The 72,089-nt window shown below is 38.3% G+C and overlaps 2 protein-coding genes across 2 annotated transcripts in view; both read left to right on the forward strand.

The window, feature by feature from the left end:
- Positions 1-28,318: 28,318 nt before the first annotated feature.
- AMBN (ameloblastin) lies at positions 28,319-40,435 on the forward strand. The gene is made up of 11 exons (XM_045531888.1): positions 28,319-28,333; positions 29,393-29,461; positions 32,050-32,100; positions 33,439-33,486; positions 33,979-34,089; positions 35,865-36,101; positions 37,002-37,040; positions 37,294-37,353; positions 37,455-37,499; positions 37,907-37,951; positions 39,806-40,435. The coding sequence occupies exons 1-11, from the start codon at positions 28,319-28,321 to the stop codon at positions 40,337-40,339; spliced, it is 1,254 nt and encodes a 417-aa protein (XP_045387844.1). The 3' UTR covers positions 40,340-40,435.
- A 21,427-nt stretch (positions 40,436-61,862) lies between these two features.
- The window catches only part of ENAM (enamelin), a 13,137-nt gene continuing 2,910 nt past the window's right edge, over positions 61,863-72,089 (forward strand). The window contains exons 1-7 of the mRNA XM_045532423.1: positions 61,863-61,976; positions 63,927-63,995; positions 64,118-64,162; positions 65,029-65,070; positions 66,652-66,918; positions 67,920-67,982; positions 69,492-69,545. Of these exons, the coding sequence (XP_045388379.1) occupies positions 61,923-61,976; positions 63,927-63,995; positions 64,118-64,162; positions 65,029-65,070; positions 66,652-66,918; positions 67,920-67,982; positions 69,492-69,545 (594 nt within the window). The 5' untranslated portion in view covers positions 61,863-61,922. The remainder of the gene's footprint in view (positions 61,977-63,926; positions 63,996-64,117; positions 64,163-65,028; positions 65,071-66,651; positions 66,919-67,919; positions 67,983-69,491; positions 69,546-72,089) is intronic.

Here is a 72,089-nt window from a genome sequence, read left to right on the forward strand (position 1 = left end):
GAATTTCCAGAACTGGGAACACTCCCCATTTTTAACTTTATAAGGCAATTTCTGAGGGTTGCCATGGTATTTGTAAACTGTCATGACACTGATGGGTGTGATTTTTACTATATTAATGAGGGTAGGTCACTTGAGCAGACTGTCACCTTACTTATATGCATGCTCCAAAGACCCCTTTTTGTGGCCTTTATCGTATCTCCACTTTGTGGCCTTTCTACCTCTTTCTGGTTGGTCAGCCCTTAGAGACCCCCTATCACAGACCAAACATGTGTTCAGTCCTTGGAAGCCCCCTTGACATGTCATCTGTTCCTTTTTGGAAGCCCCCCTTTCTGGTCAATTTGTTCCTTCTATTATAGACAAAGAATCTCTTAGTACCATCTGCTCCTCTCTCTCCTTATCCCTACCTAATATTAACCCTCTATCAAATAAAAAAAAATAGTCCTCTGAACCTCATTTCTCTTAGCTGTAAAGCGGGGTCAAAAATCTCTGCCACAGACATCCCATGAAGTTAATATAATGATCAGAGCAGATAATACACAAAGGTGCTTTGCAAACTGCAAACCACTACAGAAATTCATTGTGTTTGCTTTCAATATCCTTCAAACCAACTGAGGTTATCTGTCCTTCCAACCTTCCACCCTCCTCCCTAAACTCTTACATACATATCTCCATGATAGCATTAACATGCTAGGTGTGTGATTACCATGTAGACCATCTAAACTAAGTGTCTTCCAACTGGGGAATCCGAATACTTTCCCTCTTAGAGCCTTGGAAGGGGACGTTACAAGTGAAGGGCCCTGAAGCTTAAACTTCATTAGCTTCACGATAAATCCATCTCTGCCTCCTCACCTTCACCCAGTTCCAAATGCTCTATTTGCCCTTCCTTTCTCTGCATTTTTTTTTTATTTTTGCAATAATCCTATTTGTGTCTTTATTAGAAGGCAACAAGTTCATAATAATACCTACCTTGTTCTAGGAGACATATTCTGCTTGGAGTACAAAGCAAAGGGAAATAGTATATACCAAGGTCATTCTATGTAGAAAGTGCAATATATTTTGGAACACTGAATCCTAATTTACCTTCATTTGACCATGAAAAGCTTGACAAGGTAATGGATACCAAAGTCTAGACAAGTGCTATTCAGTAGAAATATTATGTGAGCCATATACATAACTTTAAATTTTCTAATGGTCACATGAAAAAGGTAAAAAGAAGTTGGTAAAATTAATTTTAATAAAATATTTTATTAACCTGATAAATCCAAAATATTTATTCTAACATGTATTCAATATTTTAAAAATTATAAATGATCTATTTTACATTCTTTTTTGTTACTAAATCCTTCAGATCCAATGTATGTTTCAATTTACATCTCAATTTGAACTAGCCACATTTGAAGAGCTCAATAGCCACTACTGTGTTGGACAGCACAAGTCTAGATTTAAGGGAGGAAGAGCCACAAGATTAAAAGTAATAACACAGAACAAAAACACTTTGGCAAAAACTACCAAACTAGTGAAAGAAATTAAGGAAGATCTAAATAAATGGAGAAATATTTCATGTGCATGGATAGCAAGATTTAATATTGTCAAGATGTCAGTTCTTCCCAACTTGATCTAGAGATTAAATATCATCTTATTCAGAATCTCAGCAAATTATTTTGTGGATTTTAGCAAACTAATTCTAGAGTTCATATGGACAGGCAAAATACCCAGAATAGCCAACACAATATTGATACCACCCAACTTCAAAACTGACTATAAATCTATAACAATCAAGACAATGTGGTTTTGGTAAATTAATGGAAATTATAGATCAATGGAACAGAATAGAGAGTCCAGAAATAGATCCACACAAATATAGACAACTGACATTTGACAAAGTAGGAAAGGCAATTCAGTGGAGAAAGCATGATCATTGGAAACCTACATGCAAAAAAGAAAAAGATTCTAGACACAGACCTTATACCTTCACCAAAATTAACTCAGAATGGTTCACAGACCTAAATGTAAAATGCAAAACTGTAAAACTCCTAGAAGATAACATAGGAGAAAATCTAGGTGCCCTTGGGCTTCGCAATGACTTTTTAGATACAATACCAAAAGCACTATCTATGAAAAAACAAATCCATAAGTTAGACTTCATTAAAATTAAAAACTTCTGCTCTGATTGGGGGAGGAGGGGATGGGTATATACACACCTAATGGGTGCGGTGCGCACTGTCTGGGCGATGGACATGCTTGAAGCTCTGACTTGGGTGGGGCAAAGGCAATATATGTAACCTAAATATTTGTACCTCCATAATATGCTGAAATAAAAAAGAAAAAATTAAAAAATAAAAATAAACAAACAAAAACTTCTGCTCTGCTGAAATCAATGTTAAGAGATTGAGAAGACACGCCACAGATTAGGAAAAAGTCTTGTAAAACATATATCTCATAAAGGACTGATATCCAAAATATACAAAAAAAACTCAATGATAAGAAAACAAATAACCCAATTTAAAAATGGACAAAGATCTGAACAGACACCTCACCAAAGAAGATACAAAGATGGCAAATAAGTATATGAAGAATGCTCAATATCATATATCAGCATGGAATTGCAAGTTCAAAAACAATGATATACCATTACATGCCTATTACAAAGGCTAAAACCCACAACACTGATAATACCAAATGCTAGCAAGGATGCAGAGCAAAAGGAATTCTCCTTCCTTGCTGGTGGATTGAAAAATGGTACAGCCACTTTGGAAGACAGTTTGACAGTTTCTTACAAAACTTAACATATTCTTAACCATATGATAAAGCAATTTCACTCCTTAGTGTTTACCCAAATGAGTGGAAAACTTACGTTCACACAAGAATTTACATATTGAATAGCAGCTTTATTCATAATTGCCAAAACATGGAAGCAGCCAAGATGTCTTTAAATAGGTTAATGGATAAACAAACATCTAGAGAATGGAATATTTTGCAATAATTTAAAAAAATGAAGTATCAAGCCACAGAATAATATGAAGGACCATTAAATATTGATAAGTGAAAGAAGCCAATAGGTGGAGCGTAGGGGATTTTTTAGGGCAATGAAACTATTCTGTGTAACACTAATGGTGGATGTGTGCCATTATACATTTTCAAAATCCATAGACTACACAACACAAAGAGTGGGCCATATTTTAAACTAAAGAATTTAGTTAATTATAATGTATAAATGTCAGATCATTGTAACAAATGTACTACGCTAATGCAAGATGTCAATAATAGAATTCACTGTGGAGGAGGGAAAAATGGGAACTCTCTGTACTTTCTCCTCAATTGCTAAAAAAAAAAAGTCTTAATTTTTTTAAAAACATACAAAAGAAAACGTCTACTGGTTAGGATTTTTAAATATTAGCCCACAATGCTTGCAAATTGTTATGGTTTGCTAGAAATGATCGCCCCCTAGTGGTCCTGAGGCAGAAAAACTAAGAGTAGTGAACTAGCTGTAGCCAAGACAGCAAAGTCTTACTAGAACAAATTAAGTCTCAAATCTGATAGCAGGGTTGTTCATATAATTAAAACTTTAGATTTGTATTAATAAAAGTAAAAGTGGTAGCTATATACCCATTATGAACTTGGCATATGATAGATTTTTAAATTAACACATAGGACAAATAATTGTAACAATTATTCACTTCAGAGTCAAACCAAAAATAACTAGTTTGAATTAAACTGACTTTAAATTTGTTACTACAAGAAGACATGACATATAAGAATATCTCAAAAAGTAGTGGACTTATATCTCTTCTGGAATCTATTAAACATTTTTAAAGAGTCTACTATTTCATTTCAGTGTCCCTGTATATAACTCAGAGCAATTTGAGAAGTCACAGAAGAGAAGTCATCAAAGGCAGTTAGCACACACAAATTCATTTTCTTTGCAGATGTTCACAGTTCCTCCTCATTACATTTCCAGGTGGATAGCCTCCTCTGGTTTTGATGAACACATTCATGTTGCAAACTGCATCCTCAGTGTTCTGAGTGCAACCTCCTAAATGTCATTATATACTGCTAAGGACTTTTATTGTCACCCTACATTCTAACATTCTGACCTATATTTCATTCATTAGTTCTTTCTTCAGCAGTGTCTAAGCTGCTGGTAAACCTGTCTATTTTGCTCTTAATTTTGTTTATTGGCATTTACACTACTAGAATTTTTACTTGGCTCTTTTTGAAATCTGATGTTTCATATTTTATAGTTTGCAGTAGTTTCCTGCCAAAAATTTTCAAACTTTACTTTTATCTCCTTGAATGTAGTCTTAGTTTTTTTAATGCAAACTAAAATTCTAATTACCTTGATTACACATGGGTCTTTTTCTACTGTCTGTTTTTATTCTCATTCTTCCTCATGAAATCTTGCCATCTCTTGAATCAGATTATCTCTGACAGCATGTTCAATATTGTTTCTAAAAAATTTTGTAGAAACAATTAGGAGGGAGTATTTTTATTTGTTTCTGCCAGGAGCAAAGGAGAACAACAGTCTCAATCATCTTAACCCAGTTTGGGGGTTTGAGATTTTTCTGGGGCACTCAGGTAACAGAAAGCCAGGCTACAGTTCCTGTGAAGGCTGACTGACTTCTGGTTCACCCCAGTGGGCTCTAGTCTACAGCAAATTGTAGTTTTCCAGGGCTCGCACCTTTGGGAGGCCCTGGACTCTGACTCTAGTTCCTCTCGACTAGGCTGTCAAACATGCAGTTCAGCCACTTTCACGTTAGCAACTGGCTCCAGGGCAAAAATCACCCCAAATACTGGGTTCTCTTCCTAGATTTTCATCTTCTCCTTGATCTTGACCTACTATTAACTTTTTGATGGTTTTAAGATTTTAAAATATATCATTCAGCCTTTTAGTTGTCTTGAGCAGGGAGAATTGATGTGAATTATTTAATCAACCATTATTGAAACCAGATCCCAATTTTTGCTCCTAACCCATTCCACAGTATCTTTGGCAGAGAGAAGATCTATTACCAATCAATCGGTGTAGAGTGCTCAAGGAGATGGCTGGTCCCAATACCTGATAGTTCCCTGTAACTAGGAATGTGGGAACTCAGCCCCTGTTGTTCCCATCAGGAGCTTAGTTGCAAATTCTGATAAAGTAGGAACAATTTCACATGGTGCCTCACCCCACGCTATATCAAATAAGAAGCGATTATTCTTCAAAAATACAATACATCTGGAATTCTCACATGAACAGTCCCCTCCTATCCTGAATGAAGAAAAAATAAGCAGGAATTTTATATGGAGGGTATGTGGATGTGTTTATGTGTATATATAGTGGACTCCAAAATATTACTCTACTCATTCTTCCTACTTTGAATATGTATAGGCCGGGCGCGGTGGCTCATGCCTGTAATCCTAGCCCTCTGGGAGGCGGGTGGATCGCGCAAGGTCAAGAGTTCGAGACCAGCCTGAGCAAGAGCGAGACCACATCTCTACTAAAAATAGAAAGAAATTATCTGGACAACTAAAAATATATATAGAAAAAAAAATTAGCCGGGCATGGGGGCGCATGCCTGTAGTCCCAGCTACTCGGGAGGCTGAGGCAGTAGGATCGCTTAAGCCCAGGAGTTTGAGGTTGCTGTGACCTAGGCTGACGCCACAGCACTCACTCCAGCCAGGGCAACAAAGTGAGACTCTGTCTCAAAAAAAAAAAAAAAAATGAATATGTATAAATGTTTTTATTTAAAAAGTAAAACAAAAAAATAAAAAGCAAAATAAATTATGGTACTAAGACTGTAAAAATACTCACTTTTAATCAATTAACTAATTTTAATAGACAAAAATTGTTATAGTTATCATGTACAACATGTTTTGAAATATGTATACATTGCGAAATGGCTAAATTAAGCTCATTAACATATGCATTACCTCACATACCATTTTTTGTGATGAGAACACTTAATAAAATCTACTCTTTTAGCAATTTTCAATAATACAATCCATTGTTATTAACTATAGTCACCATGTTGTACAATGAAACTCTTGAACTTATTTCTCCTACCTAACTGAAATTTTATATCCTTTGACCAACATTCCCCAACCTTCCCCTTAGTCTCTGGTATCTTTTGGAGCTGGTGTAGTATATCAAATAATGAGACTTATAGTCACCAAGTAATATTATGACCGTAGTTTTTAAAACAAAAGCAGATAGAAATTTTTTTAAATATAGAAAATTATAAGAAAGAAAATTAGTCACCCTAATCCCACCATTCATGTCACTACCATTAACACTTTAATGAGTATTTTCCATGTACTTTTTTCCTGTACATAATATGTGCATTTTTGCACAAAACTAGGTTTATACTGCAATAGTGTATACTGTTATATAACATGTTTTTTTCCATTTAACTATATATCATAAATATTTTCTCATCTCTATTTTACTAAAAACATAATTTTATTTTTTCTCATTTATTTTTTTATTTGTACAAGTGCAAGTTTGTTACATTGATATATTGCACTGTGGTGAAGTCAGGGCCTTCAGTGCATCCTTCACTGAAGTGACCCACCTTGTACCCACCGAGCAACCTCCCATCATCCACCCCGATCCACCCCCAACCACACCCCAACCCCTCTGAGTCTCCATTGTCCATCCTAAAACATAAATGTAATGACTAAATAACCATAATATACGCACAAATTCCCTAAAATTCTTAAAGGAATTTTGTACAAAAAAAAATCTTTATCTCTGTTGCTCTATCCATATAAAAATCTATATAAAAAAGGAATTTCCTATCACTGTGTAAATTTTGTCCTCCTTATCCCTACCTGAAAACTAGAGTCAGTGAGACTTGGTGCTTTTCCCTTCGTCCCTCCCCACTGCTGCCACATGACATGTCCCAAGGGCAACAGAGGGGGCATTTGTTGTGATCAGAAAGAGAAGGGAAGAGTTTTAGGAATAATCTCAAATGGAAGACAGTCCAAGAGGTGGACTCCACGTGCAGTGTGAAGGATCTAATCTCAAAAGGTGGAGAACCTGCGGCCTTGCGGCCTCATGTGGCCTCCTGGATCCTTCAGTGCAGCCTTTTGACTAAATCCAAATTTTATGCAACAAATCCCTTTATTAAAAGGATTTGGTCTATGAAGTTTGGATTTGGTCGAGGGGTTGCACTTGGGGATTTGGAGAACCAGGTATGGCCTTGAGGTCACAGGTTCCCACCCCTTTGGGACAAGAAAATGTGGTGCCCTGAACTGAAGGAATCTAAGAGCCATGGAAAAGATTTAAATCCAAAGGGAAGGTTTTTTGATCTTCAAAGTATAAAGTAAAATATAAACTTAAACTGTTACTTCCATGAGAGCATGAGAGATGGAAGGATGCTCGTGTGTGAGGATGCGTGACTGCCCGCATGCACCTGAGGAATGTGTGTGGGTTAGACTACATGACTCTGGCAGGAAGGACTGTTTTGTACATTCTTGCAGGTATTGTGTGTGCTTGATCAGCTGATGTAAGATTGCTTAATAATGTGCTGTATCTTCCCCCCTCCCCTCCCCCGCCTCTTCCACTCTGGAGGATATAGTTGTGGGGTTCCAGATAGGGAAAACCCATACCCTATAATAAGTGCCGACACGCTTCCTTACCGCTACTCACACCAGACTTTGTGTCAGCAAGCTTCTCCTAGTTAACGAGCATCATCCACCCACCTCCACACTCCGTCTGCCCCACACACTGTAATTGTGGTCTCATTTGCTTTCCAAAGGAATGTCTCACCAGCCTAACTGAAGCTGGTTATGCCAATGCACTCTTCAGAAACATGCTTAGGGAAGCTTTTACACTGTGCCGAACAAGTGGCTAGTAGATGAACCTGCAGAAAGTTATAAGCTTACATTTTCAAATCTGATCAAATCTCGGTCTTTGAACCATTACAGTAGTAAGCACATTTTTGAATTTTTTTTTTAGTTTTGACAAATTATTCTAGGTGCCTTAAAGATGTCAAACAGTGGGCATGCTGTAGGATGGATAGTACACACATGGCATATTCAAAAATGAAATCATCTTCCCACATGTTCCTCTTTCTGTACCCTCTATCTTTGTTAATGGTTCTACCACATTCCATGTCACCAAAACTCACAACCCTCATGATCCTTTAATGCTTCCCTCTTCTCCTGCCCATCACATCTAATCAGATGCCAATCCTCCTTGTGTCTGCTTTAACACCCTAGCAAAATTGTAAAGAATGTTAAGTGAGATTATCTACTTAAAAAACACTTAGCAAACTCTCTAGCATATGGTAAAGAATGCAATAAAAGCTAACTATTATTATTATTATTGATTGTATTATAAGTACTACACTGTATTCAGGCTTGTAAGAGAAAGAGAATTTGGGAAAATTTCAGGGAGGTAGGAAAGAGTGCTGGCCAACTTACTCTGTGTCCTTAGACAACTTAACATCTCAGAGCCTATATTTTGATTAAACAGTAATGCTAATAGTAATTACCCTATCTTGTAGGGCTGTTGAGGAAAAAATGAGATATAAATTTAAAACTGCTTTGGAAAGTATAAAGCAATATATAATCATAAGTTCCATTTTCCTTTTTAACTACAAAGTAAAAATAAGCAGGTTGGACTACACGATAGGTCTAATATAAAACTCAAGGCAGGCACAGGAGAGTGCACCTACAGTCTCAGCTACTCGGGATGCTGAGGCAGAAGGATCCCTTGAGCCCAGGAGTTCAAGGCCAGCCTGGTCAACATAGTGAGCCCTCCCCCATCCCTTAAAAAAAAAAAACTCTATTGATTGTGAAGAGAAGTTTCAGAAACGTCCATTCAATAAAGATTCTGTAGAAAATGTAATTTTCATCTCACAGAAACAATGTTTTGCAGACCTTCTGACAGTGAAGGTATGGCAATATAAAGCTAAGCATTTTTCTGCATTCAGTAATGAAATGATAACCCTTTACAAAAGAAAATCTGAATTACATTTATATTTTTTATTTCTTCCTTTTCATGAAGATGGTTAGGGTTGCAGTCATATGCTAAGAACTGAATCAAGATGAGGAAGCACAGTTAAACTTTTATTTTGTAGTATAAACAGTTGATGCTTTAATTTTGATTTGGAAATAATTTTAGACTTGCAAAAGCATCAGAAAAGATAGCACAGGGAGTTTCCATATATTCTTCAACTCACACTTGGAATAATTCAGTAAATGATACAAAAATACCATTCCTTGTGGAGCTTACACTCTATATATTATGTATCTGAAAGTAGAAATATATATAGCCAAATGTGAGCCAAAGTTAGTTCTGAGTAATCTTTATTTTCTCCTTCAAAGTTTTTGGTAGTTCCATATTTCAAAATCAAGTAATTTTTCTCTAATGCATTACTCACATAGTGTCCAGATTAGTTAGCACACTAAAAGTAATCTTTTACTGAAAGACTTAAATGAAAAACTCTCTTGGAAATTTCAAATTCATTTGTTTCCTTTCTTTACAGTTGCATTTCTACAGCTAGAAGTTTTCTCCTTTTCCCATTTTGTTCTCTGATCCTAAGGTGGATCTTGGACTCCCTCTGCTGGTCAAACAACTCAGAAGGCAAAGACTGAACAGTAAGAATAAGCCAGGAAAAATCACACACACAGCAATCATCCTATCTAAACATTCATTTGTCCCTCCCTGATGCACTCAAAAGACACTTACTGAATGCCTATTATGTGCTAGACACTATGGTAGGTGCTGGAAATAAAAAACAAATAAGACATAATCCCTGTCCTTGAAATCACCCTATACCTTTCTCTAGGAAATTACTGAGTCCTAGAAGATTTTGGGGGCCTGGAACTCAAGAAAAAGCACCAACTGTTGCAAGAAATAGTGATTGGTATGTATTTCTGGATTATAAAAATAACTTACGTCTCCATGAAAAACAAGGGACAGTCTTATACAATATCTTCTGGAAGTTGCTAATATTTAAACTTCAAATTTCCATAATCTGCTACAGTCAGTATACGGTAAGAGACCTGACACTAAAGAAGAAAAGTAATCCAAAAACTTGAGAAGTCTTGTGTAAAAGTGTGGTCAGTTGTCCCAAGAAAAATCAGTTATTAATACATTCTTGATTCCTTCTTAAGTTAAACATGATTTAAAGACTACATCATTGCAAGACTACAAAATTTCACAAAACAAAAAGTCTAGCAGACACTTTATTCTTAACCCCTTTATTATATGACTAGTAGTTATCTATTTGATGTGGTGAGAAAACATGATATTCTGAGTGACATCCTTAAAACGATCATACTGAAGACAGAACGAATACCTCAGAATGTGGTTGCAAGATAGGATTTGTTTTCTGAAATATTCTATCTCATCTCCATTCCATGCAACACAGGGAATTATTTTTACACACACTCATAAATAAAGTCCAGGTGGTTTGCAAGAATATTATACTTCCTCATTTTCTCACTTCAACAATCTGTAATTTGTCTTGACATGTTACCCCTACTACAATTAAGGTTACTTCCCTCTTTCTCTCTTATCATATATAGACAGGTCTAGTCTGTCATTACTCATCCTAGCAATAGTTTTTATTCCAGTAGCCACTGTACCTGTGCTCTTTCATTTTCCTCTACTTCTTGTTCAGCATGGCTTTTAATTTTGCTTCTTCTAAATTCTGCCTTAGTCATTACAAGTAGGTACAAATATTTGACTACTCATGTTGGCTACTTCTGTCGTTATGCTCAAACCTTATATATTGAAGCATACACTGTTTATTATACTTTTCTTTCTCCTTTAATAGTTAGGACATTATATTTTTTATTTAATGTAATTTAGTTTTTAAATTATGTGTGCAGATAGGTTATGCCATGAATTTAATTTCAAAAAAGGAAATATTTATTACAAAAAAGAGAGCTTTGGGTCTGAAGAGAACAAAATGTGTACACTAGGTTCACACTTCCTATGCTCGGACACCTACTCCCTCCTCTCTGAACTCAAGGTTCATTCGAGGTGCTTTGTAATTAAGTTTCACAACTGTTCCTGCCTCTGAAGTTCTCTTCTCTGAAATTCTATGGCTCTATTTATTATAAGTAATTGGCACTTGATCTCATGCTGCTGATTTCTGGGTGCACAATTGTCTCCCCAGCTAGACTATAGGCTTCTAGAAGGCAAAATTCTTTTTCATTTATCTTATACTCCCTACCACTGTACTCTGCACAAATTTAGAACTCAATAAATTCTGGCAGAGTAAATAAAGTAACTTCTAAACTGTGTATAGTACTATAGTTCTTGGCACAGCCCTCTACTGTAACACCTATCAGACCAAATCTCAATCGGTTCTTTACATGTCTGGCTCTCTCATCAGCTGTCAGCTCCTTGAGGAAAGGGGCCGTGATTATTCAGCTCAGCATCTCAGCAGCCTGACTAGTTAATAGAAATCCTCCAGTGAGTACTTAGGAATGACTAAATGGATGCATTAATTAAATCAATGGGGAGAAATCTGATGCAACTATAGAGTATGTAGAAGCAACTTAAAAGGAATGAATATAATTAAATTTATTTTAATATATGAAATCCCAGAATGGAAGTTCCCAGAATTTTACCGTATCATTTTGTTCTGATTTCATGTTTAAACTTTCATGTTTAATTTCATGTTTAAACTTTCTCTGCAGAAAGTTTTCTACAAAGGAATTCTTTGGAAGAGATCTGAGAGAAAATAGAAGTGAGGAAAAATATTAAGCCATCCTAGGGTTAGAAAGATTTTATCTTCCTTTCACAATGAGAGGAACTACACTCAAGGTCTAAATTGTGTAGAATTGGAAATAATTCTACATGTGTAAAAGGATTTATTCTAATTTATTTAACCATATACACATTACCACAGAATCAGCATGCACTACATTTTAAATGACACCTAATTTATTATTTTATTTTAATAACAATTCATATTCATTGTAGAAATGTTGAAAAGACAGATATATTCAAAATTTAAATCACCCATAACCCTAACATAGATGATCACTGTTTCTGCGTACTTCTTTCCAGTCTCTTTCTTATTACGTATCTGTATGTCTATGATTTTACAGAATTAGGATCACATAACAGAAACAGGTGTTTTCCCCAATTTTTAGATTATAGCAATGGTTAAAATAGGTTCTCAGATTTTTTGGTCTCAGGACCCCTTTACATTCTTAAAAATTATCCAAGGACCTCAAAGGGTTTTGTGGATTAAAACTAAGAAGACTTTTTAAACATTTATTAATTAACTTTTAAAATAACAATAGGCTGGGCACGGTGGCTCACACCTGTAATCCTAGCACTCTGGGAGGCCAAAGCAGGCAGATTGTTTGAGCTCAGGAATTCAAGACCTCCAGAGCTAGAGTGAGACCCTGTCTCTACTAAAAATAGGAAAATAAAAGTAGCCGGATGTGGTGGCTCTCGCCTGTAGTCCCAGCTACTCGGGAGGCTGAGGCAGAAGGATCACTTGAGCCCCCAGGAGTTTGAGGTTGCTGTGAGCTAAGCTGATGCTGTGGCACTCTTGCCTGGGTGATGGAGTGAGACTCTGTCTCCAAAAAAATTAAATTAAATAAAATAATAACAATAAACCAATTACACATTAAGAAAATATCTACATGAAAAATAACATATTTCTCAAACAAAACAAAAGTTTTAGTAAGAATAGTGGCATTGTTTTTACATATTTATAAATATCTTTATTGTCTGACTGCATAGAAGATAGCTAGATTATCATATCTGCTTCTGCATTCATTCTGTTGTTGTATCACACATTATGCAGTCTCTGGAAAACCCCATGCAATTATGAGAAAAAGAGAGTGAAAAGCTCAAATAACACCTTAGTAGTATTATAAAAACAATTTTGACCTCAAGACCCCCAAAAGGGTCTCAGGGACCTCCGTGGGTTCCAAGATCACACTTTGAAATCCACTGATCCATAGTATTGGATGCAGGTGAGAAAAAGATAATGAGATTCTTCTTCAAGTGCAGGTTCTGCTCCATGTGCTTCAAGAGCTCCATATTGGTCTTGCTGTTCCAGATGCACCCTAGAATGCCGGCTTTGGTTATGGCCATGGCACAGTCCTAGGGGACAATAATTTGCACATGGACCACTGTACTGCGGGTCCCACAATCACAATAGCATAGTTGGCTGAGCTAAGTGGAGTAGGGGCTTGTGACTAGAACTCCCAGGGAAGGCCATATATTAATTTCACAACAAAAAAATTATTCTGAAAAGAAATTAATAATTTTTAGCAAAAAATAAAATATTAAATGCCATCTGTTAATTTTGTGTGTCAACTTGACTGGTCACCAGGATGCCCAGATATTTGGTACTATTATCTAGGTGTGTCTATGAGGGTGTTTCTGGATAAGATTAACATTTGAATCAGTAGACCGAATCAAGCAAATTGCCCTCCCCAAAGTGAGTAAGCCTCATCCAGTCGCTGAAGGCCTCCTAGAACAAAAAGGCTGACTGTCCAAGAGTGAGCGGGAACTCTTCCTGCCTGACTATCTTCTAGCTGGGACATTAGTTTTTTCCTGCCTCCAGACTCAAACTGAAACATCTGCTCTCCTAGGTCTCAAACCTGCCGGCTTGGGGACCAGAACTACACCATCAGCTTTCCTGGGTCTCCAAATTGCCAACTGCAGATCTCAGGACTTCCCTTCATTATCGCATAAGCCAATCCCTTATAATAAATCTCTATCTCTATATATCTACATATTTTATTGGTTCTGTTTCTCTGGAGGTTACTGAGTAAAACACTAACCTTACAGAAAAGTCACAGAAACCAACTTTAGTAGTACCTGGCCAAACATTACCTACTGAAGGAGCTTCTCCCAGTGAAACAAACCATTTGTAAGGCCATCTCTACCATGAGAAAGATGCAGGAGGTTGTAGCTAAAGAATCCCATGTATTCCAGGTCCAGTGACAAGGCCATCCCTATCATGAACTATATATGTCCCTGTCATGAGCTATATGTTAGTCTTTTGCCATCTATCATCTGTGTTCACACAGAATTATGTGATTATGACTTTACTTTTGATGTAGATTTTTCTATGGGGAGACATTATAAAAATGATGAGTAATCTGACTAAAGATAGAACAACTGCTGTTCATTATAAATTCATAAAATAGTAGTCTGGCTTCAACTTTTTTTAATACAAACATTGTGTCAAGAAGCTTGTTCTGGACTGGCCAAGAAAGGTGTCCAAAGGTGTCTAATATCTAAAACATATTAAAGAATTAATATCTACAATATAAAGCATATCAGTTTCCTTCTAGGAACTTCAAAATGTCTGCCAGGCCCACATCACTTCTAGATTTCTTAATCATGCCTCATACCATTTCACTCTTCCTCCATGGCCACAACTGATTGAATCAGGGATGGATATTTTCCTAGCCAAGAGTCAAAGAGATGCCCTTACTCCAAAGCTCTGCCCACTATGGACTCCCTACATGAAAGTTGAATCAGTCAGATTCTCTCTCTTAGGAAATTTAAAGTTAGGGAGACTTAGGAAGAGGTAATTCATAACAGCTGGATCATTTAAAGCAGGGACAGAGAATAGCTGTGTCTCCACAAGGGTGGCTGTCACTGGAGGAGAAAGCTACAGTGCCTGCTAAGTGATGAAACTGCTGGCAGATACCAGAGCAATTACAAGGTCTGGGATGCTAGCCCATCTCCATGAGGCCAGAAAATGCATCTGTTCTTATTTTGCTTCCATTAATTAAGAAGCATATTTTTTTCTTACAGCTTATAATGGTGTGAGCCACATATTGTTCTATGAGTGGGAAGACAATTTAGCCACAGTTATCCTGCATGTTGTAGTGAAAAAAAAAAAAGGACTTAAGATTTACAGCAGGTATTAAACACCAAAAATGCCTACTCAGGCAAGGCAGATAACATGTGAGTGAAGCCAGCCAGGTATAAAATAGGGAGGACACTTGCCCTGCTAAAGAGAGCAATTGCTCCCCAGATTTGGTCATAGTTACCATTCAGAAGGACAAACATTGTTTGCCAGAACTTCCAAGTTTTAAATGAGATAATACATGTCAAGTGATTAATGTATACCCAGCACATTATAAAAGCTCATTAATATTAGTTATTATTGGTTTTATGTCATTTACAATCTTCATTAGCAGGTACACAGCTATAAGAATCATCTAAAGAAATGAAACTACTTGGCAAATTTACATTTTCTAATTCCATAACATTTTTATCTCACAAATAGTTTTTTGGTAATTCTCTTTAAAACACTTCTCTAGTTCTAACTGGTCTCTTAATTGATTCATGAAAACCCTAAAATTTAAGGTATGCTGACTCTTATGGTTTCCCTTCTGCTACTGATTCATTTCTCCAGTTTGGAAGAACATTTATTTGCTCAATTCTGGGTTTTTCTGGCCTATCGTTTCCCTGGGTAATTACCCCCATAGACACCTTCAGACATTGCCTGGCAGACAGAAATGTGTATTGAACACAGTATGATTTTCTCCAGGTTGGTTTAGGCCTTTAATCAGAGACTGCCCGTTCTGGCCAGCTCCTCTAAAACAAATCAGTAAGTCATCCTGCCTTTGAAAGATTGGCACAAACAACAAAGTTTAAGAAATGAACAAGGAGGCTTTATCCAAAACAGCAGCATGGTAACAGAACTTACACACCTGCAAAGCACTTTCCCGTAACTTACAACCCCAGGCTTTAGAATGGTAGAAAATGATTTGTTTTGTTTTCTTTTATTTTAAAATAAAAAAATAAAAGGAGCTCACAATCAAAATGAAAGTAATTGAGTCAAGTCTGTGGGCTTCCTTCTGACAATTATTATGAATTAATATTTATGATATATTTAAAGCATATTAAAATCTCAGAGTAAATAATGCTATGTTACTATATTCCAATCAAACCCAGTTTCCTACCTTGGGGCAATATGAGGTAGAGTAGAGTATATGTGGATTTTGGAGTCAGACTGAGCCAGATTCAAACTCTGACATGTTTATCAGGTATGTATCTTGGCAAGTTCCTTGACTTCTCTGAGTTTGTGTTATCATCTGTAAAGATGGGGACAGTAAGATTCACTTTATAAGGCTGACATGAAGATTACATAAAATCATAAAATACATTTTTAAAAAGTGCCTTCCCATTGCCTACTATTTAGCAGACATTTAATAAATGGTTGTTCTCTCATTTCCACTCCATCTTCCTCCAGCACAATGTGAGGATCAATCAGGTTTCACGTGTATCTCAGAAGACAGGAGGAGATGACTGGCATGACTTTAGACACCACAGGGACTGAAGGATGAGGGATCTTCCCCTTAGCCCCTGAGTAAGCACAGGCCTGTGCTGTCCTCTTATCTCCAGTGGATCTGTCTGGAGTAGCTGGAGTGAGGGATGGCATTAGTTTGTTTACTCACAAAGGCATGTCTTTAGCAAATATAGAGCCCTATCATGTGACAGGCACTGAAGATACTGACGGTAAATGACACCCCTGCCCTGGAGGAGCTTGCATCCCAAACTATGACAGACCCACCTAAAAGAGCATTTCCTGTTATGTTTCACAGAACACCAGTTCCACAGGTTAATAAGTGTTAGAAGAAAACTACTTTGGGACAAGTTTTCAGAGTTTCTTTACTATGGGGTTTTTCAGAAGCAGTAATATACTTGGGGACATAAAATGCATTGTTTATATTTGATCAGAGAACCTTTTTATCAAGGAGCATCTCAAGAGGCTAAGTAGTGTTTCTCAGGACATGCTTCGGGAAGAATAGACCTAGAGCACAGTTACCGGCATTCTCCCGTCCAGCTGTCCCTGCAAGTCCTGGGAGGAGGGAGGTGGGAAGCAGGTGGTTTCCCCCATGCCACTGTGCAGCACTAATTCAGCCCTGCATGCTGGAGTCCAGGGACAGCCACGAGCTTTGGACCCAAACTGGACTGGAAATTTGATTCTACAGCTCACCTGTGTGGAGTTGAGCACGTTGCAAAAGCTCTTTGATCCTTATTTCCCTGCTTAAACAATAGGGATCATAATAATACCTTCCTTCTGGGGTTCTTGTGCAGAATAAATGTAATAACATAGGGAAAGAACCACACATAGAGTAAAAGTAGAACCTAATAGATAGTCTTCCCCTTTCCCCACTGATACTATGCTAGATTTGATTATATCCTGGAAAGCACAGCACAACCAGGCAGAGATAAATACATCCTGCTCCTTTAGAGAGCAGCTGCATGTGCTTCGTCATCGGTACTTTCTCTATTATTTTTGCTTGTAGTTTTGTACCTCTGCACTTCTGCGTTCAGCCAGAAATGCTGAGACGACACAAGGAAAACAACAGGGTCTTTGTCCTGCCTGAATAAGAAATCCTGACTGCCTTCTGAGAGAAGTAGTTCTTGTATTTGCAGATAATTGGTTTAGAGTCCTACACTTTTTCAACATCAACCTAAGATTACCTTGCTTTACCAAAAATTCAGTAAAATCCTCCAAACTCTTCTTCTCTGGGACTCTCATGGTCAAGAAATTTTTAAAAAATTGATGATATTTAATACAACATTTATATACTCTGTAAAATGCAGTATCTGAGAGTCACCGTACAGATTCCTCCATCCTTACTGCAATCTGTGTCTATCTAAAAATCATTGAAATTTCTTTTTGGTGACAAAATTATTTTTTTATTTTTTTTATTTGAAAATATTATGGGTGTACAAATGTTTTTGTTACACAGAGACATTGTATAATGCTGAAGTCAGGGCTTTTAGAGTGCCCTGCCATGACAAAATTAAATCTGAAAGAAATAATTAAGTAAAACATAAATCTTCATATACAGTATATGACCAATGATGCTCTATTTATTTAGCTTGTCAGAGAATGAGCTATTCCACATAAATGAATTTTCTAGATAACAAAGTTTCTATCTGGCTCACTTCCTACCCACTCTTCCCAACTTACTTAGAAAGTAGCTCTAAAAAGCAAAGAAAATGGAGAAGATGTGAAGAAAGGGCAAAGTGGACATTAAGAATGCAGAGCCGCGTACACAGCCTGACCAGATGAGGAGAGGCAGTCACATCCTGGCCCAGGCAGCAAGAGCTGCCGGAGCCCCTGCCCTCCTCTCCATCCTGCCTGGGTGCAGACCTTGAAAGACTGTGGGGTCTGGTCTCTGGTGGGGGAGACAGAGCTGCAGCCAGAGACGTTGGGAGACAGAAGCTTTGGAATTAGAGGTTTCTTAAATTAGAAAATGTTTGTGGCTTTTTAATCTATAGTTATTGACTTAAAACCAAAACATTTGAAGAAATTTGGTCTTAGAAGTCTTTAGGGCTTATTGAGAGCTTTGGGGCATCTGAAGGCCTTTGGAATGTGTCAAGAAGGGCCCCAGAAAAAAACTGAAAACAGGGAATAATTCAATGATGGGGCTTGAGCTAGTTTCCCACTTCATAAGAAAGGGGAGTGAAAATAATCTCTATACTTTCTTCTGGTTTGTTAAGCCAGCTTTCTGGGGTAGGAAAGGAAATCATAATTCAGGACCAGAGCTCCATGTATCTACCAGAACATCGTCTGTGCTTGCCTTAGAAATTGCTGATGGGAAGGAACTCCAACATGTTGCATTCTTTTAAAGACAAAATACCTATAATTTTACCTCTCTGCTTCTTTGGCCAAAAAATTCAAAATGTGATCTAACCCGACTTTGGCACACTTAATGGTACAGTGATCATTACAAACACCCATTCCTATTCCAACGGGGGTTTCTAGGACAGTGAGAAATATTATTAATAAATCTCATACCAAGCATCCTCAGGCTCTCTGTTTTTTATGTTTTTGTTTTGTTTTAGTTGTTTTTATCTTCATCCTTGGGGTCAGCTATTATTTCTGATGACTCTAAGTTTTTCTAAATATTTCTCTTTTCCTTCTGAGTTGCTGTTTCTAATATCTTATAAGAAAATGATAAAATGATGACATTGATTTGAACTGTAACTCAGATAAGAATAAAGAGGCACTAAGAAAGTCTCTAATAAGTACCTGAGCTTTGGTATCAATACAGTGTGTTCTGTGTTTGGGTGACTTTGCAGAGACTTTTTTTCTTACGTCTGAATATGTTCCAGATAACTGCATTTAAAGATAAATGACATCCTTTCAATGACATCCCATCAATTCACTTGATAAACACTATGCCGCTTTTCTTTCCTTTCTTTCTCCCACACCCTGTGTATACTCCATCTGTAGATTCTTGAAAAATATCTAGAATCCAATTATGTTTCACCACTTCCACTGCTACCATTCTAGCCCAAACCATCACCGTCTCTTGGCTGAATTATTCCATTCCCTCTAACAGTCTCTGTGCTTCCTCCCTTGCCGCCCTCACTCTATCAAACCCAGCCAGAATGGTCCTGTTAAAATGTTAAGTCAGATACATTTCCCTCCTCTGCTTACAACACTCCAATGGCTTCCTCCTTCACTCAGAATAAAAGTCAGAGCCACTGCCATGACCTCTGAGATCCTACACAATTTCATCTCCTACGACTCTCTTTCATTCAGTCCTCTCTCAACCCTACTGGCCTCCGTCACTGATCTCCAAACACACCCAAAACAATGTCTGTGTGCACTGGCTGTTTCCTCTGCCTGGAACACACTTCCCTGACAGCCACATGATTTGCTCTCTCACTTATTCTAGGTCTTTCCTCAGGTGTCCCCTTCACATTGAGACCTTCTGTGGCCACTCTACCTAATATTTCAGTATTCACCCCCAATAATTCCTGTGTCCCTTTCCTGCTTAATTTGTTTCTTTTTGGCACTTATACTACATATTTTACCTATTTATCTTGTGTATAGACTGTTACCTACCACTAGTAGGTAAACTCCATGAGGGTTTTTTCTAAGTCTGTTTTGTTTACTTTCATATCTCCAGTGCCTAAAACAGTATCTGGTACATATTAGATTCACAGTTTTTGAATGAATAAGTGAATTATTTCAACCTCTCATTTAGGTTGCAAGGAAATTCTAACATCCAATTAATTCCTTTTATACGTTTAGCTCAATCCCACTGAGAAATTTTAAATTTTCTGGTACAATTCGGCTCTATCATCAGCTAGATCTGGGTTAAATCCAAACTGCCACTTACAAGCTGTGTGACTCCAGGCAAACTACTGAATCCTGCTCAACTCACATTGTTCATCTATAAAACATTAACAATAATAATATCATTTTCCTCATGAGGTTGTTGCAAGGATTAGATTAGATAAATGCCTATGGCCTAGAACACAGAAAGAACTTAATGAATCTACTCTATTATTTTTCATATATATGAAGTTTTTTTTAAATGTATGTATCCAAATATCAGATTTTTACATTATGGACAACAAAAAATCCAAAAGCTGGAATAAAATTTTCAATTTCCATGGTACCATACCATCTTTTGGCTACAAGTAGCTTACATGCAAAAAAAAAAAGCAGCAGCAGCAGCAGCAGCGATACTCTAATTTGCCTCATGTTCTCGTAGGCAGTTATTGCCATATCAATCTTCCAAAGGAAAAAAAAAGGTTTCAGTACATTGGGCATCATGATCACATCACATCCTACCAGTTGGATACATTGTTCACTAGATTCCCTAGTAATACTTAACCACATATGATTTGCTTGTCTCTCATCACTGTACAACCAGCTCATGTTTTTCATGGATCATTCCTGCAATATGGAAGGGTCCTTCACCTTGTACTTATCAGTTTATATTCTTCATCCCCTGCAATCCTGGATTTAAAACTTACCTTCTGCAAGAATGCTTCTGTAATTAAGCTAATTTCATTCTAATAACTTCCTTATTTGACATTCCTTCAACATTTATGCTAAATCAAAACAAATTTGCATTAATTGTGTGCTTACACTCACTCTTCCAGGAACGTTCTCAGCACCTTAGTGTATTATGTCATTTACTCCTATGTAGGTTCCTTTATTTATTCTCTTTTACAGATGAGGAAACTGAGGCACAGAATTCTGAAATAACTTGTCCAAGATACAAAGCTAGAGAATCATGAACCTCTATCCCAACTAAGCAGTCTGACCCACTCTTAGCAATTAAGCAATTCACACCCTACCCTATCTTCCTTTACATAAAGTTTTTTTCCATAAGTCTCGTGTCAGCTCACATGTCAATGTCATGTATTGTTTCTCAGCTAGACTGTAACATTTTGGAGGAACCTGAGTTTCTCTCTTTGCCTTCATTAAACCTAATATGATTTTCTGTTCATAGTGAGCCTTTACTAAATGCTCTTTAATATACTCAGCACGTAAGTAACTAGAGCAGGACATTGCCTTACTTGTTTTCTAATTATTATTATCAGAAACTTCTCCTGGGCAGGGCAAAAACCAAATACCATTTCTACTGTAAAAGTGACTCTGATGTAGTCGTGTAAGATCAATGCATAAAAAGCTAACCCATTCCCATGTTGGCTTGTGGTCAACTCTTTTCTTCCAAAAATTCTTCTGAAGTGGGCTCACCACAGGTATCAACAGCATATAATAATCCAGGACAGGAACAAATGAATCACCATTTTAACATACAATGCAAGTCGGTGTTTTACTTGGCAAGCTTCCAAGAGCTACTGTTATCAATTATACTTATTTCTGTCACACACTATCTTGTTTGTAAAAAGGGCCAGTGCCAAATCTGTCCACTGTCAGAGTTTTCAGGTATGTGATTTTGGAATTCACCATGTAAAGAAAGACACGAGGGGAAGAAAATAAGATCAATCTGACTCCAGTAAGTATATATGAAGTATATTTTGTGAGAAATTACTGTGAAATATGAAGCCTTTTCAGGAAAGGTAACTTAAACTTTTTTTTAGTGTCTACCAACCAATTTACATCAAACGTGACAAGGGATCAATTTGTATGTTACATAAAATGTTTTACAATATATGCTCAATGATATAAAAAGCAAATACAAATTGATAAGCATATCAATTTCCCTGTGGCTAAGAAGCAAAAACATAAACAATTTATAAAAAGTGGAAATATAGTTAGTAAATAAATATGAGGAAAATATTTAATCTTGATGATGAAAGAAATGAGTTAAAATACCAATGAAATAATGTATTATGCCAATTAAGTTATGGGGAAAATTAATTAGATGAGTAAATTCTGGCAAGGTTATGGTAAAACTAATATAGATAAATTGTTGGTAGTGTATAAACTTGAATAATTCAGAAATATTTATTAGAAGCCATAAAAATATTCATACTGTTAACTAGGAATCATATTCACGGTAAACTATACCAAGAAAATAATTCAAAATATCAAAATATTTTTATAATCCTTACTGATTAAAATATTCACTGTGAAAAATTAGAAATAACCAAAAGTTGAAAAATAGAGATCCTAAACATCAACTTGAGGATTTATTACCCAGACAATTAAAAATATATTTGTCCCTGTAGCAACATATTAATATTTATGATAAAATGGTAAATACATAAAGCCCAATCCAAACTGATATTTATGCTATCAGCATAACTATACTAAATATGAATTTAACATGCATAAGTACTATAAGAGAAAAAAATTTTGAAGTTGAGGTAAATTCTAATTTTTCTCTCTTTTATATTTTTATCATAATTATGTTGTTTTTCTAGTTCTTGTTCTTGGTTATGAAATAAACAGAAACCAATAAAAAGCAATATCTTCCAATATTGTCTACAGTTTTCAAAATAACTTTGACCATCCTCTTAGCAGGCAAAAATAATTCAAATTTGACTCCCATGCTGCATTTCTATATGGTAATAATGTATCAACAGACTTCACATATATTTATTATCCATTTTTTGTAAATATTAAAAATCACAGAGCCAGGCGTGGTGACTCACACCTGTAATCCTAGCACTTCTGGAGGCAAAGGTGGGAGGAATCGCTTGAGGCCAAGAGTTTGAGACAAGCCTGAGTAAGAGTGAGATCCCGTCTCTATTAAAAAAAAAAATTAGAAAAATTAGCCAGTAGTTGTGTCACATGCCTGTAGTCCTTGCTACATGGGAGTCTGAGGCAGGAGGATCACTGAGCCTAGGAGTTTGAAGTTACAGTGAGCTACGAAGATGCCACTGCACTCTAGCCCAGGCAATAAAGTGAGACCCTGCCTCCAAAAAAACAGAAAAATAAAAATTTTTTTAAATAAAATATAAACATTAGCCCAAACCAGCATGAAAATGAGCCCTACAAAATTATTAAGTGAAAACAGCCAACGTGAGTGGCCTCGTGGTTAAGAGCAGGGTCTTAGAGACTGAGTCCCAGCTATGCTAAGTACTAACTCTACAGGATGTTGGTACTCTTTCTAAACCAAGTTTTCATATTACTTACCTCATAAGCTGGTTGATGAAGATGAATTAAGATAAGGAATATAAAGCACAGCACCAGGCATATGGCAAGCGATCAATAAAAATAAGCTCTTAATATTATATACACTAGACATTACAATAAGATTCATGAAATCTTTATTATTCCTTTTACCATTCTAACATACACAGGCAGCTTTAAAAATCAGCCTTCCCCGTACATGACCATACTCTCTGCCTTTGTTCCCTTCTACTGAAGCTTAACATGTGGTACTCCATCAGATTCTTTTCCTGGAACACTTAATACCTACCCATTCTCACAGTAATTGAGAATTACCATTCTGTAGCATTCTTATTTTAGAGATAAATCCATGTGGGTTTATGCCTCTCGATCATATGTGTTTGTTTTTTTGGTGGTACTTTTTTTTTTTTCTGAGACAGAATGGAGTGCAGTGATGTGATCCACATCTCACTGCAACCTCAGACTCCTGGTATCAAGCAATCCTCCTGCCTCAGCTTTCCAAGTAGCTGGGATTACAGGCATGCACCACCATGCCTGGCTAATTTTGTTATTTTTTATAGAGACAGGGTCTCACTATGGTACCTAGGCTGGTCTCGAACTCCTGGCCTCTGCGTTGGCCTCCTAAAGTGCTGGGATTACAGACTGTGCCTGGCCTATATGTGCTTTTTTAATTATTACTGATTTATTATGTGCTTCATTAACTATTGTAGCGTACCTCTCTTCTAGGTGTAAATATCTGATAAATTCCCTGTAGACAGGTGTGTTATGCTCCTTTACATCTGCCACTGATTGAATGGTCCCTGTCATCAGCCATTGGGTGACTGATTCATTTTGACATAGTATTAATACATAACAGCAAGGACTCTGGAGCTAGATGCCTGAGTCTAAATTCTGGCTCTATCACTTACTGACTGTGTCACTTTGGGCAATTTACTTCATTCCTCTATAGTTTAGTTTTATCATGTACAAAAATGGGGAGAATAGTATCTTTTCATAAAGTTCTTGTGAGGATTTTATAAATTAATATAAATAAAACACTCAAACTAATGTCTGCCCACAATAAATACTATCCAATATTAGCTATTATGATGTGTGCAGAATACCAAAGGATGCAAATTAGTAGAATGGGTGATTTGTGCCCCATAGCAATGTTTTATATCATTGAAAAGACATGAAAACCATCTTCAAAAAGTTAGAAGACCACAGGCAAGGTAAATGTTAAATATACTAAGCAAGCTGTCACAATGTAGTGTATGCATGATTGTCAAAAGAATGATGCAAACATTTGGAATTCAGAGAAGGGAAAAACCACAGTGGCGTGGAATGATGAGGCAAGGAGTCATGGAAGAGGTAAAATTTGAGTAGAACTTTGAAAAATAAATTGTATAGAGATGAGAAAAGAGTCTATGTAAAAGCCACATGTTCATTGCTGCATTATTCATAACAGCCAAGATATGGAAACAACCCACATGTCCGTGACAGACAAATGGATAAAGGAAATGTGGAATATACATACAATGGAATATTATTCAGCCTTAAAAAGAAGAAAGTCCTGCCATTTGTGTTAGCATAGATGAATGCAGAAGATACTATGCTAAGTGAAATAAGCCAGTCAGAGAAGGACAAATATTGCATGATTCCACTTACAGGAGCTATCTAAAATAGTCAAACTCATAGAAGCAAAAAATAGAATGGTGGTTGCCAGGGATTGGGGAGAAGGAAAAATGGGGAATGGGTCTTCAATGGGTATATAATTTCTGTTACATAATATGAATAAGTTCTAGAGATCCACTCTACAACATAGTACCTATAGTTAACAATACTGTATTGTATTGTGCACTTGAAAATATGTTAAGAGGATAGACCCTATGTTAATTGTTCTTACCTACCAAAAAAATCAACATCAATACAAAAGAACAAAAAGATATTTTTGGAAGTATTGAATATGTTTAGTACCTTGGTTGTTGTAATAGTATTATGGATGTATGCACATGTCCAAACTCATCAAGACGTCTACATTAAATTTCTTGTATATCAATTATACCTTAATAAAGCTAAAAAAAGAGTCTAATATGAAGCAGATTTCTGCCATACTTTTTTATTTCAACAAGAATAATACTAACTCGTTATCACTGAATATTTTCTGGCTACCAGATAATGTGCTGAACACTTTATATTCATTATTATATTTAAATTAAATTAAATTAATGCTGACCTATGGTGGACCGCATTAAACAGATGAAACTACTACATTAAAAAAAGAAAATATAAAATCTTGCATGAAAATTTTATATACATATTGAGTGGCTCACCCAATGTTATATGATCAGTGAGTGTCACAGAGCAAATTTAAATAGGTGTGCTCTTAACCAGTATACTAACATCTTCCGCAGGATCTTCTTTGTTTAAATTTTTCTTTATAACTTTTTCTGTGGCATGTGTCCCCTCACATGTCTCAGATCTTCTATCACTTTGAGTTGAGTTTTGTTGTTGTTGTTGTTTTTGCCATACTCTGGACATAAGCATTTTTATTTTTATTTTTTCCTGAGATAGGGTCTCACTCTGTCTCCCAGGCTGGGCTGGAGTACAGTGGCATAATCCTAGCTCACCACAGCCTTGAACTGCTGGGCTAAAGCAATCCTCCCGCCTCAACCTCCTATGTAGCTGGGACTATAGGTGCACACCACCATGCACAGCTATATTTTCTTTTTTCTTATTTATTGTAGCGATGGGGTCTCACTCTGTTGCTCTGGCTGGTTTTGAACTCCTGGCCTCAAGCAATCCTCCCACCTTGTTCTCCCAAAGTGCTGGGATTACAGGCGTGAGCCACCATGCCCGGCCTTATTTTTCAATTTTTGACTGGCATTCTGGTTGTTCTCCATACAGGTATAGTCTCCAACAACATAAAATGGTTTCTATCAGATACAGTAATTTCTTTAATATCTATAATCACTACCAGAAGCTCATTCATACTTATCCTAATTTCCATATTTATTATTAAAATGTTTTTCATAGGCTGCATTAGGATTATATTTGCTAACTTTCCCAGTAACATATGTCCCATAAGCCAAGACAAAAACTGTTTACTAGCTGCAAAAATGAATCCAACTCCAACTGATTACAATAATCATTATTAATACTTGAATGCACAGTGTCTCACTGTGGGAGGTAAGATTGGAAAGGTGAACTGGAATGTTAATTTGACTATCTAGTCACAAAGGGTGAACTTTACATAATATCCTTAGGGATCCTTAAAAAGATTTTGAGTGAGGCAGGGAAATGCCAAAATCAGTATTTCAGGAAGATACGTTTGGTTGTTGGCATGCAGGTTATTAGGGGAGAAAGAAACTTCCAGATAAACATCTGAAAGACAGTAATCCAGGATTGAATGTGACATTTAACAAAAGGAAGAAGCAACAGAACCAATGATATACAGATATTTGGCTTAAGAGCAAAGAGAACATAAGAATCCTACCAAAACATCACTATTATCATGTCATGATCATGCTTATAGACTTTAAAAGACACAAACGCACAGAGACAGTGCCTTGTGATCTCATGTTTCATGTCGTTTCACTCACTGTTTGGCAGCTGCTGCACCTTCACCATCTCATCGAATCTTCAAGACAAGGCTGTATAATGAATTGTTATCCTTGTACTACAGGCAAGAAACTGGGTCTAGAGAGATTAAGAGACTTGATCAAGCACCAGAGCTGAGAGAGAGAGCACACAAAAGTAGCACTTTTCATTTCAGTAACATTTTTGTGTTTACAAAACACATTCACATTCCTTATTTCTTTGCATCCTAAAGATGACTATGTTTTCAGTGGGAAACAGTTTTTCAGGGACAGATTCTTGCATAACACTATTTCAAGCGTTAGGCCTACACTTGGGTATGGAGACATCTTTCTCTGAAAATACCAGCCTCCCCAATGTTCCCTGTAATTGGCAAGATCCCAACTTCCCTAAAGAGTGTACTGACTCATCCTTTATTCAGAAACTAATCTTAAATGCTTATCCACACTGTGTCTGAAATCACAACTTTGGAAAGACAAAGAGGAACAAAGAAATAACAAAAGTAGCTAATGTTCGATCATATTCAAGACATTCTTATCTGTTCACAGAGGAAACACATGCATGTGTTAACCTTTTAGATCACCCAAATCTGTCTTACTAACTCAGCTCCATAATAATGCCTGGAAATGGGTCTGTCTAAGACCCAAGTAAGAGTGTGCCCATTGATTTGATTGGTTCATGGAGAATGTACTGATTTACGCCCCCTCCCCACAAAATTATGCACCACAGGTTTACCTGAAGTGATTCTTACAGATGGTCCAATGGAAATTTCTTAGAAAATCTTGGCTATGTCTAATCAATTATCTTCAGATATGAAAACATCTGGGAAATTCTGAGGAAAAAAAAAAAATCACACACATTCGTTATCCATCTAACATTTTTATCTTCTCTTTCCAGCCCAGGAAGGTATTTTAGTGTTTCCATTTAGGCTGTGTGTGTGTTGGCGGAGGAAGGTGGGGAGTTACTTTTACCACAATAAACATGAGGGGAAAATCTTGAGAATGCTAGCATTGGGTCACTAGCTTTATCTTCAGATAAAAACCTGCACAAAACAGATAATGGCTTGTTTTGCACCTCTCTTACATATATTTCCCCCAGCCCACTAAAATGATTGTCTTCAGAACCTATGTCCATTATTCCTATACTGTCTTCCCTGCAATCAAGTTCCCTGAATACAGGGGCTGAGTTACAATTAAAAATAATAAGGCCCTACGGGGCCAATGTCCTTGCATGCAATAAAAGGGTGTGGACTCGCTGCAGGAGCAGAGACTTTTCCCCCCATTTCGCTTCACTTTGATTGGTGGATTGGCACTTTAAATAAAGGTTTCTCTTCTTCCCTGAATGAGTGGTACAGAGCGAGTCCCACGCACACGCCAGAAAAAATTTTAATCTTCCTTTCCTGGAACTATCTTGGTTGGCATCGTCAGGCCCTGAGAGCACAGTGCATGTCATCATCTAAGGTAAAATGGGGTTGTATGATTTCCATGTGTTTCCTGTGAATTCTTTTTTCCTATCTTCACACAGCTTTTATAAAGAGGATTTATCTTCATTTGTCACCAGAAGCTGAGTAATAGCTTGTTGCCCAGAGAAGACACGCCTAATACCCATCCAACTAACAAAAAGACGACTCAGCTACAGGCTTCTTTTTTCACTATTTGTGATTATTAGTGATAGTGCCTAATTTTATAAAGTATTAGAAGACAAGCATATCTCTTGGTTAGGCATATCTCTCTTTTGTTTTTAAACAGCCAAGAATTTTATTAATATTATACAAGTTTACTGATTTGTAATATACTCTGGAAATTGCCAACATCAGCATCAACATTAAGTTTGCTTTCCTCAAACAGTGAGCAGATTTCCATTCGTGTAAGAGTAAAGAGACTTTTGAATGTATAAAATAAATATAAAGAGATAATTCATTTTAGAAAGAGGAAAACTAAATTTTGAGACATATTTTCCACTAATATCAAAGGAAATTAAAATATTCAATTTACTCTTATTTTTAAAAGATAAGTTTTGGCATAGTTATGTAGATAGCCTTAAACGTTGAATGATGTTCCTATATATCTACAAATAAAAATTTGTTACAAAATGACTGTTAGGTGTATTACATTCCAAATGCATTTCAAAATATATCCCAGAGAATAAGCAAAGTCTAAACTTCTGGAATGATACTTTATAGACCAATATTTCACTCAGTGGAAGAGATTTTTAAATTCATAATTCATTTTCTAAAAAGAAACACAGCATTTAAAGAATATGCATGGAGAATGTTCTTGCATGTTTAAGTTATAACTGCATTTAAAAAGTGCTTAGATATTTTTTAATTGCTTGTCAATTCATTTCGGAGACTACTAAATACAAATCAATTGTTTAGCCACATTTGGTTCTTGTTTTTGTTTTTTAATCTTAACGGGATTGTTTTTGAAAGAGCAAGACTCGGGGTCATTCAAAAAATTGTTAACCATTCTGAGGTAAAAATTCATCTGATTTAATTCTACAACCCAATTATGTTTTAGATTCCACTTTTTAAAATGAAGGACCTGGTACTGATCCTGTGCTTCCTGCACATGAGTGTCGCAGTGCCGGTAAGTCAGTCATTCTTCTAGAGTGCCCTAAAAGGTGCTCCTGATTTCTGGACACCAAACAACACTGACGGGACATGGGCTGAGAGTCTATGCGTGGACTCACTTGACCTAATCCAGTGGTATAGTCCCCACTGAGCAGACCCATAGCTGCCCAGATGTCAGCCTTACCATACAAAAGCAATAAGTCAAACATGGTCTTTCTGTTCAAAAAGATATTTGAAATATTCCAAAGATAATTTCTAATCTTATTCCACTCATTCAAAGTTAAAAGACATAGGTGGTCTCCACCATGGATGGCACACTTTTATTATCAACTCCTTACTATCATTACAAAATTTAAATGGAAAAAAAAATTTCTCTGAAAGAGTAAAGCACATTTTCTTCATTTTAAAAAGGATAATGTTACTATGTTAGTTACCATAATGTTACCAAATTACTATGATTACAAAACTGAGCTAGGTTATTTCATTTGAAGCTAGTAATGAACAAATTTACCTTATAGGGGTGAAATTTTGTGCCTGAGAGCTGAAGTTTCTCAATTCAAAATATGTCACGGCAATGGGGCTAACTGTACATTACAGGCCCACATCTGATCCAGCGTAGCTTATACTGAAGTGTTCTCATACAAACACAATCCTTCGGGCACTGGACTACTGCAGCCAATGGCATGCAATTGTTATCACAAAGACCTTATTCAGCTGCTATGTGCATTCAGCAAGTATCACATGGGTATGGCAGCTGCCACCTATTCCAGCAAGGTGCTGGGTATTGGAGATACAAAGGTACAAAAGCCAGGATCTCTTGTCTTGAAGAGTTCATAGTTGGCCTCAAATAAACTTTAGAATATTTTAATTCCTTGAGAGAAAAGATTAGCTACTTGGTGTTCTTAAAGTTAAGTGTTTTAGAGAAAGAAGACAAAAATTGATTACAAGGATGAAAACCTTAAATTCACAAATAAAGACAGAGTCTCTCTTCCATTACACAAGATGAATTTTAACTGAAAGAAAGAAAAATTGAGGCCACCACCCTAGCTTACCTTTGCATAACAATGACATCGGGGTTGACCTCGGCCATTCCCTAGCAATCTAACACATTGATGGTTTTGAACCTATACTGATCCACAAGTGAATCTCAGGTCCACTCTGAGGAACAGGACATTTGCTTATGATTGCCAGCTGACTGCCCGTCAAATAGGATGTTCTCCTTTAATTCCACTTGGGAAATGTAACCTGTCTATTTATATTCATGTAAATATTGTTCTTTAACTCAGCAAAGTATACTTCGTCTTGTAGTTGAATCTGCCCAAGATTATTCGTGTACTGATGAATTGGGGTAGAGAGAGAAGGCTCTGCCCTCATGATCCCCTCAAATTCTGAACAATCTGCCCATGACACACACACATACACACACGCACAATCACTCTTCCTTCCTATCAACATTACCCTTCAGGCAGCTAACCGCTTTCTCTACCCAGAGCGTTGACTACACTTTGTAATGTCTTTCTCTCTCTTCATGTCCAAAACTGAATTATTTGGAGAACTGAATTATTTGCTCCATGACTCACAAGGTGGAATTTTACTTACATGAAAAAGTAGGGGGTGAAAAAGTAGAGGGTAGAATTCCTGCACTTTTTACTCATCAAGGAAAAATAATCCCAATCCATTTAGTAAACATTCCATAAATATTTGTGGTATAAATGCAGGCAGGCAGGCATTACAACCCTGACCCTAGACAGTGTGAATATCCAAAGACCCAGAGACTCTCAAAATCCAATCTACTCTAATTCCTACTCTTCCATTTTCCATTTTGTCCACTGGCATTTGTTTATATTAGTAAGGATTGGTTTAAAACAGGAAATATCTTACATTTTAAAAAGCTAGTTGTAAATATAGCTATATTTTTAAACAACTTTTAAATGAACACCTTAAGTACAATAGTACTTAGTGTTAGAATATAAAAGGTTTTTTATATAAAAAGCATTCTAACATACCTCTGATATGATGTGAAAATATAAACACAGATCTACAGGTTTATATGTAAAATAACCTTTCACTAAAGATAATAGAGAATTTGTTAAAGCCCTTTGAACAGGAGGCAAGTTAACCTTTGCACATGATTTTTCTGAATGCCATGATCCCACGCCACGTCTATAAACCAAAGCATGTAGGTTTATCAAAAGCACAAGAAAATTCAGCTCAAGTTTGTCCCTTTTGCCTTTTTTCTGTTGTAATTTTTTAAGAATATAAAGTACTTTTCGTTTTCCATTTTGTTGCTTTGTTTTACTTCTCACTGTGTATGTATAACTTTAAACTAAATCATATTTTGCTTTTAAACCAACATAGCATTATGATGCACAAGATAGATGATTCATGTGGGAGCAAAATTATCAAATATTTTGTTAATTCTCCCAAGTAACTTAAATTCTTCTTCATTCTGCCCAAAAGCTCAAGTCATTTGGGTAACAAAACAATATTGGTAGTAAACCTCTCAGCTAGCCCTTATGTACTGGGATGACTTCCTATTCCCAATGTGCACATAAGAAAGTTTCACACTAACGAGAACTCAAAATTATTCTTATTTCCGTTTAGGTGTTTCCTCAGCAATCTGGGATCCCAGGCATGGCTAGTTTGAGCCTTGAGGTATGTATTGCCAGAGTTTTTACATGTAATCTTTACACTGGTACATTCCTGATAAAGGAAAAACATGATGGGCTGTTTCTCAGTTTTCCTAGTCAGAAGTCTGTGGCTGTCATCCCAGCGATTCTAGAAAAGTTAATGACATTCATTAGACCCTTGTCTTGTAGTTGTACCACAGTTTTAAACTCTCAGATATTTTAAGCTTTAGAACATTATCTGTATGCGAATCAAAGCAATACTAACAACTAATACCCAATATATATTGTAGACACATTAATATAATTGTTACATTAATACAATTACTACATTAATTAAAACATATTGCTCTGCAGTTTATATTTAGTCTTGCTCCTTATAGCATCTTCTATGATAAAATTCTGATGAAGAAAACTTACCTGTACAAAATCTAATTGCTTATGAGCAGTCCTGTAAATAACATTAACATTGTACTATAACTTCCTGCTTAGCCTATACAGTATATTTGTCTCATTGCAGTTCTCATAAATAATATATATTCTGTTTAGAAAAACCCAGTAAATAGAAATTTTTGATCATATGAATAAAAAAATTGACAATTATAAAGAGAAAGAAATTCATGAGATTACAAATTTTTCACGAGGTCTTGCGAATTTTCCTTGTATCATGATAATCTGAGAGTAATCAATGCCTATTTGGGCTAGATGTTTATTTCACAAGGAAGCTAATTTCACTGAGTTGTTGATTTGGGTTTGTTTGGGTTTTTTGTTTTTTCTCACTTTCTACTTTAAGTTCAATCCAAAGCACTCAAAATCTCTTTTCATTAAAAAAGTGAAATTGTCTTTCTGTTGAAATGGTGGCATTCTCGATAATCTACCCAGATACTTAAAATTTCTTCCAATTTTGTTTACTTATTATTTTGAGAGAATTTTTGTTTGGGAAGGATATGAGGGTTGTTTTTGTTTTGTTTTATGTATCTGTTTTTTCAAATTCTTCTTTTGGCTGAATTTGTAAAAGGCAAAGTAAGTTAAGTGGGTGGAATAGAGTCAACAGAACAAAGTCCTAACAATTACATTTTTATTTCAGTTGCATAAGCTATTTTCCCATGTTTCGATGTAACCACTACTTAAATAATACTTTTTCTCTGTTAATTAAATAAAAAGCAACATCATTATTTTAGTAGTGATAGTAATGATAGACCCACATTTAACATTAACACCTTTCAGGATGATTTGTACCTACTACTGTTTTTATTCAAATTGATCCACCCCAAACATTGATTTGATAATGTCACATGTTGTGAGAAATCAGTTGTGTCAAAAGGAATATCTGTGATAAGCATTAACCCGCTTTTTCTCTTGATAGACAATGAGACAGTTGGGGAGTCTGCAGGGATTAAACACACTTGCTCAGGTAATTGTATTTTCAAATATTTCTTATTGCAAGTATTAATGGGGGTGATGGTGGTAATATCAACAGCAGCATTGTAATTCATAAAATCTGTTTGTGAATAGGCAATGTCTTAAATACTGGAAGAACAAATAAGTAATTAAGATAGCCTAAAATAAAATAATATAGGGTGAAAGGGAAAAATTAAATAATATTGAATTTTTTCTTTAGTGAAGAAAACTCCTTTCTTGCATTATCAATTTAATTATATGACCCAAAACACAAGCACTTAAAGAGCTAAATCTGAGACAAGTTTATAGGAATATTGCAGTCTGGTTCAGAATGGAATTGAAGCCTGTTGGAAGGGAGAGTGTGTTTACCTATCTATTTTAAATTAACCAACATCACTTTTGCTTTACTATCTCTACCCTATCTGTGGATTTTTTTAGAAAATGAAAGCCAAGTTTGATCCAATGTTAAAATATGAGCATGTCTTTTTTTCCTCCATGTCTTTAGTTTTCTAGATTTGGCTTTGGGAAATCATTTAATTCTTTGTGGATGAATGGTCTCCTCCCGCAACACTCCTCTTTCCCATGGATGAGACCAAGGGAACATGAAACTCAACAAGTAAGTGAATTGCATCAATGTTTTTGAAACTTCAGGCCTTAAAATCTTTCCAACTGTTTGCCTTCTCTAAATTGGGATATATTAGCAATAGACAAGTACTAGCAATTAACAAAAAATTATCCTCATACCTAGATAGTGCTTGAGCCCATCCTCCGAAGTGAGTTATCATAAGAATGGAAGAATAGGCACCATGTGCACTTGCCATCAAACTGGCACTGACTGATCAACACTAAGGTGCTCACGCGGTAGTTATATTCTTTGGGGGTTGGGGGTGGGTAAACTCACAACTAATGGACGCAGTGAGCATTGTGGGGGGGAAGAGCACACCTCAAATTATGGTTTGGATGTGGCAAAATCATAACATGTAACCAAAATGTTTGTACTCCCATAATGAAATAAAAAAAATAAAATAAAAATGTAAAAAATAAAATAAATAAAATTATCTTCATACCAAATAAATCAAGCCTATAACCTCTCTCAATACTTAGTAAAATTTTTAAAATTTTCAACCCATTTGTACATTTATTTCAAATAGAAAGGAAGATATAGCCTCCAAAATATAAGAGACCTATATTAAATATATCAGCAATAATAATAGGTAATCAGTTCCCAAAAATGGAAGCAAGCTATATCCTGGACAATTTTCATTTTAATCAAGATCTCCTAAATAATTATTCAAAGACTAATTTCAAATGATGACAAACATCCTGGTTAAAACATCAAGAACCCTACAGAAGTCAATAAATACATCAACCTCTTAACCATTATTTATTAGCTACCTAATAAATACATAAACCAAATTATGTTAAGTGAAGATACTTAAGAACGGCTCCAAGGAGCATAAGGTTCAGATCTCCTCTGGCTCAGATAAGATAAGACACCATATGTCAATGTGCTGAAGTGTGAGGTGTAAGCAACGAATGCCATAGGTGTTCAGCAATCGGCAGTGGTTGAAGAGATGAAGCAGAGACAAATGATTGTGAGACTTCCTTGCTGGTTAGGGGAGTTTGCAACCAATCCACAAGCAACAGGGGCCCATTTACCACAAGTAATTTTTACAAGAAGATATAAAATATGCTGGCTTTAGCAAGAAATTCTAATGCCATATGACCTTCCACAGCAGGAGCATTAGCCATCAGGCCACATTTAGTAGGACCCTAAATTTTGGTGACTATTTGGTCCACATTGAGTAGGACCATAAATAAAGGTGACTATTTCTTCACTTGACTATTTCCAAAATGGACTCTATCATGCAGGAATTTGGTCAGTATTTTATTTAATTACCATTTATCTTTTTGTTAACTCAAGAAATATATTAAGCATTCATCATGTGCTAGGTACTTATTAGAAGCTATGTTAAGTACAGAGGTTATAAAGATAAACAAGATATATCACTCTCTTCCCATTGACTAGGGGACAAAGATTTGTAACAAATAATTATAATTCAGTGAAAAAGTGGTAAAATAAAGATATTTACAGGCAGCTATGGGAACCCAGAGGAGAAAGGGACTCATTCTACCAGGAAGTTCAGGTAGCGCATCTTCATGAACAATGGTGGTCCCAAAGGAGGTAGGGGAGGCAGGCACAAGCAAGACCTCCCAGATAACATTGACTCTAAGTAAATTGGTGCTTCCCATGTAAACACAGCTTCAAGACAAGTCCCCTAGCCTCCTTTCCAGACAGAAAGCACCCCAAGCCCTTTTGCTGTAGAAATTCTAGACACCACAGTTTAATGAGCCATCCTTTCCTGATACTCTTTTCAAATCTCTCTGCAGTATGAATATTCTTTGCCTGTGCATCCCCCACCTCTCCCATCACAGCCATCCCTGCAGCCTCAACAGGCAGGACTAAAACCTTTCCTCCAGCCCACTGCTGCAAACGCCATCCATGCAACAGAACAGAAAGAAGGGCCTCAGCCTCCAATCCACCTGGGACAGCTGCCCCTGCAGGAAGGAGAACTGCCTGCGATTCAGCAGCAGGTGGCACCGTCAGATAAGCCACCAAAGCCTGAGGTACTTCCTTTCTCTGAAGTCAGATCAGCATCACTCGCCAACCTAATAAAAGACCAGTTTGCAGGGTACTTTTAAGTTATAATAGCTCTCAGGCATAATGCACGAAAATACAAATATGTTCTTTATCAGTCTTCCATATATGAGACTTATTTTTTAAACATAAAATAAATGTCTATTCCTGTCCTTTGCCATCAGAGACAGGGTATGGATTCTAAAAGGCTCTGTGCCCAGTAAAACTTGGTTTCTTCGTTGCAAAAGATGAAAGATTCCAGAGGAAATAGAACAGCCCAGAAAAGTCTAGGCTTCCTATCACTGGTCTTTTTTAATGTTGGAAGGCTTGAGAAGAGGGATTGATCCCTCAGCATAACAAATAGGATTTTGCATTGTTGTCTCTCTGACAGAGAAACGAAACCATGCAAAAGTACCTTGCAATAACACAGAGAAAAATGTAGGGGACAGAAAAGGGACTAGTATGTTGCAGGCATTTAACATTCTCCCACATCATCCTGACTACAATACTATAAACATAGATATTATTGGCCTTTTTAAAGAGAGGAAGACAGACTTTGAAAGGTTACAAAATTTGCCCAGGATTACATAAAAACTAAGTGGCAGAGCCAGGATTCGAACCAACCGAGTATGTTCCAATTCCAGAATTCATTATTGTTTACTCTCCAAGGGATAGCAAATCCGTGGTAGACATCCCTCATCTACCTGCACGTACACTTGTCATGTGAGTAAAACACATCCGTAATTTCTTGGGTCGTGCCCCCAAAAGACTAAAAGAAAGTTAAACAGAGAAACCCATTTGAGATTGTTTCATTGTAATTGTAAACAAGTGTGTGTTCAATTCACATTGTCTATTTTGACTGGTAATTTTAATATTTCTCTGTGATACAGCTCCCAGCGGTGGATTTTGCTGATCCACAAGGTCCATCAGTAAGTAGAGAGTTCAGTGAGATACTTTCTTGGGAAAAATACCTTTATACTTCAAAAAAGAAGAGTGAAATTTTTAAATTGTCTCATTTATCCATGAATATGAAACATAACTGGTTCCTTTGTTTTCTTAAATATTAAATACTTATTTTTCATAGTAGTTCACCTGAAAATATGTTTCCTATAACTCTTATAAACTACTTTAATGGGAATTTGCTTATGTGAATTACTTATTCTTATTTTCTACCATTTAAAGATATTCCAAATAGCCCGTTTGATAGCTCGGGGACCAATGACACAAAATAAACAATCTCCAGTAAGTTTCATTTTTTTTAATGCCCCTTCTCTGATTGCAATTTACTTAAAAGATTTTCCCTTAGAAAACGCATTTTGTGATAACTATGGTATTTTATTTAGCTTTATCCAGGAATGTTTTACATGTCCTATGGAGCAAATCAACTGGTAAGTCCATATTCTATTTTAAAAAATCATTTTCAAATAATATAAATAAATAATAACATTTAATTAAATGTTACCTTAAGAGCTAAAATTATAAAACCCAGGCCTTACACAAGAGAGTCCAAATAACTATGCTTTTAAATAGTAAGGAGGCACACTTTCTGTTTAGGTAATTCTGGCCACACATACACACACATACCCTGAAGAAAAAATAATTTTTAGATCTGAATTGTCCATGTTGGATACATTTATTTGATAATGACTCAACTCTCCACTTTACTCTGCCTCTAGACACAGCAAGAGTATTAAGATTTATGGGAAACTAAATGACATACCTTTGTCTTGAGTAGATAAGAAAGGAATAGAAGGCAGCTGGGTCATAATATGATGCAATGTTTCTTTTTGACCAGAATGCCCCTGGCAGACTTGGCATCATGAGTTCAGAAGAAATGGCCGTGAGTAATGTCTTCTAACTCTTTTTAAAATAGTGGCCAGAGAAGAATAGTCACAGATGACTGGCTGCAAGAGACACTGGTCATGAATACAGCCAAATGAGCATGATTTTTCCACTCCAAATCTCAGATTTTTCCACTCCAAAACCAAAAGCTTGATTCCAAAGCAGTATCCAAAGATTTCATCATGTTTCTTATATAGTCATTCATTTCTGAATGATGGTCATTCTCGAGCACAGGGTTTTATCCCATTCCTTATATAGGAGCAGTGGAGAAACCTCTCCCGAAATACCATCATCATTGAACTGTAAACACTTCAAACCAGCAAAGAACTGTGTAGCTCATACAGAGTTCCCGTCCCTTGTAGGACCATTTAACCCCTCCAAACACCAAATCCAACAGCACTGCAAGTAATTCAAACCTCAAAATTGAAAGGTCAAAAAGAAAATTAACCAAAAGTAAAATTTGATTATTATAAGCTTCAAAGTGCATTAAGTCAGTGAGAGTATGTTATCATCATCCATGCATGTTACACATTTAAGATTTGAGATCCATAGACTCAACATAATTTGACTTTTTCCCTCAGAAATTTCTACCTCTTACATCTATTAGAGCACAAAGCAAGACAAAACAAAAGCCATAATGAATTAACAAATCGTTATCAACTACAGAGTCTATCAAATTAATAAATATACACACATGCTATCAGTGAAAGAAAACTCACATCTCAACATTTTTGAGTGCCTTCTGTATGTCAGACATATAGGCAGATACTATTGACAAGATAAGATCCCTGTTCTCAAGGAGCTTACAGTCTAATGAACGGGCAGATAATGTCAAAATTATGGGATACCGATAACAGTTTTATTAGGGGAAAAGAAGGGGAGAGTAAAGGTAGTTAGTCCAGCCCCAGGATTCACAGTGCCATTCCTGGGGGAGATGATGTGAAAGCTGTGACTTAGAAAAGCCAGGAGAAGGTACAAGGAAAGAGGGTTTTATCTATGTAACACCAACAGAACTGGCTAAAAAGTTCAAAATTCAAGTAAGTGTTCATTACCGTCTTATAATATTAAGTTATTTATATTCTGCCTCATTCCCAAAAGATTCTGTGATAGTTTACAAAAAAATATACAATAAATATAACCAAAAAATTGAGGGTAAGATTTAAAATGAGCCAAAATGATGAGAAAATCAGAATACGGATATGCAAATCACACACCTGCTCAGTTGCTACAAATAGCCTAAAATTTTAGTCCTTATATTCCTGGCAGCAGAGGAAGGAAAAAAAATAGTAGGTTCTGGAATTCTATCTGCCCATAGAAAGAAAACATTTTAGTTCCTCCAGACAAATCAAACTTTTTCTTACCCCTTGTGCTTTAAAAAAAAAAAACAAAACAAAACTCTTGTGTGGAGTTTCATTCATTTGGGGCACACTGAAAAATGCCATTCACAAGATGCTCCAAAACATCTCTCAACAAATGCAATTACAGATTTCAGTTTTTGTCGGTTTTATTATAGCAGTGTTCATTTCAACTGCTTATTGTTTTCTTAAAATTAAAGTCAACAAAGTCACTTTGCCTCAAGTGTTTCTTCTGCCCTGCTGCACCCCCCACCGCCCTTCCAGTCTCTACCCCCCTTTCACGGAGGCGGCCTTCACCCTCCCAGATGAGCACAGAATCCTCTCCAGAGTGTTCAAAGTCAGTTTAGTGAGAAACATGCTTCCACAAACCTGCCAGCCAACTCCCTGTTCTCTCTCAGTTTTTTATAGATTCCCAGGGAGTATGCCTAGGTATAACTGCATGGTATAGTTAATAGCATGTGATAATCGTGTCTTTGATGAATGTTTTTTCCCCCCAGGGAGGGCAAGGAGGCCCCATGGCCTATGGAGCCATGTTCCCAGGATTTGGAGGCTTGAGGCCCAGCCTTGGCGGACTGCCCCACAATCCAGCCATGGGTGGGGACTTCACTCTGGAATTTGATTCCCCCCTGGCTGCAACCAAAGGCCCTGAGAAGGGAGAGGGAGGTGCACAAGACCCCCCCATCCCGGAAGCCAACCCAGCCAATCCGGAAAACCCAGTTCTCCTTCCAGAGCTGGCACATGATGCCCATGCAGGGCTCCTGGCTTTCCCTGAGGACATTGACCCCAGCCTGGCAAGGGGCCCCGTGGGGCAGAGGAAGGGACCTCCCAGTGTCACCCCAGCAGCTGCTGATCCACTGATGACCCCTGAATTAGCTGATGTTTACGAGACCTACGGTGCTGATATGACCACACCCCTGGAAGCAACCACAGATAGCACAGTGACCCCAGACCCTCAGGAAACATCTATGCCAGGAAGCAAAGCCCAGCAGCCCCAGATTGTGCATGATGCGTGGCATTTCCAAGAGCCCTGACAGCCCTGAGATAGCAGCCACCTTCTGTAGGCACAAGCTTCCCAGCTTTGTCCCCATAGTGTGCCTTTTTGCTAAAACCCTTATTACCCTTCTGCAGCAAAGGCATTAAAAGCACTAAGCATGTATTAATAAATACAAGTGGCTAGCAATAGTGTAGGTCCCCTTCTTGCTTTCAATATCTTATTGAAATAAAATGTGTCAACTGTCTCTGTGATTTAGAAATACTATTAATAACATCAGAGCAGGTCTAAGAGTCTCAGCATTTGATAATCATTGTTTCTTACTGTCTTAAGAATTATAGAATTTCTCTGACTAGCATGACATTATTATATCCAGGAAATGTGGCACTGCTTTTTTCTCTAAGCAAAGAAAGGCACATATTCTCAGAATTCTAAGCTAATTCATTTAAACTTTATTAAATGGGGATTGGTGAAGAACTCCTGACTAGTATCGCTGGGTTTGGTATACTGGATTTTAAATTCTCATTTGTAGAGTATTTTATTTAATCTAGGGAAAAAGACCCACTTAGCCTATTTTAAATAAAGAATTTTTCTCACTGAAAATATCAGAAACTATATGCTTATTATTTATATATATTTAAATCGTTAAGAAAAGCATACTCATCCCCTGCTTTTGCTACACTTTAACTTATTTTATTAAATTCATTTTCTCTTTCATCAGAAGTGTACTAAATACCTGTCTGTACCCTAGACACTGTGCAAGGCATCAGGGACACAGTCTCCTCCTTCAGAGCTTACAGTGGGCATGACTGACAAGTAACAATCACTACATTAACAAAACCCTAGGCCAAGCTCAATTACTTCACATATATTATCCCACAACAATACTGCAAAATAGATACACTCAACCCCACAACACATGTGGAAAGTGCTATGAAAAAGCCAAGCTTAGGGTGCCCCTGGATCCAAGGAAAGGGCCCCTAACCCACCCTAAGAGGCATTACAGGGACTGGGAGGGATCAGACAAGTTTTCTCAGAACAGTATCTATGACATCTGCAGAGTGAGGCCTCCAAGAGTAAGAAACACAAGAAGAGTCTTGTGGGTACCATGTGAGAATTACCTCAGTCCTATGAAATATAACATGGAAAAAGGGCATGCAAAGAATGACCCTTGCTTATTACCAAGGCTAAGTGTGTATCAGTCAGGGCTATATGCCTAAATCAAGAGGTCCCAAGCCCAGAGTTGGTCACCCCTAAAAAGTAGCCCCCTACCCCACTCTCTCCTCCTTCTCCTAAGTTGCCCAGCCCAGGTCTTAGATTCCATGAAATTGAGACTCCCTTCCATCCCCTGATGGAGATTCCACAGACGCAGTCCAGGAAAAAAGAGCCCTGAGATGCCTCCTAACCTGGGATACTCCAGGAGCCTTAGCAGGAGCATGTAATCACCACCTATCGCCTCCCTCTCTTCAGGCTGGGTTCTCTGCTCACCCTCACTTCATAGAGTAGAGCTGAAAGAGAGATACGGAAGATAAAAATTCAGCCTCCCCCAGTGGTTCTGGAAAAGGTGCACAGGTAGGAGAATGATCTCCACAGTAGCCAGCAGATACCCACCAAGACCCAACTTAGCATCCCAGACAGTCTCCTAAAGAACAGTATGGTACAAGACAGGCAGAAAGATCTGGGTTCAAACCTGGCATTGCATCTTATCATCTATGAGACTTTAGATATGAAACTTAATCTCCCTGCACCTGTGTTTTCACTTCTGTAATGGGGCTCCAACCTAGCACACAGAGCTGTGAGAAATAAATGAGTTAAAGTACACAGATGAAATTGCTTAATCATGGTACTTTCCTTCTTTTTCAACTGATCCTTTTCATAAAGAGAACTCAGCAAAACAGCAGGAGTAATAGTAGAAGAATGGAATTGTTCCCATCTCTGATGAATTTGTGCTTTTCCATTCACACTCCATTGCCCTTCTGGTCCTTCTTTGTAATTCACAGCATGCACTTGTGAGATGACATATGGTGGTTTCCCTGGTGAGTATGTCATATCAGGGGCTCAAAGCTGGCCTCTGTTATTGGCAGCTGGGCACTTAATGGTAGTAATAGCTAGGTCAGCTTTGATGAGGGAGTGTGTTATGTTGTTGAGCCCTTGAAAAACTTCTACCCCTACCACCATCATCACTTCAAGCACTGACCCTCTGGGCATAACACCATGGTGGCCAGGGAAAGAGGCTCAATGTCACTGTCAGGTGGGGCCATCTTGATTATTGAGAATTTCCTCCACTTTGGTTTCCCAGGCATTTACATGAGAAACAGGTATCTTCACACTATGTCCCATAGAGAAGGCTATCCACGTAACTTGTCTTCTGCATCCTTATCACCAATCTTCCAGTTTTATTCTCTCCAAGTCCCTGACCAGGTGACCAGTCTGGTACTAAGCCTGAGGAGTACAGATCCGTATCTTAGGGCATCCTTCCTTTCACACAAAGTAGACACCAGAAATGCAACTTAAAGTTCTGCCCATTGAGTGGGGTTGTAGTGCATCAGCTGTCCACTTCCAGCTGATGCCAGAATACCATACAGAAATCCATGAGCCAGACACATACTCTTTCCTCTCTATTAATTGGTCATAAACAGAGTTGCCATATAATTGAGCCTCCAAACTGGGACACCTTTAACAATGAAAGGGGGCTGTCAACATTAATGATTAAGTTGGACAACAAGTATAAACCAGTACTATTGAAGGCAAACCTTGGCATCTGATTATTCTAGTCATATGGAACTCCCCTTGAAGACAAACATGTGGATTGACAGAAGAGCATCAACGTTATCAAAAGGAAATATGTGGAAGTCTGAACCACTTGCTCATGCAATTTACTTGAGCCCTCCAGACCTGCTGAAGCCTGGCGTCATGCCTATTTCCATTTACAATGAAACGCTGCTGCTTGTGTTCAATTTACTATTCAGTGGATAATGTATCATCTATTTCAAGATGTAAAACTCAAAAAACATAATCACTTGGCATCCCATAGTTGGGAATATTGTCTCTACAAGAGCACAGGAGTGAGGCAAGAACTACTTTTCACTAAGAAAACTCTAGGGTTTTGTGCTGTTATTCTCCTATCAGGGCTTGCCCCAGGTCTCATACAATTACAGATACTTCCAGAACATTGAGTCTTCTGGGTCATAATGCCTAATGCATAATGCCATAGGCATAATCCCTAAGTGACAGGGAAGCTTATATTACAGCATGGACCCCTTTCATGTGCTAAGTCCCACATAAAACTGTCAGCCTTTCAAGTTATACAATATGTGGTATATGCTGCCTTCAATACACAAAAAGTCCAACAAGCATTGTGCTTCTTTCTCCTTGTAGGGCAGTGCAAGATGAAACAATTTGCCAACAACTTTAGCTATCCCAACATGCCTCGGACTACTAGACCCCTAGAAATGTCATCAGCCCCATGAACTTTTGCAGTGTTTACCTTCCACCCTCTGGCTTGCTACTACATGTTAATCAAATCCTATTGCATTGTGTCTTCAATGTCCTGGACAGGCATCATGTCCTATGGGATATAAAGATGATCAAGGACCCTCAGGACTATATTATGACAGACTGCAAGGGAGTTCACATAGTCCTAGAGCAAGAGAGTATAAATTTGTATTGTCCATGTCTTTTAAAAGCAAACTGCTTCTGACATTTCTTACCGCTTAGAAGGAAAGCATCTGCCAGATCAACAGATACATACGAGGTGCCATGGGCTATACTGATTTGTTTCAATAAAGTTACCACATCTGGAAATACATCTGCAACTGGCATCACCACCTGAGTCTGCAAAAATCCACTGTAATTTCCCATGACCCATGCAGCCAAACATCTTCCCTGTATCTTTCAAGCTTCCAATAATAATACTTATCTCTGCAATTCTTTCTACAAGATTTAGTATTTTGTTAAGAAGAAGGAATACAGTTCCAGGAGCTTCCTCACAGGGACCTGGTCTCCCCTCAGTTGAGGGGCTCTAGTCCTGGGAAATAGATTAGAAACTGAATCCCACTACAGGAATCTGAGTTACGGTCAGTGAACCTAGAATTTTTTTGTCTTTTTGTGTCAAGCAGCACCTTAACAGGATGTCCATCGATGTTTTTCTAGAGACCCATGATCATCTAGCCATCTCCACAGAATCCTATTGGTCAAAGCACACCGATTAGCGTTCCACACTGTGGGTCACTGTGGTCACTGCACACTCCTGGTCTATGAGAGATAAGCACCAGCACCTGGACTCTACTATTTCAGGCTCCTATTTTTCCCATTGGTGTTCCAAAGCAGCATTCCTCATTATCATATCTGGCCTACAGGTAGGTAATACTTTATTGAAGGTCTGGGTGGAGAATGGTGGAGAGTGAATCTGGAGGGGTAAACATAATCCAGTCATCCCTTAATGTTCTTGGGTTCTGCAACTATGCATTCAACCAACTACCGATGGAAAATGTAGTTAAGCCTATGGTGGTTACATTTGTATTGAATACGTACCTACTTTTTCTTCTTGCCATTATTTCCTAAACAATATGGTATAACAACTACCTACATGGCATTTACATTATATTAAGTATTATAAGTAATCTAGAGATGATTTAAAGTACTCAGGAGGATGTGCATAGGTGACAAGCAGATACTATGCCATTTTACGTAAAGGACTTGAGCATCCTTGGATTTTGGTGTCCCAGGGGGTACTGGAACCAATCCCCATGGATACTAAGAGACAGCTGTGTACCCATTGTACCACTGTGTCAGGTGTGACATAACTACTGTCGGTGTAAAAATAACAATCTTTATGTAGTACATGAATAACCTTTTTTTATTTATATCAAGTGGTGCTGGTTTTCCACTTACAGATGCACAAAAGAGATTTTTTTTTTTTTAGGGGAAGGAAACAGGAGTTTATTAATTTTCCAGCAAATGAGGAGGTTGGCAGCCTCCCATCTCAAACTACCAACGTCCTGTTTCTGAGCAGAAGTACAGAACTTTCAAAGGTTCTGATTAATCCTATCTTTGGCTAAGATAATCTCATGACCTCCAATTAATCCCATCTTCGGCTAAGACAATCTCATGACCTCCACCCAGACAATTCCCTTGAACCATCTCCTGTGGCACAAAGAACAAAGGACATTCTCCTGCCCCTCCCGACCACTGGCCTAAGGCAGGGTTGTAGGTTTTAGTTCTCAAAAAGGGTGAGGGGGTTTTGAAGAGACAGAAAACATTTGCACCCTTTTTCAGGTCATTTTCTCTGTTACATATTCCCCACTGTCGATTTTACCCTTCCATATCTGAGACAAGGGGTGACGTAGTCATCAAGCTACTGCCTGCTCAACTGGGATGATGTTTTAGACGGAAGGTGCAGATTATCAGGTAAAAAGGGGAATAAGCAATAACTACAACCGTGAGGATTGACAGGTGAAATGGACTGTCTTGCACACAATGTCCAATACGCAGCTGGGTTAGCAAAGAATTGTGAGACCTCTGAGTGCAGAGCTATCAGTTGTACCCTGTGGGTGATCTGAAGACTGGCGTCTGCAAATTCAGAAATCATGTACAGAAATACTTGTACCAAATGAGGTTTAGGATAACACCCAACAGCAAGACAGATCAGTAGAAGCAGCGATAGCCTGGGGAAATCCTCACTAAGGAGTTGTCCCTCCATCTTTGGTATGATGGATGCAAGGTTTCACTTCTGACCATTTTAATGAGGTCTGAGTTGTTAGAGGCATGTCATAGGGTTCCTTCCACTTCTTTGTTTCCAACTGGGGCAGGGACCTGAAAGGGGAAAACTCACGCATAGTGGTTATTACCTGACCTGCTCATTTGACATATTGCTTTATTCTATTTTTGTTTTTTACTCATGATTCTGTTACTGTACTTACCTCGGGATGCTAGGAAGGGCCTCTTATAAACTATTTCTTAGGGGCTTAACTTAAGCCCATTGCTAAAGGGCTACCCTTATCCAGGGGAGGGCAGGCAGCAACCGCCTCTCTAGGTATAGGGCTTTGCTAACTTGTTGAGTAACCTCTGCTAAAAAGGAGGGCTCATTGTCACTCTTGTGAAATGCCCAGGGCTCCGCAGAGTATGCTCCTGGTCCTGTTGAGAATGGGGTGCCTGCTGACGTCCACACTGTAGGAGGAGGAGCCACTGAGCAGTCTCTGTAGCTGTCTGTCCACAGCGTCCATCACCAGCATGCCATTCTCTACCTGCCCGGCCTCTTTCCCTGGTCTGCTGATGTCTGTTATCCTGTCCTCCTCCGAGGCCTGTTCCTGCCCTGTGCTGGCGTACGTGTGCAGGAGCTCAGCGAAGGCCCTGCCTCAGGCCAGCAGCTCCTGGTAGGAGCCCATCTCAGAACCTCAAACATTCTCTCCATTTGAGTAGGACAAATCTCTACCCAGCCTGAAAAGGTATCTACTGATACAAGCCTTGACATCCGAATGAAAGTGTCAAGCATCAAAAAGGAGGACCTCCCCCACATGTTGGGCTCCCTGTGCAGCAGGTCACCTTTGTGTCTTTGGACCGCCCCAAGTACACAAACAGTTGCAAACAGGGTCCTCTCAAATGAGGTCCCACTAACTCCATCGAGGCGTCACGGTACCAATGTGCATATTTATGTAGATACCTCATAAGAGGCCAAAACAAAGCTTTGGGTGGGAGACAAGTCTATGAGAATTCTGTCTCCATTTGGCTGTGCCATTCCAAATGTCAGAGCCCCAGTCTTTAGTTTTAATGGGGATCTAAATCTAGCCGGGGTATCAAGGCCCTGAGGAACGTATCACCTCCAGTGGTCTCCTTAGCAGCTCTGCCAGTGGCCTGATTTCTTTTTATCATGCTGGCCACCCACTTGGGCTCAGCCATGGCCTATATTATTTTGGTGGCATACTTAATATCCTTACTCACTTTGGGGAGCTTTCTTCTTTCCACTGCTGTAATGGTGTGCAGGCTTGCTGAGGACCGAACTTCAAAGCGCAATGGCAGTCTCCTGTATACTTCACCAGGCCCTGGCAGTCATCCAGCGGGAGCCTGGCAGCGTCCCTTCCCCCAGAGGTGAGTTTCTGATGCTTCTGAAACAACCCCCGATGCATCTGCTACCTGCCCAGTTTCACCTCCTGGGCCTGCTGTGACAAGCTTCTCGGCTGCCGCTTGTCTACGGCGGCCTCACGGCCACCCGACCCCTGCCCCCGCCAGCCCTTGTCTGGCTCCCAGAGGACCAGGCGCGGCTGGTGCCAGGGATCGGGGTGGCAGCCAGGGAAGGGTCCCTCAGACTGCTTCTGTTCACGCGGCTAGTGCATATCGAGCCCCCTGTCCGTCTTTCCCAGGGCTGTTGTAGGGATATTTGGAGGCCCTGACTTAAAATACACTATTTGCCTTGCTGCCGCCCAGAGCCCTTTACAATTTGGGGCAATGTTCCTTTCAAGGTCTTTCCTCTTTACAAAAACTCAGTCTGGGGCAGCATTTTTGCCCTTTCCTTTTGGCCGTGTCAGAGGCCCCTGCCGGCTGTTCTTTCACATTCAAGGCCTGGATCTGATATTGCCGTAAATTGCCCTACGACAGTTCCGGGTTCCCACTGGACCAAACTGAGTTTGCTGCTGGGAAAGACCATTGCGAACCCCAAGTCATAATTTTCTGGACACGGGACTGAAGAGTTAGTTCAGGAGCTGCCCTCCCTGGCCAATGCCATGGTGCCAAAATGGCGGCAGCAGCAGGCGTTCCTTCCCCTTGCTCCGCACTACTGTGGGGGGGGGGCCGTGTGCAGCGGTCCGGGTCGCACCACTCAGCGGCGGGCCGTGTGCAGCGGCCCTCCCTGCTGCCGGGTCGCACCGCTCAGCCGCGGGCCGTGTGCAGCGGCCCTCCCTGCTGCCGGGTCGGCAGCTCTGCCCCTAGGCTGTGGCCTCGCCCAGTCCCGCGTCCTGGCAGCCTGCAGGGGTTCCAGTGGGGGCAGGAGAACCTCATTTATTGAAAAACTCATACAAACACAAATCATTTTATATACTAAAAACAATGAGTTTTTCTCAAACAGAGAGCCTGAGACTCGGCATTTTAACTCTATAGTGGCAGGTCAGCCATTTGAACTCTGAATTTTAAAAGAAGCAACCACCACGTTTCCTCCCACTGCACAGAAGCAGTGCCAGAACACAAAAACTCACCAGACAAGTGGCACAAAAACTCACAAACACAAGCAATAGGGAATTGCCAACACAATCTAAAATGCCATGGCCTATCGATCAAAAGGGAATTTTCACTTACCAGCCACTTCTCCTCACACCCCAGCATGTACACTGGCCATTCTCTACTATAAGTTAACCATTCAGCCAGAGATTTTTCCCAACGGGACTTGGAGATGGAGCTTCCTTACATTGCAACAAAACTCACAAATCAGACAGACAATACAGGGGATCCTCAACACGAAAATGCCGGGGCCTGTCAAACAAATGGGAATCCAAAGGGGACAAATGCCACCCAAATGGCATCTAACACGGTGCCTTAAATACCCTAGTACAGGGCTGGACAGTTCACAAATGGGAACCAAAAGAGGATAAACACCACCCCAAATGGAAACGGTGATTGGAATCCAAAGGGAATAAATGCCACCCCAAATGACTGGAAGGTTCAAAACCCTCCCCGAATGAGTAGCCTAACCCCCCATTCTCTGGGAACCACAAATGAGCTCTGAATTCAAACCGGGTTCCCCAGTTCCACTCAACCTCATGACTTCAACCCCCAAAAGGTGCCTCAAAACAAATGGGTGGAATCAGGGTCTCAGCGTGCACGCCGGGGAATAGACACTTTCCAAATCCATTTCCTTCTCAACTCAGTTCAGGTTGCAGGGAGCTGCATCTACTTCAGGGAGACAGAGATGGGAGTTACCCGGAGCTAAAACAGGCTCCGGCAGCCGCTGAGGCTGTTCCTTGTTCTCTTACCTCGAAAAGAAGTCGCTTCTATCCACAAAGATCCACAACTTTTACCTGGGGCTGCCCCTGCCTCTTCCAGCAGTCACAGGGTGCCGTTCCACTGAGGTGCTAATGGGCCCACCCAGGGATGTCAAATTCTGTTACCAAAAGCTCAGCACTCGTTTCCAAGGCCACATCAGAAGAACAAGGACAAGTCATTTGAGGAGGAGAGAGGAGTTTATTAATTTGGTGACAAACAAGGAGGTTGGCAGACTCCCATCTCAAAGTACTAACATCCTCGAGATTCCTTTTAAAATAGATTTTATTTTTTAAGTGTGGAGATGAAAGAAAAAATATCAAGTAAATAGTACAGTTTATAATCAGATATGGCAATAATCATAAAGACAGTCCATAAATGACCATGTACATGAATAAACTATGGGAAAACATTGATTTAATTCAACCTTCTCATTTATGGGTGAGGAGTCTAATGCCCAGAAGAGTAATGTCTTTTTTCAAGTTCTAGTTGTATCGAAGACTGACGAACCCAAGCCTCCAGCTTTCCCACTCAGTGTGCTCCCACACAGACCCTGCACAGCAGTCAAGCATTCTTTTGACAATCTAATGAAAGCTGTGAATCGTCTTCCCCAAAGAGTCAATGGAGAGAACACACAAAATTCTGCCTACAATTTTAGTGATTACTCAGACAGCCTAAAGTTCGTGCACAGACCTAAGGTTAAGAAACCCTAATGTACTCATTTAAATACGCACCAGTGTAGGATATTGTACAAGACAAAGCACATACGCAAACTGACCCAGACTCAGTGTCTGAATTGTATTAGAACTTGAAAATACTCTTTTCTGAAAAATGAGTCTCAAATAAATTAAAGCTTTGAACTGCTAAGTGTGTTCCTCTTCCATCTGAAACTGCTGGGTACTAAAACATTGACTTCTGAAGACAGCATGTGACTACCAGTCCAATGACATCAACAGACTGTGCTGCATCTTTCAAAGAAGGAGACCAAACCAGAAGTTTAGATGATTTCTTTCTTCCATAAACATTAGAGACTGGGGAGAAGTAGAAACAGCAGCAACCACACTCCGCCGAAGCCAGACATTAGAAACAAAAATTCCCAGCTTCAAGAAATGATCATTATGAAGCTGTTTGTCATAACACCTTTTGCTGATGCCTTCAGCTCTCTCCCTGCACTTTCATCTTTCCCCAGGGTTCAGCAGCTTTCTACCCAGAGACCCACCTAACAACCGGTTTGATAATGACTTAAAGATAAGCTGTAGTGAGCACAGTGAAGGAAATGACTGTGGGTTTTCCAGAGAGGATAGGGATTTTCATTCTAATTTATTCACAAACTAGAAATGCATGGGTGTTATTAAAAGATGTGTTTTGGAAAAACTGACATAAAAAGTCAACCCTGGAGTTATGTGTCTAGCACACTTTGGATAGCATTTTAATAGGACTGTCTAGGGCTTTGCTATCTCCATGAAGCAAGGGGGATAGATTCCCAGAAAACAGATGCTTCAGCACTCCTATGGGTGGGTGGCCAGCAACAAGTATTCCTCCTCCTTGGAAAAAATGAAAGAAAGAAAGAAATCCTAGTAGAAACTATCTGTCTTGGATCTCCGAGGCCTTCTTTCTTACCCACTAGATGCCCAAATATGCCAAGTCAGCTACTGTCAAGCCAAATTTAGGAAATATAGTTTTCCCTTTAACAGTGGATTCTAAAAGACATAGCTTTTACCTCCTTTTTTACAATTTTGGAATTGTTAGTGCCAAGAGTGTTTTTGTGAACAATCCCATGCTGGTCTTAAGGGCTGTTACCTATCCCAGTCTCCTGGAAAACACATCTGTTCAATAAATATTAAAATGGACACAAAGATTAAACACTGTTCTGGACATTAGGAAAACAGCAGTAAACAAAACATTAAATCTATGATCCAATGTCAGGTCATGGGAAACGCTATGAAGAAAACTAAAGTGGGTGAGGGAAGAGAGAGGGAGAAGGGATGTTGGGATGGTCAGGGAGAGCTCTCTAGGGAAGGGACATTTGCATGCAATGATTTCAAAACTGAAAAGTCCTGCGAGAACAGCTAGCCAAACACACATTTTTAAAAAACTGAATGCAAAGTAAGCTAAACAACTTGCTCAAGGTTACACAGAGAGGAATATGGGAGCCACAAACCAGCCAGATGCCTTCCTGACTGAAGCATTTCCAATCCAGTATTCTGAGCTACCTTCTGCCATATTTCACACCCTGAAGCACCTTCTTAGTCACAGTGTTAAGCAGGTGGGAAAAAAAAAAAAACATGTAAATTAACCCAGACTCCATACCTGATTTCATTAGAACTTGAAAATATTTTTTCTTATGCACATACTAAATGACAATATAGCACAGTAGCGTAAATCCCAATTCTGCCCTTCCTGGCTTGTGACCCTGTTACTTAATCTCTCTGTGCCACAGCTTCCTTATCTGAAAGCAAAACAAAACAGGCAAATGACACTAAGGTTAAGAATAAGTAATAAAATTCAACATGTAAAGAACTTATGACAATGACTTGCACATATTAAGATCTCAATAAATACTACATATTACTGTGCTTTTTAGAGCTATTAATGTATATAGTATCAGCTGTCATTACAATTGTAAAATATTAATTATATGTATAATATTTGGTTTTAAAATTGGCCTCCCTGCTACCTCATTAGCTCTACAATGGCAGGGATAGCATTTATCTTCTTTATGTCAGTGCCCCCGGACCTTAGAATAGTACCTGATACAGAAGGTGTATTCAATAAATATTTACTAAATGAGTTAATGAAGTAAAAATGCATAATTTCCATAGTCATTGGAAAAGAAAGCAAAGATGATGAAAATTTTGCCAATAAAAACTGCCAATGCACACTGACTTAATGAGACTCAAATCCAGAATTTACTATTTGTTGTCACAAGAGACAGCCTTAAGTAAGCGGTAGTCTAACTTTATTCTGTGTAACCAGCTATATATAATGATCTCCTACATCTTACTGCCCATAATCACTTATCATAAAAGCCAATTCAGCTAAGCTGCTGCAATTGGTCTTATTTCATTCAGCTAACACATTGTGGGCACCCTCTAGCACCCTCTAGCACCCTCTAGGCCCCGGAGCCGTGCTGGCCACTGGAGACACAATGACACCACAATGAATAGAAAAGTCGACACTGCAGTAAATAGTCCCACCAAGGAAAGGACTCAATGGCTGTGGATGTGCAGAGGACAGAAACCCTGACTCTGCTGGGAATGAAGGGGAAAGTTTCACAGAGGAGGGGATTTTTGAGCTGGCTCTTACAAGACATGGAGTACTTTTCCAAGGGGAAGAAGAAAAGAAGGAATTCTAGGCACAGTAAACTACACATGCAGATGGACAAATATGCAGAAAGATCCAGAGAATCTGGAGAGGCAATATAGAACACTAGGGCAAGAGTGTCAGGATGTCAGGGAAAATCTTGTGGTATTATGTTGGGGAAAATAAGAGGAGGCAGATGGTGACTTATATGCCAAGCTAAAAAGTTCCCATTTTGTTCTGTAGCTCCCAGGGAACAACCAAGGATGTCACAGGCTCATAATTGGTTTTGGGGAAATTAATCCCAATAGTGGCATGGCAGGTTGGAGGGTACACTTGAGTGGGGAACAGGTGGAGGCATCAATCCAGCTAGGGTTGTCTCTGTCCTCTGTGTCTTTCTTCTCTGTCTCTGTTCTCTCTACCTCCCTGACCCTGTGTGTGTGTGTGTGTGTGTGTGTGTGTGTGTGTGTGTGTGTGTATGTGTGCGTGTGCGCATGTGCACGCACATTGGTGTCATATTCCCATCATTCTATCTCACTCTCCCTCTCTTGCCCTTTATGTCTCTCTGCTTCTCTCACTATTATTATTTGGTGTGCTGAGTCTTAAACATGGAATGTGATATCACTGCTAAAAATTGCTCAAAACAAGATATCATGTGGTGAAATGAACACTAAATTGAAAGTCAATGCCCCCCACTCTAACCCTAACCAGTGGTGGATACCCCAGAAAAATCAATTAATCTCTCTAGACCTTAGCTTCTTTATCTACACAACAAAGGTGCTGAATTGCCATATTTTATTTAATGCCACAAATATTCACTGAGCACCTACTATGTTCTAGGTGCTGGGGGTAGAGTAATGAGGAAAATAGACAAAATTCCTTTGTCTTTATGGAGCTTACATCGCAGTGGAGGAAGATAGACAATCAATTAAGAAAATAATGTGTCAATTGGTGATGAGTGCAATGGAGAAAAATGAAGCAGAAAAGGGGCCTAGAAAGGATGATGAGGTTACAATTTTCATGAGGGAAAAACTCACTGAGAAGGTAGCATTTGAATGAGGAACTAAAGGAGGCAAGGGAATGAGCCTTGCAGACTCTGAGAAAAAGTATTCTAGACAAAGGGCACCGCCAGTGCAAAGGTCCTGGGGCAGGAGCATGCCGAAGTAATGTGGCCCATGTGGCTGGAGCAGAGGAAGGCTAGAGCATAGTAGGATCTAGACAGCAGAGACGTGAGATGGGATCACAGAGGGCCTTGTGGGTAATGTGAGAACCAGCTTTAACACAGGCTGAGATGAGGGGCCCCCAGAGGAAGGGCATGATCTGATTTGTTTTTCAGGCGTCACTGGCTGCTGATTTGAGACTAAACTGAAGAGGGAAACGAAGCAGAAGGACCAGTAGGGTGGTAAGATTAGACCACAGTGAATGGAGATGTACAAAGTGTTCCGATTCTGGATCTATCTTGAAGGTAGAGCTGACAGGATTTGCCCAAAAGTGAGAGAAGAGAAGAGTTGGGGTGACCCCAAGGTTTTAGGTCTGTGGATCTGAAAGGACAGACACAGCTCTTCAGATGACCCTGACGGTCTCCTCTGACTCAGAGATTCTATGATTTGGAGAAGCTGTTTCTCTTTCCTCATGGTGGAATCTTCCACTCATTTAGAAACTATTTCTTTTTTGTTGTTTGTTTTTTTGAGACAGAGTCTCGCTGTGTTGCCCGGGCTAGAGTGAGTGCCGTGGCGTCAGCCTCGCTCACAGCAACCTCAGACTCCTGGGCTCAAGCGATCCTCCTGCCTCAGCCTCCCGAGTAGCTGGGACTACAGGCATGCGCCACCATACCCAGCAATTTTTTCTATATACTTTTAGCTGTCCATATAATTTCTTTCTATTTTTAGTAGAGACGGGGTCTCGCTCTTGCTCAGGCTGGTCTCGAACTCCTGACCTCGAGCGATCCTCCCGCCTCGGCCTCCCAGGGTGCTGGGATTACAGGCGTGAGCCACCGCGCCCGGCCTAGAAACTATTTCTTAAGCCGGAAGTATATGCTATCTCATTTTAAGATCTTTTCTCTCTTGAGGAAGATTTACAATAAAAGAAAGTAATGACAAAAACCTTAAGAAAAAACACTGAGAGAAAAGTGTCCATTTGTTTAAAAATCCAATCTCTTCCAGTGCCTTGTCTTTTGAACACTAAACTGTGCCGCGTTCCTACGTTTCTGGACAGTCAGGCAGTTACTGAGTCGCCAGCGGGCTCGGAATGACCTTGTTACCACAGGAAAGCGGAACCCGAGGGGCCCAAGGCCTGAAACGCAGCAACTCTCCGCCGTGACTAGCCCCGCCGGGCCCGGCCAGGCGCGGCCGCTCGTGCTGGCGTCGGCCCGGCCCGTGACGGCAGCGGCGCGGCGAGCGGAGGGCGGAGACGGGCGGGCGCGGGCGCAAACCGCGCTCTGTGTAGCCTGAGCCCGTGTGTCAGCCGATCACCCCGAGCGTCTGTTTCCACAGGTGTTAAACACCTACTGCTCAAAGCTGTGAGGAAAAGACAACATATCTGGCTTGCTTTTTTTGTCTTGTTTTGTTTTGTTTTGAGGCAGAGTCCCGCTCTGTCACCCAGGCTAGAGTGCCGTGGCGTCAGCCTGGCTCACAGCAACCTGAGACTCCTGGGCTCCAGCGATCCTCCTGCCTCAGCCTCCCGAGTAGCTGGGACTACAGGCATGCGCCACCATGCCCGGCTAATTTTTTCTGTATATCTTCAGTTGTGCACCTAATTTCTTTCTATTTTTTTTAGTAGAGACGGGGTCTCCCTCTTGCTCAGGCTGGTCTCGAACGCCTGAGCTCCAACGATCCGCCCGCCTCGGCCTCCCCGAGTGCTGGGATGACAGGCCTGAGCCACCGCGCCGGCGGAGACAACGTATGTGAAGAACGGAACCTTGGAGGGCAAGGACACGCTGGTCTACCACCCCGGAGGTGAGCTTATGAGATCCATTCTCTGTGAACAGACGGATGAATTCGGGTTGTGGCCGGCGGGCAAGGGACCCCACACAATAGCAAAGCCCTCTGGAGAGGGCTGCGCCCCGTATAATATGCGCCTGTTTAGGGAGAGGGGCTGGAAAAGTGCACATCATGTGAATGTAGATTTGTCAGGGTAGCTGCTAACATTTCTGGAAAAAGTGATTAGACGATGTCTGGTAAGAAAGGATGTAATAGACTCAACAAGTTTCGACGTACTCAATTATCTAGTTTGCTCTAACTGTTGATTTAAAGGTTGATTCATTCCGCCCGGCACACACTACATTTCCAGGAGCAAGGGACTCTTTTCTTGCTTTCAAGAGAACCAAGGCTTTTTTTTTTTTTTTTTTGTGGCTTTCCATGCAATCAGACTTTTTTAAAAACAATCACTATTTATCTCAGTATTTGGAATAGAAATTTCACACACCTATTTTATTCAAGTCCATTTTAGAGAGACCTTTCTAGAATATTGGTCCTGGTGTCCTGCCACCACTGGTAAAACGTACCTACTGAATATGTCTACTCTATTTACAGTGAAGTGATTAATCGTAAGCAGACCGAGGTTCAAATCCCCATTCTACCACTTAGCCTTGAGCAAGTTATTTAACTTCACTAAGATTCCATTTTTCCAATGATAAATTCTTGGTGGGGGATCATAGTACCTATCCCATAGGGTTTTTGTGAATACTAAATAAGTCATCTAAAGCACTTAGCACAGGACCTAGAACACAGTAAATGAAGTTATTATCATTATACATTCCAAATTGCTTTCACTATAAGAGAACAGTAATTAGGCAGAGTTTATTGTCACTATTTTGTTTTATTAATTAAATTATTTATATAAATATACATATGTATCTGCTCAAAAAGTTTTTTAGACAGTTCACAGCAGGAAATAGTAATAAGGTTAGTAAAATTAGAAGGTAGGTACAAGCAGAAAGTTCGCAGACAGGCTCAATATAGGGTCAGAGGCAGAGTCATCATAAAACTAACAAAGCACAGGCCTTTTCTACACCCTAGGAGGGGCCCAGACAATGTGTTCACATGGCCTTCAGTTTTTGTAAAATTTGCCCACAGTTGGTTAAGACTGCTGTCTCTTTCCACTCCCGTGTTCCCTTCACCACACTTCTAAAATCAAATGATACTGGAATAGCCATGGGTATTTCAAGGAAGTTGAGATGGGGAGACATTTAGTGTGGGTTTACTGGGATATCTTTAATGTGATTCACAGAAGTTTCCGTATGTAGTTAAAATATTGGTAGCCATGCTCATGTAGGAATGTCTTCCAGGAACATTCCTACCTCCCACGCCTGACTCTCAATGCCTACTCATTCCATATGTGACCCAAAGATACAAGACCAGAGGTCATGCTGCAATGGGAATGTGTCTGTGGCAGCTGGCATTAGAAACATGGGTAGTTGAGGAAAAATAAGGCTTGAAATGTGCAGAATCAGATGCTATTATAGAGTTGTATCAGGAAGTTAGAAGAAATAATGTTATTTTCCTGGATGTTGTGATATTTGTACTATTTGTCACCTTTTTAACATCTGAAATTTGTTGCAACTTTTTCTTATCAATGTTTGTGTTGTTCTTATCTATTTGTTCTTTTCCATTTTTTTCTTACCAAAACAAATATTTATTTACATTCTTACCTAATTTTGTGTTCTTTTTCTTAAAGAGATCTTTTCCAATTTTATTAGCTTAGGCTTCTTATAACCTGGATCCACTGTAATTAAATATCAAACTTAGCTCCAAGTTTCTTAGTAACCAGAGTGACGAGGAAACACAGAATGTTACATGCTTCTTTTTATGGCAAAGGAGGCAATAAACCATTACAATAGTTATAAGAAAAGTGATCAAATATAAAGTATTATTTCCATGGTGAGATGCCATCACAACAAGCTTATATGCAGTGTAAGAAATAGAAAAACAACTAACACGTATGGAATTTACTATGTTGTAAGCACCGTGTGTATACGTTTTTCAGTATTTCAACCCCCAAGGCCTGTGTTTTTAAGCATTGGGTTACATGTTCTCCTAAAAGTGAAGAAAGAATGGAGTACAAGATAATCCTATTTGATTTTACATCACTTTAAAGCTGATCTTGACTATATATGAGAGTTCTTATTGCTCAGAGCTCCAAAAAAAAACATTACCTCTGAGGGTGGTCCAGATAACCGCCCACCAACAGGTACTCACTGACTTCACTGAGTAACTTTTTCTAGACCAAAAGCTGAATTTAAATTGAACAGAATCGGATGAACTTTATGATCCAGTTTCCCTTTTCTATATTCTGTTTATGTAGATGCTTAATTGCTCTTTTGGAGGTTTCTTTGCTTGTTTTTCTGTCTTTTCTTAATGAGTAAATAAGCACAATGAGGAGAAATATTCTTCAGAAATCTTTAGTAAATGTGCCAGTGATGAGTAAATTAAAGCTTAGGAAAGCTCTAATAATAATAATAGGCAACATTTATTTATCTATTTATTTATTTATAATATTTATTTGAGATATTGTGCTAAGAGCATTAAATGAATTATCCCATTAAATTCTCAACAAATCCATGAAAGGAATAGTATCATTATCCCCCAATTTACAAACAAGGGAACTGAAGCTTAAAGAGATTAAGTCACTTGACCAAGATTTTAAAATAAGTTGCAGAAGCCAGAATTGGAATCCACTACTGAGTTCTAGTTCAGAAAATTTCCTATCCGAATATTCTGTGCAGGATAGGCAGGCGCCTAAGATACGGTTTTACATGAAGAAGCCTCTTAGGAAATGTTTGTGGTATAAAATATTATTAACTATTTAATCTGTGAGAGTTTAAACTGCACCTTTTCTTCTCTTATGGTAGAAGAGTTTCTCAGATCTAGGGCCTGAGAATATGCTATATAAATTGTTTCAGAGACAAGTCAAGGTTAAGGATGCGACGTGGCCCCAGTAATGGATCCCTAAGACCCAGATTTCAGGGTCCTGCAGTATTGGAGTGCTTGCTAATAAAAATCCACAGAAGTTCAGCTCAATAGCTGTGCCATAGAAGAGGATCTATTTGCTCTGAGAACTATGACTGTGTTTATTACTCTCAGATCCTTAGTAAATCATTCTAAGGTATTAATATAATGTGGATCCATAAAAGTACCTTCGTGCATTGATAAGTCAGCCACTGATAGTCATCTTCTAGGGGCCAGGTATTTTATATTTATTATTTCATTTATTTCTTAGAAGAAACTTACGGGGTAGATAATATTTCCTTCATTTTACTGAACAGAAAACTAAACAGTCGGATAATTTTTGGAAGGTTTAAACTCAGAACTGGCAGCTCTAAACCCCAGACTTTTTCTACCATATCTAGAGTAAGAAATCAAAAGACTTTTCTGGTCCTAGTGGCTTAAAATCTAAAGCAATGAGAGGATATTAATAATTGGAGACAAAGAGAAGTGAGGAGGTCACAGACCCTTGGAGGACATGAGTTCTTTTCCAGGAGAAAAAAAATGCGTTCACACACAAGTGCACAAATTCTTATGTGCAATGTCTTAGGTTTACAGATCCCAGATTAAGATGCTTTGTTTTAGAGATGAGAAGGGAAATATAGATAAAAAACAAAGAGATACATTTTTAAAAATTAAAAAGCCAAATCATAGACACGTTCACAAACAGTTGTAATTGTTTGGAGGGAAAAAAAGTTACAAAATAACTAGGGATAATTCAAGTAAAGGGGGAAAACATCACAAAGGACTGGTTTCAAAACATTTTATAGAGTGAAGTACCTTCTTACTGGTTTTTGTTTAATTTTTTTATTTTAACAGATTTAGGGAATACAAGTTGAATTCTGTTACATGCATATATTATATAGTGGTGGAGTCTGGACTTTTGTTGTACCTATCACCCAAGTAGTGCACATTGCACCCCATACATAATTTTTCTTAAAGAAAAAGAGATTTCATTAATCCCAATTCAACCCAACACTATTAAGAGTTCACTCATGCAATAGTTTAGCTGGAGTTTATTTATTTATTTTTTTTTATTTCAGCTCATCATGGGGGTACATAAGTTCAGGTCATATACATTGTCCATGTCCCGCCCATCCCCCCGAGTCAGAGTCCCAAGCGCGTCCGTTCTCATTCTCCAGACAGTGCGCCTGGCACTCATCATGTAGAGATACCACTTAACTCCGGTGAGAATGGCCTTTATCAAAATATCCCAAATAGCTGGAGTTTAGAAACAAGTATTATTTCATGACTACTAACCGCCTGTGTGGCAGAGGGAACAAGGGTAAATACAGAAACCAAGCCACAGTGAGGTTTAGCAGCAACTCCCAGCAACCTATATGGCTAAGGCCAAAATCAAAAGTCCTGCCTCCATGTTAATGGCACAGACACAGGCCGGGTCATCCAGCTTCACAACTCCCATTTCACCTCCAAGAAAACACTGTCCCCTAGGTGTCCTGCCATTTGCAAATTCATCTCAGTGGACACATGTGTTATAATTGCTACTCCGTGTCTATAAAATCAGACAAGGGCAACCAAGCACTTGAAGCAGATATACCTTTGCACATCTTGGATACACACAGACTTAAAAGATATTCCTAGCTTAATGTAAAGTCAAATATTCTAGCACAATTTTATTCTTTGTGGCACTAAACTTGGGGAGCAGGGGGAGCTAAGAAAGGCAGTGTTATTTGCCCCAAGAGAAAGGACATGGCACTTCTTATGCCTTGGAAGAACAGCACCACGTGCAACCACTGGATGAACTGATGTGCACAATCGTACCAAGTAGGAACCAGCTTTTGGCATTAAATTCAATCATGCTTAGTTTTTAAATACCCACATTAAAATAAACAAATATTTTCCTTGTGAGGCCATAAGAGAACAGGAGAATCCAATTTCAGCAAAGATGGCAAAGGTTGCTCTTGTCACTTAAAAGTATAATTGGCCCATTTATTTAAAAGTGGATTCTTTATTATGGAAAGTCAGATATCGGAAAAAAATTCATAATATAACCCCTTCAGTGAATTTCTCAGCTCCTAGCTTCATGTATTATCATGAATAGCTGAGAGTTCATTTTACCCAGCTCTTTTAAAATTCTGAATCCCCAGTGTCTAAACTACAGCCAACATCAAGAAGAACACTATGTCCTGCTAGCCTTATGTAATACAAAACAAATAAAGTGACTGAGTTGTCCATGGGTGTAACATTGCAGGTCATTTTAATTACATATAAAATTAATTAAATATATAAAACTATATATATAGGCCTGCTTTTTGATGAAAGCTAATGATTTATGACAATAGCATATAGTTAATATTCACTTTTGTTCCTAAAATATCTTTGTCTAAACAAAGTTTCTGTACTTCAAAACCCAAATTCACCAAGGAAAGCATCTTCTAAATCTTACTGCTGTAAGCTCATTTTCCTGGACTGTTATTATACATAATAAGAGACTTGATTTGACAGCTCCTATAATAACACATTATAAATTTTAAATTGGGTGTGCTTTTTTTACCTTAAACTCTTGTGATTGCAAAACCATTTTCCTCAAAGCTGATTGGTTATACACGTCTACAACAGTGCTTAAATGTGACCTTGCTATGCCAGGCTTTCTGACAAGGAGGAATCTTTTTATTTTGAGCATTTTTGGTACTGGACATGACATCTGCATGAAGCATTTTTGTTTTATTATTAAGAAATAAATGTGTCTTTCTCCTTGAGATCTCCCCGGCTTCAGCAATTTGTTGTCATTTCCACTAGACCATTAAAAATATATTTCAAAGAAAGGCTAACAAAATTCAAGTAAAAGTCATTTTTTTATATATCACAGCATCTAACTGGCATTGGGTGAGTATTATAGATTATCAGCATAAATTATATAATGCCAAATAATGAAGGTAATTCATAGATGTTAACTGACGCCCTTATTGCATTCCTTGATGTTGGTTTTATAATGATTGTTTGCAGACTAATCTTCTGATAAAACTTTAAATTCCTTGCTTTATTTGGTGTATTTGTTTTTTTACAAGTTTCCTTCCAACGTACTTAGAGCTCCTGTCATACTGTACTTTTGTACATTTCCCCATAGAGAAGTCTAGCTTTGTCCACATCGCACTAGACGTACAAAATACATCACCTGTGTCATTTTCTCTCCCCTTTATCTTTCACCCTACTCTTAACACAACAGATTCAGCTTGATTTTGAAGACCCTCCAACAAGGGCGTGAGTAGATAAAATAATTAACATGACATGTGCCACCTTAAAGCTGAAGCTTTGCTATTCGTTTCATTTAATTGTTCCATTTCTTTCTTTGAGTTTCTTCTCATGTTAAATCTGTATTTTTCTTAAAAGGCTTATGAAAATTTTGGTGAAAAAATGTTGCTGCTTCAGTGCAGGCATGGAGCTTCTTTTTCTAAGCTAGATAACTTGGTGAGTATTTTCATTTCTTTTTCTCAGTATATACCGGATCTCAAACTAGATATTGTCAGAAGTTCACTTGAGAAGACAAAACATTATTTAAATATGTCAGAAGGGCCAGATGCAGTGGCTCACACCTGTAATCCTAGCACTCTGGGAGGCCGAGGCAGGAGAATCGCTTGAGCTCAGGAGTTTGTGGCCAGCCTGGGCAAGAGCAAGACCCCGGCTCTACTAAAAATTGAAAAATTAGCTGGGTGTGGTGGCATGCACCTGTAGTCCCCGTTACTCGGGAGGCTGAGGCAAGAGATCGTTTGAGCCCAGGAGCTTGAGGTTGCAGTGAGCTATGATGATGCCACTGCACTCTACCCAGGGCGACAGAGCAAGACTCTGTCTCAAATAAATAAATAAATAAAATAATTATGTCAGAAGAACCAAAGAGCATCTGTGTTCACACATGGAATGGAAGAAGAACTTACACAGTTATTGTACTTTGTAGCAATCATTATGAGTGTTATTTTCAATTCAAAAGATAATTAAATTATAGACTTTTATCAAATCCTGGACTTTCAGAGATGGAAGGAATCTTAAAAGCCATCCAACATAACATATTAGTTTTACAAAAGAGAAAATTAGTGGCATCATATATTTGCAAAATAAAAGGCCACATAGTCCTACATGAGTGTGCAGCATTATCACTGTGACAGCTGCTATAGAGTTGAAATGAATGATTAAGCAAGAGAAAAATCAAATATCCAAAAGTTCCCCAAAATCTTGGGCCATAATCTTAGAAACATTTAGAAGGAAAGCCTTCACCGGTATTCCCTTTATTGGCTTCCTTGTATTGTTGTAGCCTGTATTAAACACACTAGTTTCGACTGTTATTTTTAATTCTCTATGATGTTATAACTCTGAAAATCTTTAGTTAGTAGGACTTTTACATATTACTGCTTCGTTTGTTTAATTACACTCTCCCAATTTCTCTGATATTCACAATATAGTTGATTATACCTACAATTTGGGGAAAAGTCAATTATAAAAATGTTAAAGTATCCTTTAATTATATACTACTGCAATGGAAAACAAATAGAAGCATAAGCATTGACTCAAATCACTGCTAGGTGCATTTTGTTCCCAGAAAAGGAAGAAAAAAACAAAAGGAATGAGCAACTATTAGGTGTGTACATGTTGGTTACTATGCTAGGAATCGAGCTGTATCTGATATATCATGAAAATGAATCATTCTGATTAAAATCTTTACTGTGTGCAAATAGAAACGAGTGTCTTAAGGAATTACCCTAGTAAGTGCTTCAGAATAAACTTTGATCAAAGATGTAAATACAAGTCTTAATTTTACAAGGCTTGCTTAATTAACTAGATTGGCATGAATGAAATCCACAAAAACAGTCTTCAAACTTCATATATAAGTCTATAGTTTCAACATTTTACTCTACAGTTTAATCAAGGTATCTAATGAAGAGATAAATTTACATTTCTGCCTATTTCTTCCTATTTTCCTGACTGGACCTTGAGCAGAAGTGATTTTTAAAAGAAGAATGATAATAATAATAATGATAATAATAGAAACAATAAGAGAGAAACAAGAAAAAATGGGATTCTGGAACATTCCAGTTTATTTCATTGGCCTCTATATAATGGAATATTGTTCATGGCATCCTAGAAAATAGAACAATGCCCTGATTTTGGAGTATGCCCCCATTGAAACTGAGATTATTCTGTATAGTGTATGTAACTGGACATGACTATGCCTTTCTAAACCAACCTAGCAACTGGAAACTCAAACCCATCAATATTCCTATTTTTTGTGTAACCTTGTAATTAAATATTCTAATGCTATCTCTGTACTCTCCTTGACAGACAAGTGGGTTAGTATCTGGATAAGTGCAGAGTGCCTTTAGCATAATTATTTCACAGTCCAAAATTAAATTCAGTTTTGTATTCCAGGTACCAAGAGGAAAAATGAAGATTCTCCTGGTCTTTCTAGGTCTGCTTGGTAATTCCATTGCTATGCCAGTGAGTATTTTTTAAATGTTAGGCCCTTTCTTTGTGTTCTGTCATTGTGTAGCTTGGAGACAACTGTAGAGCTTGTTTCCATTGATGTTCCGCATTTGTCACTGTTATTCTCTCAGTTCCAGATGCACATGCCCCGAATGCCTGGATTTAGCAGTAAAAGTGAGGAGGTATGTACGTTCAGTCTCAGGGGAGTTTTCCAGAGTCCTGTCCTAGAAGTTTATAAGATAGGAGGATATTGAAAATTTTTCTGATATGTAAAATATCTTATGAAAGAGGTAAAGGGAGGGAAAATTTCAAGTTTTAAACTCGGGAGGCTGAGGTGGGAGGATCCCTTGAGCTCAGGAGTTTGAGACTGCAGTGAGCTATGATCATGCCACTGCACTGCAGCATGGGTGACAGAGCAAGACCCTGTCTCTAAAAACAAAATAAGTAAATGAATAAGAAAATCTTAAAACTCTCAAATGAAGGCAAAGTAGTAATTTCCTCACTATCATCCTACCTATGTGTTTCAATGCTCATGTTTAAGGTAAATGTGGATGTATGGTAAAATCTACTTGATGTTAACTTGTTTGATAAGTCTTTTAGCTAGCATAGGTAGCTGTTTATACCAAGGGTTATTATCAGAAGGTAGAAGCTTAAAAATCTAAATATCTTTTACATGACTCACACCCAGGATCATTAACCAAATTCAATACACATCAAAATGAAGAATCATCTTGTCACATAGTTTTCACATTCTCAAATCCTGAACTCCAAAAGAACAGAACATTCAAAAACTTCAAAGTAGACCAGATTTTTCATTTTTTATTATTTTATATTGATTCTTCTCAAAATAAAATTCTGACTTAAAAATTAAAGTTTTCTAAAAGTTTCTTTAGTTGTATATTTATTTTACATTCGTGCATAACTAGTATAAGCTAACTATGACTGTTGTGCTTCAAAATTGGAAATTTAACTTATTTCTTATGATTTGTGGATTGATTGAAGAAAATTTTCACTTTGTGTCGCAATAATTGGGTCCCTTTGGTTGCAGATGATGCGGTATGGTCAATTCAACTTTCTGAACTCCCCACATGTAAGTTCATCTTTATGTTGTTTCAGATGATTTCTTGTTTGTATTCAGATAGCTCCATTATAAGGTTTGTCTTAGCTAATAGAGACACCAATCTATATGTATTAATTACAATATAATCATTATAAGAGTTTCAAGGGGAGAAAAATCCTTTCACCTGCTCCCTCATACCAAATTTTCTACTTATTCATTGTTCTTTCATGTAAATCAAAATAATTTGTTAATTATAAGAAAAATTGTATATATATCCAAGAAAATTCATTCTGGAAAAATATCCCACAAAAGATTTCACAAATAAGGACAAAAAAATTATATACTAAATACTGGTGGGGGATAAATTTTAGTTGGATTATTTAAAAAGATAATGCTAAAATTATGAAATAAGTTTTTATGTTATTTAAATACATGTAGGTTATTCTTGTCACTGTATGTTAATCGCAGAATAAACTAATAATGAATCAAGTATCAGTTGGATCTTCTGGCATAATTTTTCTAACAAAATTGAATGAAAGCACAATAATACTAGACATCACTTTTGACTTTCATAGCATGATCATCAGTGCCGTTTTAGGGGAAACAGTCAAGGACTTCATCAATTTTCTCTTAATCCTTTTTATTCAGATGATTCTCTTTTAAATCCCCTTGCCTAAAATCATCATCATTGTTAATTTTCTCTTCCTCAACTTTTGATTGGCCCAACTTTTTCAAACCCCCTTTCTTGATTTTGATGACGTTGCCAGTGATTTGAAATTTTCACCAACTTAATTGTCATGAAATTCTGCATCTTGATGCAAGGTTTGCAATTTTGTCTTCCATCGATCACATATTTTGGGTACATCATGCAATAGATAGCAAGAGACTAATTACTGAGAACTGGGGATAGAGACGGGTGTTAAAACAGGAGGAAATGTTTGGGAACTGATGTTGTAAGACTGATAATTCATAAATTATCATAAATTCATAAATTAGAATTTTCAGATTATAACTCCTTTTGCTTCCCTGCCCAATCTTGTAATTGTTGAGATTCTGATAATGAAAACAGAATTAATGAAGATCCATCTGCAAACCAGGAAGCTTAGGCACCATATAAGTGTGTTTACACAGATTAAATTTTTATTCTCTTTTTCTTTTCTTTTTTTCTTTTTTTTTTTGCTGTTGTTGTTTTTTGCTTTATAGTCTCACTTCCTTATCTTAGTTTTGTTTTTTCTCCTCTTTATTCAGCTTTGTAACAAGTCACCTGTGTTCTGAACCTGACATTAAACCCTCCATAACCTTACCTGTACATTTCTTACCTGAGTCACAGTTTCAGAGTTAGAAAATCATCAAATTCTTAAACTGAAATTTCTCATCAAATTCTGCCTTTAGGTTTGTTCAGTTGTTTGGCTTTCTGGAAGACTGAAGTTCATTTCTATAAGACAACATTTAAAGAAATTCTAGCTAAAGATCTTGAAGCTTCCATTGTTGAGTCAAGTTGCATAGGATTTTTAAGCTCCTTGGCTGAATTTTGAAGGCTGACATGAGAGGGTGGGGAGAGACTGAATCTCAACCCCAGTGTAACCCCACTGTTTTGTGCTACCCTTTCAGATGGTGCCCTTCGGCCCTATGTATGGAAATGGTTTGCAGCTCCCTCAGCAGTTCCCACAGTACCAGATGCCCATGTGGCCTCAGCCACCACCAAACACCTGGCAGCCACACAAACCCTCAGGATCTAAACGCCAAGGCAAGACTGACCAAACGCAAGAGACCCAGAAACCCAACCAAACCCAGCCAAAAAAGCCACTGCAAAAGCAGCCTTTGAATCAGCCACCACATGCCCCAACTGAGCCCAAAGAAGAGGATCAGCCACCTCAGGTGAGGCTTGCCCAGAAACATTCCAAATTGGAGTCATAAATGGCCTCGGAGGGATGTGGAGGGCCATGCCACCCCGACATGCACAGTTGCTCCAGAACTCCTCAATATAGGCACTATTATGTGGCAATACTATCTTTTGTTTTGACATTAACCCAAAACTGCATGGAAAGTCAACTCCAGCCTTGTTTGATTCAAAATTACCCAAATATTGTTGCCTTAAAGAAGCTCCTTTTAAAATACAGAGGCAACATAACGTGGTGTAATAACATGAGCAGTAATGAAAGAGTCAATAAACAAAGGTTCAAGTTCCACGCCCAGCCCTTATTAATTGTATGATCTTGAACAAGGCACTTCACCTTTCTAGATTCCGGTTTCACCCTGAGTAAACTAAATGGTTTCTTAAGTCTCATCCAGATCTATGCTTTGATGATCTAAAATATTGCTCTGAAATTAAGATTGCTTCCAGTGCATCAGGACAACATAAGTGTCGTCCTGATGTAAGGCAAGAAGATGTGCAAATGGTTTCTCAAGCTCTCATCTAGTGCGGCAGTTCAAAAATACTGGCTTTTAGACAGTTAATATTTATTATCAGACACTATTATAGACGTAGGGAATACATAATTCAATAAAAGGACACTCCTGGATTTGAATACTGGTTTCAATCATTCATTAACTGTGAGATTTTGGGCAAGTGACTTAACTTCTCTGAACTTAATAATCTTAAGTAAAAATGGGAAAAATAATAGTATGTATCTTCTATGGTTATGGGTGGATAAAATGAGTTTAACAATATAAAATGCTCAGCACAGGGCCTGGAACATAAGTGTTCACTATTACTAATAGTTATTGTCATTATCATCTTTGCCCTAAAAAAACACAAAGCACAGTTTGATGCAAAGAGAGTTGTAGACCCTCAAGTTTCTATTGTATTTAGCTGATTTGTTTTACTTTTTGTTTATTCTTCTCAATTCATGTCACTCTGACTCTTTCTTTGTCTCTAGGCATTCCCACCATTCGGCAATGGGCTATTTCCCTATCATCAACCACCATGGCAAATCCCACAGGTGAGAATGTTTTTACACTAGAAGGGAAAAATAATATCAGTACGTATAGTTTAAATTAATGTAAATTCATACACTCTAATGGAATACCACATCCCAATTGGTAGAGAGTAGGAAACAAAATCATCCCATCAGTAATCATGCAGAAAAAAATAATTTTTTAATGAATTTCTATGCTCAAATTGGTGACATGAACACAGCCTAAATCCCCAAACAGATACTAATAACTTAGTTAATAAATTAATCTTAAAAAGTTGTGCTACTTCATTACTATACCCCTACTTCCTTAAGAGATTAGAAAACACAGATTATTCTCATTTAATGTAATGGAGAAATTAGGACAAAATGGAGTTTGAAAACTACAAGGTAAGCTATGATTAGACTAAGATATTTCCATCCTATCTTATTGTTTCTAGCCACAGATACATCATTATAAATAATCTTGCAAAATAGTATTTATTTATAAGGATGCTTAAAGAATCCTTTGAGGTTTAAAATCATTAAAAAATAATATTTAAATTATAGCATAGACATTAAAAATATGAATGGCAAAATAAATTTTTAAACTAAAGAAACATTAAAGGCCAATTGCTGTTCAACAAACAAAACAAGAAATATCTGGTAACTGTTCATTCAGCTATTGCATAAGTTTTGCTTGTCTACAACTCTATAACCAAGAAAGCTTTTTACCAACAAGGAACAATTTATTTCAAGGAGTTAAGAGTTCCTTACATTTTTCTCCTTAAGAGTGACTTCCTTTTACTGGCCATACTGAACTAGAAACTAAAACAGTACCAGGTAAAAATTGTAAAAGCAGATAAACATGATTTTTATTGCTGAAGTAACTATTAATCTCATCTACTTAGAACTTCTTGAAAGTCCACAGGAACCAAAATGTTTTTCCAAACCTTCTCACTGTGTAGCAATCCCTAAGCAGTAACTCAACCTCCAAGTTTGATTAGGAAAATTAACCATGTTCAAATAAAAATGTTATAGTAACAATCCAAGAAGGACTGTCAGTTTGTCACCCTAAACATGAAGCAGGCATTCTGAAAGTAACATTATTTAATCTTTATTATTAGATGTTCTAATATGGATATTTAGATCCTAATAGCACTAAAATATCTCTCTGTTTCTCTGTCTCTCCCCCTCTGTCTCTTATTCTGTGTGTGTGTTTTTGTGTGTGGGGAGGGTATTTGTAGGGGATGGAAATTTTTTTTGAGTGCTGGAGGTAGTAAGGCGGAGTGATTGCTAGGAGATGCAGCCGTACAGCATGTTTTAAAGAAGATAATCTAGGGTTCAGGTAAAGCTTTTGTATTTACCGATATTCACTGTTGGATCTTAACTCTTAATAGTTAGATTCTGATAGCTAACAACTCAGAAGCTAAAAGCTCACGGTGCTAACACCTAGCTACTAACTTGAGCTGTTTTTATTCGTCTTGAAGTGTTACAAACAAAGCGTGGCACAGAAAGTGGTTGTCTCTTGTATTCATTGTATTCTTTACTTTTCAGAGGCTACCCCCGCCAGGTTATGGCCGCCCACCAGTCAGCAATGAAGAAGGAGGGGTAAGTACGATTAAAGCTACCTTCCCCATTAGGAATTATAGTCCATTAGTCCCTGATTTTTCATCCACATCCAATAAGAAAGTTAAAATCCAACACATGAACCTGTAGCTCAAGCTCCCAAGATTTTTAAAAAATATAGAAGTGAAACAAATCAAGCCAGTGACCTAAAGATCAATGCTGTACTCTAGACAGTGACAAACAAAGAAGTACACAAGAGCGTCTTAGAATGTTATCCTCAGGAAGGAATTCAGTGACCAGCTAACTCCTTTATAGCACAAACAAAATGAAGCCTGGAGAAGATAAATTATTATTCAATTTCACCTACTGAGTTACTAGATAAACTGGACCCAGAACAAAAGTTTTCTGATACCCTGTCCAATGGCTTTTTTACTATATGGCACTAGGAGAAGAGTCAAATGTATGTCACAGAGTGATATGCTCTTGAAATATTATAGCACTGTCATCATGTTAGTGATTGTGGCATAACACCCCATCCCTGGAGCTTACTTCCTCTTTTTCCCTAAATATGTGATAAGTCCTCAGTGAAGGTAGGAGGGATTGTTCTTAAAATAATGACATTGAAGATTACTGTGTCAGTAATAGGATAGGTGCTTTCAAGGATATTATTGTGAAAGAATCCCAAATAAAAATGGTTCAGATTAATTGTATGCAACCTAGAAACTGGCATTTCAAATTTTCACAAGCATAACATGAGAAAGCAAAGCAGAATGACCCAGGCAGCTACCATAGTTACCATAGGCATTAAAATGTCTATATTCTACCTCTTGAGGACACTGCCCAATTTCCTGTATGATGTTGTAGATATCTCCTCACCTGTCTGTCTCATCATCTCCATCCACAAACGGGGACAAAAACACTTTTTCTCTAGATTATATTTGTTTTAAGAGAGAAACTAAATGACCTAAATGCCACACAAATGTCTAACAAACATACTGACCGACAGAGCTCATGATAATTAAATCATTCATTAAACAAAAATTTATTAATCACTTCCCACTGTGCTAGAAAACAAGGATAAGAAGCGTCATGTTTTCCCTCAAAAACTTTACGTGGGAAAATAGAGTGAGAGAATCCCAGGAAAATAGGCAACTGAAATTCATGGGGATGCTCATTGCGTCAGAAGTCTCTACTGCTGTGGACACCTCAGGGTGGAGCCTGATTCCGCCCATGGAAGTCAGGACACAGAAGGTGGCAGTCAAGCTGTGTCCTGAAGGATGAGTCAATTTTGCCCAGACGGATAAATGTGTAGGTGGAGGAAGTTTCAATATAAAGAAGCCACGTTCAAAGGCTGAAACATAAAGACATGTAAAGAAGTAGAGAACTCAGAGAACTAATAGTAGTTGTGATTTGCAACTGAAAAAAAGCACAAGGTTGAGGAAATGAGGTGGACTGTAAAGGTTATAACCCAGATAGTTATAAAAATTATTATTATTATTATTGCATATAACACTTATTAGGCACTTATTAAGTACCAGGCACTGAGCATTATTTATGTTGCCTCTTTGAGTCCTCATGACAACCTATGAGGTGGTTATTATTTTACTATTATTGCCATATTACAAATGAATAAACCGAGGTTAGCCCAGCATCATCCTGTTAATACTGGTGGAACAGGGATTGTAATCCCCATCTGTCCACAGCCCAAATTTAGCACTATGCTATACTGCTTTGTATGTCATGCTAAGGGGATTGGAGTTTATCCTTTAAAGGAGAATGTTAAATACATATTTCAAGAGGAAACTGGCAGAATTTCCACATACACAACCCTACCTGCACCTCCCTGCCTCCACCCCCACCATGGCAGTGGAGAGGCAAGATTAGCGGAAAGTAAGATTATACAGGGAGCAGCCAGGAAGAAAAATGTTGGAATAGTTGAGGGGCACTGAGGATAAAGGAAGAGGGGACAAGATGAAAGTTTAGATTTTATGGAATGGGTCATTAATTGTCTGGGGAAATATGGGAGAGAGCAGAAACTTGGGAAACTGGGTAGATAGTGGTGAATGTTGCTTAAATACCGAATATCAGAGAAGGAGTTTTGAGGGGAGAGGAGCCTGGGGCTGGGTGCATTCAGTTGGAAGTACTCATGAAATCCTACATGGAGCAGCCTTACTGCTCCAACCTCAGGAGATGGTGTCATGGGCCAGAGTTATGCCTTTGGGAGTCATCAGCATGTATCCATGCTGAAAGCATTAGCGTGCAATAGATCATTTAGGCAGGTGTATAAAATGAGAACAGAAAAATGAGGAGGGTAGAAGATGGATTCCTTAATTTTAGAAGGAAAAAAACCCCAGATTTAGTATTAGGCCTAAAAAGAGAAAGCTGAGAAGCAGTGGTCAGAAGGAGGACCAGAAGAAAGAACCAGAGGGAGTAGGGTCATGGAAACCAAGGAGAAATCAAATTTCAGGAAGGAAAGTAAAGCCAGTGGTGTTAAAAGAAGCACGTGACTGATAAGATTTCCCTTTTACACTACAACATTGCAAGCAGCACCGTGGTGGGAAACAAAGAGTAATTATTGACTTCCAC

This window comes from Lemur catta, chromosome 19 (genome assembly GCF_020740605.2).
Source record: "Lemur catta isolate mLemCat1 chromosome 19, mLemCat1.pri, whole genome shotgun sequence".
NCBI lineage: Eukaryota > Metazoa > Chordata > Mammalia > Primates > Lemuridae > Lemur > Lemur catta.

Bases quoted from the DNA above. Each gene is read 5' to 3' on its own strand.
- AMBN (XM_045531888.1), top strand. The intron at 34,090-35,864 runs GTAAGTGAATTG...ATCTCTCTGCAG, and splicing joins GGGAACATGAAACTCAACAA to TATGAATATTCTTTGCCTGT. The intron at 37,041-37,293 runs GTAAGTAGAGAG...TACCATTTAAAG, and splicing joins CTGATCCACAAGGTCCATCA to ATATTCCAAATAGCCCGTTT.